General features: G+C 40.7%; 2 protein-coding genes across 3 annotated transcripts; one reads left to right on the plus strand and one right to left on the minus strand.

Moving 5' to 3' along the window:
* Positions 1 to 37,377: 37,377 nt before the first annotated feature.
* Rchy1 (ring finger and CHY zinc finger domain containing 1) lies at positions 37,378 to 52,691 on the minus strand. 2 transcript variants are annotated; one of them, XM_034508788.2, is made up of 9 exons: positions 52,193 to 52,691; positions 46,752 to 46,871; positions 46,414 to 46,529; positions 43,555 to 43,633; positions 41,328 to 41,372; positions 41,159 to 41,217; positions 41,048 to 41,074; positions 40,084 to 40,204; positions 37,378 to 38,007 (listed from the first exon to the last, which is right to left on the minus strand). In XM_034508788.2, exons 1-9 carry the CDS (start codon positions 52,280 to 52,282, stop codon positions 37,879 to 37,881), a joined length of 786 nt encoding a protein of 261 aa, XP_034364679.1. In that variant the 5' UTR covers positions 52,283 to 52,691; the 3' UTR covers positions 37,378 to 37,878. The 2 variants fall into 2 exon arrangements, with proteins under 2 accessions (XP_034364679.1, XP_076794888.1); XM_076938773.1 differs by lacking the exons at positions 46,414 to 46,529; positions 46,752 to 46,871 and having other exon boundaries at positions 37,744 to 38,007; positions 52,193 to 52,405.
* A 431-nt stretch (positions 52,692 to 53,122) lies between these two features.
* Positions 53,123 to 60,254, plus strand: Thap6 (THAP domain containing 6). The gene is given in 6 exon segments (XM_076938774.1): positions 53,123 to 53,348; positions 54,695 to 54,858; positions 54,861 to 54,898; positions 55,881 to 55,902; positions 56,086 to 56,186; positions 59,878 to 60,254. Coding segments are annotated over 6 exon segments (645 nt in total). The 5' UTR covers positions 53,123 to 53,268; the 3' UTR covers positions 60,118 to 60,254.
* Positions 60,255 to 69,040: the final 8,786 nt, after the last annotated feature.

The following is a 69,040-nucleotide window of genomic DNA, read 5'->3' on the forward strand; positions in this document are numbered from 1 at the left end:
CTGAGCAGCGTCAATACATTGTCTCTGCTCATGGCCGCAGGCCTAGGCTAGTCGAGAACATGGCAGCTGATTAAGAAAAGCCAGATTGAATGCCGCTGATTTAAATATCACCCACTACACCCATGAAATTGTCTCTATCTAGTGTACCGTGACTGAGACACTCTGTGGTCCACTAGGGACAGAGCCACACCTTCACCCAGTTCACCCATCATCACCAAGAGCTGCCATAGCCAGACTTCCTCTATCACAGAAGATATTATCTGTGGGTTAGCATGACCATCCACATTTATAGGAATACAGGCTGGTTCTGAAAGAATCTTTAGGCTCAAAATGAGACTGTGTCTAAAGTGGATCTGCTTGATCTCAGATTAAAATGAATGTGTGGTAGAGAAATTCCCAGCAGTGGTTTTGAAAATCATGCATCACAGAAAAAGAATTTGTTTCCATCTAACTTAGCAAACCTTTTAAAATTTCCCAAGATTCCTACTCACCCAGGAAAAAGTCTGGGATTGTGGCCCTTCTCCAGAGAGCTGGGCTGAGTACTGATACCATGAACATCTCCTATCATACCAGGCTACTTTTGCTAATGAGCCATAAACAGGTAGATAAAGTAACTAAGATTAGAAATGAGTGTTCTTTGAGGCTTTGGGCTCTGTGTTTCCACAGCAACACCATACCTGGAGAAAATCAGCATTGTGATAAAGCCCAGCATGTCTGTCTCCATAACAACAAGCTCATGGCAAGTTGGCTGAGATTCCTCCCCTGTCTTCCTTAGCATCAGTGACCATGGTAACAATGCTACTTACCACACACCTTCACTTTCCAAACAGACAAATGTCTACCTTTGGACTTTTTTGATAGATGTCTTAGGCCAGCCTCCTCAGTTGCAGAGTTGAGATTAAAGTTTATGTGCAGGTGATTTATTAAGAAAGAGCTTCCAAGAAAACAAGACGGGAGAGTACAATGGGACAAGAAATGAGAGAGCCAGCTGGTAATAGCATCGTGTACAGTCCTGCAGAAGGACAGCTTCAGCTCAGTCTAATGGACAACATTACATTTCAAAGTTGTCTCTACTCAGAGTTATCAATCACATAAGAATGAAGTTTCACAGACTCTCAGTTTCTTACCTTTGGGGGAGTTAAAATTCCAGGAGCCAGAGAAATTAGAGAAAGGCTGCAAGGATTAGCTTGGAAAGTGAAAGTTTAAACTAGGCAGAAAATATAGTGGAAAGGAATTCAAGGTGGAGATTGTAGTGAGAGAATAATACCACCATCTACTGTGCCAGAGGCTAGAGAACTATACACAAACAGATATAAAAGAAGACAAAGCTGACAATCCCTCCTTCCTAGTATATCTCAGTTGTTTGTCATTATGAGCTTTAAATATCAGGATCAACTGATGGCTATAGATCATGTGCATTTATTTAGAACAAGAATGGGAATCAGAGAAGCATGAGACAACCCAACACATTAACTACATACACTGGGCTTAGACTTGGGTAATTCAGCAAAGGCTACATATTGATGCAATAAACAAGAAAGGAGTGCACAACTTCCCAATATGAACTCATTGGGAATCCTGTGCTACCACATTGTCTTAGTTCCTTTTCTATTGCTGTACACCATAACCAAGGCAATTTACATGACTTCAGCAGGTGAGAGTTCATGTAAGCATGACAGAGAACATGGCAGCAGGCAGGCAGGCTGGCAGACAGGCAAGCAGGAATGGTGCTGGAGCAGTAGCTGAGAGCTTACATCTAATGCACAAACAAGAGACAGAACAAGATAACTGGTGATGGTGTGGGCTTCTGAAATCTCCAAGCTCATTGACATACTTCCTCCCACAAGGTGACATCTCTATGTCCTCCCCAAACAGTTCCAATTGGTAGAGACGAAAAATTCAAATATATGAGCCTATAGGGTCCATTCTCATTCAAACCACTATAGACCCTAGAAATAAGACTTCAATTCATAGAAAAAGAGAGGGATTATCCCTTAACCCTGGCATTTAAAACATACAGTTTATATAAGCCCAGCTTTAAACCTCATTTTCCATATGACCTTGAGTGAGTTAATTGGTCCAAGTTAGCTTTCACTGTCAACTTGGTCCAGCCCAGAGTCACCTGAAAAGAGAGTCACAGTTGACTTTCCAGATTACACTGGCCTGTGGGCATGTCTTAGGGGGTGTCTTGACTAGTAATTAATATAGGAGAGCCCGGCCTGCAATGGGGAACACTGTCCCTAGGTAAGGGGTCCTGAGTTATATTAAAAAGAAAAAAAAAAAGCTAAGCATAATTCTGCAAGTAAGCCAACAAGTGTGTTCCTCTGTGGTTTCTCCCTGAAGCTTCTGTTTCAGTTGCTGCCCTGATTTCCCTCAGTGATGACCTGTGACTTGGTATGAACCAAATAAATTTCTTCTTCCCCAAAGTTGCTTTTGCTCAGGGTGTTTTGTCATAGCAGTAGAATGTAACTGGTAGAATATCTCTCAGTAGAGATTTTTTTCCACTCAGTAAACTCCCCACTCTGGCCTTCTACTTCTAGAAAATTGGGAGGGAGACATTCAAACCTCCCCTGTTCTTATTCAAAACAGCTAAAGACCTTGGATGCTTTGACTAACATAAAACTAACATAAGATTCTGGAAAATAGAGAGAAAGCAGAGGTGGGATCTAAAGGCTCAAGGAATGATAGTGGTGAGTCCTGCTTCCTTTTGCCTCATATACCTCAGAAACAGGACTGTAGATGCTGGGAATCTGAAAAAAAAAAAAAAAAAAAAAAAAAACAATGGGCACAGATAAAACTATGACAAACGGTTGTTCTATCCCAAGATGACCAGGTTGTTCTATCACAAGATGACCAGGAGAGGACAACCTAATGCCCAGGAAATGTCTACGCAATTGCTGTGTGTTACACTCAAGTACCATCAGCCTTGTCAACTTAAAAAAAGATATCATCTTACAACTTCCAGAACAGAATTCTTTGGGTCTAAAAGATTTTACTGAAAATATTTTATCAAATGTTTACAGAAAAATTAAAACCAACTCTATGCAAAGAAATCCTAAACATATCCCAATTTGCTTTATGAGCCAAAACCATACAAAGACATCACACACACACACACACGTACACACAGGATTACAAAACATGGCCAAGTGGATTTTTTTTCCAAGTACACAAAATAAATTTAATATTTTAAAGTCAATGTAATCTATATATTAATGAGCTAAAACAATGAAAAACTACATTATTATACCAATTAGTGCACGTGTTAGTTACTTTTGTCATTGTTGTGACAACTACCTGGGAAAAGCAACCTAAGAGAGGAATGATTTTTCCTGGCTCATGATTTGAGGTTACCATCTATTACAGAAAAGGCAAGGCAGCAAAAGCATGGTCATATTGTGTCATAGTCAGGAAGCAGAGACATGAATGCTGGTGCTCAGGTAACATTCTCCTTTTTATGCAATCTAAAAACTCTAGCCCATGGAATAAGACCACACACATTCAGGGTAGGTCTTCCCACCTCAGTAAACCTAATCTAGAAACTGTCTCACAGACATAACAAAGTGTTCTCCTAGGTGAGTCTAGATTCTAGGTGATTTCTGCCAAGGTAGCAATCAATATTAACCATCACAACCATAAAATCATTTGACAACATTCAATATGTACTTATTATTAAAAAGAGGAGGAAAAGAAGGAAGAGGAGGAGGAGGAGGAGGAGGAGGAAGAAGAAGAAGAAGAAGAAGAAGAAGAAGAAGAAGAAGAAGAAGAAGAAGAAGAAGAAGAAGAAGAAGAAGAAGAAGAAGAAAGGAGGAGGAGGAGGAAGAGGAGGAGGAGGAGGAGGAGGAAGAGGAAGAAGAAGAAGAAGAAGAAGAAGAAGAAGAAGAAGAAGAAGAAGAAGAAGAAGAAGAAGAAGAAGAAGAAGAGAGGAGGAGGAGGAGGAGGAGGAGGAGGAGGAGGAGGAGGAGGAGGAGGAGGAGGAGGAGGAGGAGGAGGAGGAGGAGGAGAGAAACTTCTCTATTTGGTAAAGATTATTTGCAAATGTCCCCATAGCCAACCTTGTACTTGATGGTTACAGGTTGAATGCATTCATAAAAGTCAAGAATAAGATAAGCATGCCCACTCATCACTTCATTCAACATGTGGTTTAGTTATGCAGAAAGTTAAAGCATTCAAAAACAAACAAAAAGCAGAATTCAATAACCACTAGTACTTTGTCAAAGTCGTAGAATGTAAGATAAATATACAACATACATTGTATTTCTACAGATGATCAATGAACAATAACTCAAAAATTAAATACTTAAGTACAACTCAGACAAAAATGTTTATGCCCTTAAATTCATGTGTTAAATTCCTAACCCACAATGCCTTTGGGAGGTGGTTAGGTTTAGATGAAGTCATGAGCATGGAGCCTTCATAATGTGCTTAGTGTACTTATAAAGACTGAAAAAGATTCCACAATTCTGTTCCTCCCATGTAAGGATGAAAAAGAAGACAGCTGTCAACAAATCAGGAACCAAATTGGCTTATTCTTTGGTCTGGGACTTCAGAGCCTCCAAAATGATGGTGATAAACATTTGCCACTTGTGCCACACAGTAACTGTGTGTGCTATCTTGTTATCTGACAAAGACTGACTTACATTCGGGAATCAGAACAATAGAGGAGAAGAAAATAAGTGTAGAGTTATGGAGTTGGAAGAGCTCAAGATAAAAATGTGAATTCTTCCCAAGTTAATACAGAACTCCAATCAAAACCTTTATAAGGCTTTTGTAGTTGTAAATGAGATTGCTATAAAACTGATATGTAAACAGAGGAAATAGAACCACTAATACAGTTTTAAAGAATAAAACTCTACATGTAGGAAGAGTCAATCCACATGCTTTTCTGTGCTGTACTGTCAAGGGGCAGATACACAGTGGAACAGAACAAAGCACAGAGCCAGCAGACATGACTAGACATTCTTAGAAAGGGCCAAAGCAATTTAACAGAAGAAAGACAGCCTTGGCCACAAATGGCTCTCAAGCAATTAAACACTTAGAACCAACCAAACAAAGTGTAATATAAACTTCATGGGGTTTTTTGTTTGTTTGTTTGTTTTTGTTTTTTACAAAAAATAAGTCATGGTCTTAAATGGGAATCATAAAAACTACAAAACATTTTTAGGCAAAATACAAGAGAAAATTATTGGAAATCTAAGACTCAGTAAATGTTCTTATACTTTCAGCCAAAAACACAATTTGTAAAATGAAGCCTTCGTGAACTGTAGTTCACCAAAATTTCAACCTTCACCTTCAGATCTGTTACAGCTAAGAACATAAAACAGGAGCTACAGTGATGGTTCTCTGGTTAAGAGCACTGGTTGTTCTTCTAAAAGACCCAGGTTCGATTCCCAGTACCAGTATGGTGGCTTACAATTGCCAGGAGCTACTGTCCCAAGGGATCTTATGTCCTTTTCTGGCCCCCGTGGGCACTGAACATACATGGTGCACAGACATACAGCAGGCAAACACCTAGATACATAAAATATATTTTTAAAAATATTTTAAGAAAATGAAAAATTGGGAGAAAATATTTACAAACAGCATTTATCTATGTAGACTATGATTTTCCAAAACCTACTTTAAAAAGAATTTTTAAATGCTTCAACCTCCCTTCTAGCCCACCAACCAAAGGCAGGAGAGAAAGATGGTTAATAGGACAAGGGGGATTCGGACCTGTTTAGAAGTAGTTCTTTGGGACAATTCCAATCTTCGCTGTCAGGATATCAGTAGTCCAGTCTAAAATATCAAACACAAATCAGCAATGGCAAACATGAATCAGCAACAGTGGCTCCATCCAGAAGAAACCACAAGGCTCTGCCGGATTTGGCACAAGTCCACAGAAGTGGCAAGAAGGAACCGAATACCACGAGAAGTTCTTTAGCACATTTCTCTCTAGAGAGTCATGACAAGTGAAGATCAGTGATGGCCAAGAAGTATCGCAAGGCAAAACAATGCAAAAGCGTGGTCACTATTGGGATATACGTTATACTCTTTCCAAACACTGCATGCTCTCACATGTCTGCCTCAGCAAAACATCCTCTTATGTGTCTGCTTCAACAAAATATTCTCTCATAAGACAGTTTCCAGAAAATATCACATGACATAACTGAGTCTCCAAAGACACCAGAAATTTCCACTTCATATCTGAGAAAGGGTTAGGGCACATAACACACATAGTTTATGAATAAACAACTCAGCTATAACATGGACAAAAGATGTGAGTAGACATTTCAAGAAATAATGTATACAGACATAAATAGATAGAATACAGTCAGAAATTTAGCCATGAGGAAAATACAAAGGCCTATTAGAATGGCTAAAAATAAAAAATAGCAGACCCATACATGGTGGTGCATGCCTTTAACCCCAGCGCTCGGGAGGCAGAGGCAGGAAGGTCTCAGTAAGTTTGAGGCCACTGTGGTCTACATAGACAGCTCCAGAATAATCAGGACTACAAATAGAGACCTTGTCAAAAATAAAAATAAATAAATAAAAAGTGAAACATGAAATAAACTGTCAAAAATAAGTTCTAAATAATAGTAATTATGACCAGTTTATAGTAAACTCTTAGTTTAGATTACGTTACTAAACTATGTTTAAAAATAATACCTCTGACATAAAATTTGTGAGTTTTTTACCTCACTCAAATCAGTTCTCTCATCCTTTGCACGGCAACTGGGAGATCCCACAATTCAATTCAATTTGGAGAATTATTACTAGGAGTTAGCATTGAACCCACAGGTTCATCCAGTATTTCCTTCACTTCAGACACTAGGAACAAGTATTATTGGTTCTCAGGATGCTCACACTTAAGTCCAGCTTCAATTCAAATTTGGATTGAAGTAGTACATCCGGGAAGGTCATAAATTGGAGGCCAGGCTAGGAATCAGGAATATCCTGTCTCAAAAAGTGGGAGGGGGGACAGAGGGAGATGGGGGGGGGAAAGGGAGAGAAAAGGGAGGGAGGGAAGGGGGAGAAAGGGAAGAAGAAAGGGAGAAAGGAAGGAAAGTTGGGCAATATCAGTATCCTGTAGTACAGCTCACAGTGGGTGGGAACAGTTTACTTACATCTGCCTACTGTTACAAAGGCCACAGGAAAGAACAACAGAATGGAGAGACACTGGTTACACTGTGGGGAGATGAAGTAGCAGAGCATCTGTGCAGGCTCCAGTGCACCCCTAACTCCCAACACCTTGACACTTATAAAACAGCATGTGCTCCAAGCCTGTCACTTGGAGGTTTTTATGTAAACTTCATTACTTAACTACACCTGATTACATCATCAGCATTGGTTATTATCAATAATCAGCCCATCTTCACCTCACATTTATATAGAATTTTTGTAAATAGCAAAGATATGTACATAAAATAGATGATTGATAGATGATAGATAGATGATAGATAGATAGATAGATAGATAGATAGATAGATAGATAGATTAGATAGATAGAGGTGACAGACAGACAAATGATAGTGTGGTGGTTTGAGTAGGAGTGGCAATATTGGGAGGTGTGGCTTTGTTGGAGAAAGTGTGTTACTATAGGGGTGGGCTTTGCCATCTATCTTCTAGCTGCCTGAAAGATGGCAATATTCTCCCTGTTTGCCTTTGGAACAAGATGTAGAACTCTCAGCTTCTCCAGCGCCATACCTGTCTGGATGCTGCTACACTTCCTGCCTTGATGATAATGGGCTGAATTGCTGAACCTATGAGCTAGCCCTAATTAAATGTCCTTTGTAAGAGTTGCCTTGGTCATGGTATCTCTTTACAGCAATAGAAACCCTAATTAAGACAGACAGACAGACAGACAGACAGACAGACATGACAGATTAGATAATTAGATAGATGATAATAAAGTTGAACTTTTACACAGAATCTGCCTCAGTATTTCCACTCCTGCGTTTACACATTGACAATAGGCTGTTTCTACTCTGGGTTATCCAACTTTGTACAGAACAGGAGATTTCAAGCTGTGCCTAGCCTTAAGTTATTTCATTTTATAAGGCAGTGGTTTTGACTTGAGTTACACTACTTTGAGTATAAGTGACAAGAAAATATGACTCATTAACTACTACCTGTCAGCACACCAGGAGCAAATTCATGATTTATTTATAACTATAATTAATGACATCTGTGAATATATCAAACAATTTTAAAAGCCAGACATAGATCTTATCAATCACACTGATACAACCTCCTCACCTGGGAGATGTGACAAATATACTGACCTGTCACCCAGTCACTCATCACAAGCCTTGGAAGGGAATATTGCTAGCGAGGGACCGCTGCTTCTGTACCCAAGCTTCAGACCTAACAAAGACCCTGCTACCTTGACACTCAGCCAGCTCCAGGCTGACATTTGAAATGCCTACCACCTGTGCTACAGTTTGCAACTTGGTGCTTAGGCAGTGCTGTGTCCCTGTGTAGGACTTCCTACCTGTCCTCCAGGCTTTTCCTGGTGCCACAATTCCATAGCACACATACGTGAGAGTTACCATTAGTAATTACAATTTGAGCAAGACAACACCAATGTTCAGGTATTGAGCAGGAATGGGAGTATTTGGTAAGCACCAACCAACTAGACTGACTTGCCTTGTAAATTTATGATGTTATCAGATAGATTCCGACACTGTGGAAAGACACAAACATGTCCATGTGTCTGACATAGCATGCACACAACATGTATGACAGAAACACTTGCTATGACTACTGTCTTGGCATACACACATATTCATGGCGGCACTGTTTGGAATACCAAAAGGAATCTTAACTCTTGGGATGAATGATTGCAGAACAGTTTGTAGCAGTGAAGATAACTAATCTGCAGTTACTACAGCATGGCTGAATCGGTGAAATGTTAAATAATAAAAACAAGTCCTGGAAGCTTATATATACTCTGTTTAAAGTTTAAAAACAGGTAATACTGTATTCTTCTGACATATATGTACACAAATGTGTTTATGTGTATATAGCACCCATATTTACCATATATACTTACTGTATGTATATATGGACATATATACCGTATCTATTTGCTATATACATATATCAGATATACTTATCATAAAATACAAATGTATTTAGAAAAATTATTTTTATAGCAATTCAATAACACAGAGTTTAGGTAAAATTTGCCTAGGCAGGGTAGTAAGGGATAAGGTGAGCACACAGATAAATACAATTATTGCTATCTTAGGTTCTTTTTTTAAGATGTTTTCCTCTTTCTTGAAGCCAGGACACATGAGAGAGAGAGAGAGAGAGAGAGAGAGAGAGAGAGAGAGAGAGAGAGAGAGAGAGAGAGAGAGAGAATCATGTAAATATACTGTTGCTCAGACACACCAGAAGAGGGCATCAGATCCCATTACAGATGGTTGTGAGCCACCATGTGGTTGCTGAAAATTGAACTCAAAACCTCTGGAAGAGCAGTCAGTGCTCTTAACCACTGAGCCATCTCTCCAACCTGCTGTCTTAATTCTTAAGCTGAGTCATGAGTTAACATTTAAAAGAAAAGCTGTGATGGATGAGATAGAGAAGATGAACTTGCTAGAAATGAATAAAATTTAAATATATCTAATCTGATACTCAAGTTTCTAAAAGATTGGGTAAGTTGTTAAAATACCATGTGGCATGAACAAATGACCATGAGCCAGTATATGTTTAATAATATGGGCTTTGAAGCATAGGAAAAACTAACAGAACAATGGCAATTTTAAACTCATATTTTGGTCCTTGTTCATTCATGATGTATCATATACTATGTATGAGTCTTACAAGCAACAAAAAATTCTCCCTCACACTTCTAAAGCCCAGGAAGTCCATGATCAAGATGGTGGCCTGTTTGGTGCCTGGTGAGGTGCATCATCTCCTCACAAGCCACATTTTCTCATTATGACCTCATTTCTTAGAAGGGCTTCTTATATAAGAATGCTAATCCCATTGATGGGGTCCCACATCATGACCCTGCAAGAGCCCCACACCTTATTGAAAATTGGGTTTCAACATACAAATTGGGTAGAGGAAGACACAGACACTCATACCAACTGATGGTCTAAGTAAGAGGGGGAAGGAAACAGAACGTTCTCATCTCCAATTAACAAGTACATAAACTCAAACCAATAACACATACACAAGAATGCCCACTGAGAGGAGAGAGAGGGAGGGAGGTAGTGAGGCAGGGAGAGGACGAGGGAGATGGAAAAGGGGAAAAGGAAAAGGAGAGGGTGGGAGGGAGAGAAAGAAACAGGATGGGTGGATCACTGCTAAGATTACAGCTCACACATGGGCATGGGCATGGGTTCTGGATCCTGTTGGTCGATTATGATTCCCACATGCCCACTCTCTGAAGAGACTGGAGCGTGGGGATTTTGACTGAGTTTACTCCGCAAGGCCCCGAGAGAACACTGAGGTTCTCACATGAGAGAATGCCCAGGCATGAGAGAATCTCAGTCTGAAGCTGGGGGGAGCGGCAGGGCTCTTGGATGAGGACCCCCCTCCCCCACAAGAAGGCTTGCAGGGATCGACTAGTCTCAGACTCCTGGGCTCCCAGGCACCGTCAGAAGCCCCGGAGGGGTTGGGGGGGGGGGGGCATGCGGGCTGGACCAGCCCACACCCAAGAGGGGCAAGAGGGAGAACTCTGGCAGTGCCCTGTGGGGGTGAGACTCTCGGCTTGTCACTCGCTTGGCAGGGTCAGCTAGCTTGGTTGAATTGGTGGTCCCATGGCTAGAACACAGAAAGGTCCTCAGGCGGGAAGTTAGGCTCATTAAAGGCCTCCTTCTCCACAGTTTCCCACTGCGGGGGGGGGGGGGGGGGGGGGGGGGGGGGACGGGACAAAGACACGAGGAAGTCCATGGTTCCAAAAGGGTTTTTTTTTATGGCAGATGGTAGATGAATCTTGCTGTACCCCCTGCACCCCCAGGGCGGGCCTTTGGTTAAATACTGTTTGTAAGGAGGAGGGTCTGAGAAAGAATATTTAATTGGCTATGCACTCTAGCCTTTAGGTATCTCATTAATATGGAAATCTCTTGAGGCTGAGGCCTGTAGTCATGGCCTCTACGTGTGGAGGGGTTGGTAGGGCCCATTGCTCTATGTGATTGAACAGCAGGGATCAATGTCAGGAGCCTGGGGTCTAGGAGCGTGGCTGAACACCTGCCATTGTCCCATTAGGGTCTGGGGTTCGAGGCCTGTGCCAAACCAGGAACCAAGCTATCCTTGCACGGTCCCACAGATCAGTAACATTATATGGTACCACCAATTCTACAAGAATAGTAGCCAATGTACCGTAAAATCAGAAACAAAGATTCACACTATTAATAAAACAGAGACAGAAATTGCATAACTCATCCCAAACTGTGAGTTTGGGGATTTCTCAGAGATGGTTTTTTCTTCTCAAGCTTTTTTACCTTCTAGCTTTAGGAAGCAAGGCGCTGACAGCTCTGGAGAAGAGACTTGGTGGTTATAAGAAGCAAATCCTCACTCCCCTTGAAGCTGCCAGAAAAGCACAGCTTCTCTGTGGGATCAAACTGCATGACAGCATTAATCTAGCAAAGATTTGTAAGATACCTCAGACCTCAGAGAATCAACATTCTCCTGAGGAAAGTTCCTCATCTCTAAGAAGCTTATAATTCTGATTGGTCTCCAATTGTTCTACCCTGGTGATGGTTTAAATGCATTTTAAACATACAAATGTTGGTCGGCAGAAAAAAGCGTTGGCACTTAACATGACTGGCAAAATCAAGTAAAATCATTTTAGATAGAAAGTTTTGTCTAAATAAATGAATAAATAAATAGTACCTGGCTTAGTAGACAATCATGACAAAAACCAATACTCTTCTTGGAACTGAACAACAATGGAAGCACTACATGTTAAAACTAGTGAGATTCACCTAAATAGTACTTAGAGAAAAATCTCTATATTTGAATATATTGAATAAAAGAAAAAAAATATTCCTCCTTCTTAGCATTCCATTCTTTTCCCCTCTTTCCTTCCCAAAACAATTCAGCCCTAACTGTGTTGGATGAACTCAGACAACTGGGTATCCTCACCACAGAGAATGGGTTCTGATCATCCACAGCAGATGTGGAGTTCAGCTTAGCCAGGAAGAACAAAGGGAAGTCCACCACCACCATCATAGCCTAGGGAGTCAGGCAGATGCAAGGGAGGAAGACAACCTCACAGTGGGGCAGCCAAGCAGGATGGTCAGAATAAAAGTGTCAGGAGGGTATCCAACCCCTAGGAGCACTTGGTGATCAGGGCTTAGAAATCAGCTATACATACAAAATTAAACAAAGAATGTCGTCAAAATCTTAAAATTTCTATAAACTCATCAAAATAGCTAAAATGTTTAAGGGCCCATTTGTTTGTATGTTCACTCTTTGTTTTATTTTGTGGTGCCAGGAAGCCAGCTCAGGCCTTGCACACACAAACTACTAACTTATAGACATTGTCTTTTCTGCTCCTTGTTCTTATCACCTTCTATGGCACATATTTAAATCTTACAATTTTCTTCATATAATTCCTGGGCTTTTCTTTTGAAACATGTTTCTAAATAGTGTGTGGATTTTTCCATTTATAAAAATGCTATGTTTCTTAACTCACTGAAAACATATGCTTGTTACTCATCTTAAAAAGGTATTTTAAAGTAGGAACTCACATTGCAGCCCAGACTTGCTTTGAATTTATAGCAGTGCCCCCTGCCTGTGTCCTGAATCCTACCATTTATACATGAATCTATCAGTTACCTAACCAAACCTTCTCATTTATTTTTGTGCTTTTATATACTAATGTCTTATATTTCCTAAATATAAAATCATAACATCAGCTTTATGTTATTATGTTCTTGCTTTTCCATCACCAATGCCAATTATTGCTATTTTAAGATTTACTTTACTTTAATTCATATGCATGTGGTATGTATGCTTGAGCTCCAGTGCCCACAGGAGCCAGAGGTGAGTCTGTCTCAGCTGACATCACTCAGCCTGAGCAACAAAAAACCAACATATCACCAGAAGGTTTTTGGTGTGTTTCCTCTATGGAGTCCTGACAAATGTAGCTCAACTACGCAATGTAAGGCAGACCAGTACATGTGTGTCGTTAGCAAAGAATCCTTCATCACGTGTCCTTTTATGTGTTTTAGTAGAACATCCTCTCTCCTGTGTCTGCTTCAGCAAAATGTTCTTCCATGAGTCTGTCTTAGCCTTTCTCCTGTGTCTACTTCAGTAAAACATTTTTTTACATGTTTGTCTTACATCATCTTACACAACTGACTTTCCAAAGAACCCTTAAGTTTCTACTGCAATTGCTCCTTCAAGGGTAAGACTTTTTTAAAGATTTATTTTTAGGTATATGAGTTTTTGCTTATATGTATATATATGTATATATGTACATATATGTATATATATACATATATATGTGTGTGTATATATATGTACATATATATGTATATATATATATATATGCACAAAATGTTTACAGTGCTCACAAAAGTAAAGAGAAGCCACTGGATTCCCTAGAACTAGGGTTACAGAGGGTTGTGAACTGCCATGTGGGAACTGGGTCCTCTACAAGGACAGACAGTACTGTTAACCTCTGTGCCATCCCTCCAGCCCAGAAAGATAAATACGATTCGAAGCTGATTCATTATAACATTCAACTTTATTATTTTTCTAGTGTTGTAACTGTTTTTCTTAAAATGAGCTTTGAAATCTTTTGACAACCTATCTTCCTTAGTGCTAATAAAAATGCTCAAGGTTAGACATCTTTCTTTGAGCATGAATAGCTTTTGCAAAGTACATTGTCTTTTGGCATAAAATATTCTTTTATTGCTTCCTACAGATATCTAGGCATACATAGTGTGTATTATAAAGTAGTAAAAAAACTTCACCGTCCTGTCTTTCTCTAGTCTTAATGAATTTTAATTCTAGAATATAACCTGCAGCATCGCTACCATTTAAAGCTTATGCTTTTCTTTGAATTGAGAACATCAACTTCTATAAATTATCCAAATGTAAATTCAAAAGAATACTTTTGATTCAAATTGTGAACATTTCTATAAATGTCAATTACATTGACTGTATTTAAAGTAGCATTCAGCTCTTCTGGTGCTCAATTTGCCCAATAAATCTTTTTAGTTACACAAGACATTGAAGTCTCCCAGTGCTATATATCTTGACCGGTTAAATTTGGTTGGGGGAGGAATTACAGTTTTCAACAGTGGCTGGAGATGACTAATCAAAGACCTGAAGAGAGGTCAATTGTTTGGTCATCTGGGAAAAGAACTCATATGTTGAGGGACTACAGCCTATCTATAACGTTCTAGAAACCAGGAAGAGGCCAAGGTAGATAGGAGGATTAAGAGAGAGAAATGGGATGAACAATATAACCAAAGCACGTAAGACTTACTAGTGAGACAGTGAGGACTTTAACTTCAACTCTCAGCTGCAACCCATATGCCCAGTGAGAATCTCTGAGCCCTATCATCTTGGGGGCCAGGGGGTCTCTTAGGGCTCATCCCATTTGACTTGAGATAAAGATGCAAATATCCTGCCATTCCCCTTTGGGTGAAGCTGGGACTTAAAGTACAGCTGTCTCCTCAAACTTTCTCCACTCTGGAATGGTTTGCAAACCATTGACTCCGTAAATCCTGATCAACATCTCATAGAGTTTAGTAGCTACACTGCTTCATCCTAAACTTCCATTATAATGCCAGTAATGGTTAACTGTGGTTGCCAACTTAGTTAGACTTGGAGATGCCTACAAGACTGACCAGCCACACTTGTATGCCTGTGGGTCCATTTCAAATGATAACTAGCATGTAAGGACAGCACCTGAGGGGAAAGAGCCCTTAAACGTGAACAGAACATGAACATGTTCCATAGCCTAGGGACCCAGAAGTAACAAAAGCAGGAGAGGAAGCTGTGTGCCTGGTCTGAGTCTGCCCCTCTCTGCTTCCTGGATGCCATGAGGTAGACAGCACTCCTGTACCATGGCCTTCTGCCATGATGTTTCTGCTTGGCCAATGGGCCCCAAAGCAATGGAGCCAGCTGTCTAGGGGCAGAAATCTTTAAACAATGAACAAAAATAAACCTTTTCTCCTTTTAAACTGTTGCTTTCTGGTACATGTCACAGCAATGGAGATCCAACATAACAGCCTGCTTTAAAAACAAAAAAAAAAAAAAACAAGCCTAGGGCTTGAAACATGCCATCAAACACAAACTCCCTTGCAGTACACCAATCTATGGTTGTGTAGATTTAGTGATATCTTCGAATTTAGTGAGTGCTTGCTCTGAACTCTGTAAATAATTAGTATTAGTTACCATGTTTAATCATTAGTATGCATTTTGGGAAGACAGAGAAGCAGAAGAGGAGGTTATTAGGATTATCTTACTTTATTCTTTAGGAAAATGAATCTTTCCTATCAAGTCTCAGCCAGTGTCAAAGCTCTATCTTGAACCTAGTTCATAAGTCCTCCACATTAGTTTTCCCCTGTACTGCTCTTTAAATAAGAACTTATCACTACTAGCTGAGTCATTATACATGTTTATACATGGCCAGCTTTGTTGTAGATGTAACTACCTTCCCAAGTTCTCATAGGTTAAAGTATTGCTGGTCTGATAAAACTAAGAAGAGTGACCCTGAGTTTATCAATAGTTTATGTAAAGCAGGGTGTAACTGAAAGGAAGGAGAGGAGAGAGGGAGGTAGGGAGGGAGAGGAGGCAGAAGAGAGAGAGTTAGGAGAGAGGATAGCTAATACAAGGAAGAATACAAGGAAGATGAGTCATAGTTTTCTAGAAAGAAGTTTATAGTCAATCAGAGCTTCTTGGCAGTTTTCTCCTCTGTCCACATGGCTAATGATTCTCTCCAAGGGTCTGACAGACTCCCACAACTCTCAGGAAAGTTACAGAAGAACACTTAACAAAATCTAATTTTTTCAGTTCTGTATCTTCTGTTACATGGAGTATTTAAACCATGCTGTGAGGCACAGAGCCCTCCAAGCTTCACCAGCTCCACCTCAGGTGTAAACATGGCTCTCCTGGAGCATCCTGCATCCTGTGTGTCACTGCTGTGCACTGGTCAGGTGAATGGTGGGAACAAAGTGAGTTGTTTACTACTATTACGTACAGTGGTATGGCAGTGTGACCTCTGCTTCACCATGATACAGCCACTCTAGTTTCTCACCCTGGACCATAGCACCCTCTAACTTTGTACATAAATCTTGCTTCTCTGCAGCCTACCTTCCAGACAATCAGTAGAGAAAATGAACGAACCACCTTGGGGCTAGAGAGATGGCTCAGCAGTTAAGAGCACTGACTGCTCTTCCAGAGGTCCTGGGTTCAATTCCCAGCAACCACATGGTGGCTCACAACCATCTGATGCCCGCTTCTGGTGTGTCTGAAGGCAGCTCATATACATGAGTGAATATATATATATATTCACTCATATATATATATATATATATATATATATATATATATATATATAATTCTTTTTAAAAAATAGACTCATCTTGCTTAAAATTTTCCATGGTTTCCCACTTGAACAAGAAAAGTATCTTCACTTCTCAACACAACATTCAAAGACAGCACAAACCAACCACCCTTTAAATTCTGTAAACACATCTTACCTACTCGGGCCCAGGTTCCCACACTCTGCCTCTCCCTTGTCCCTTGAGATACCAAGCTGGTCTCAGACCCTACATTTGCTGCTAAGTGTGGCCGGAGTCCTCTGCCTCATCCAGTCTGCCCCACCCCAAGTCTGCCTGCTTCTCTCACTTCCCAATTCCCACTCCAGTGTGGGACTCAGAGGGGCACTGTGCCATCAACCTAGCTAGAGCTGTCAGCCCACCCCAGATACTTCCTCATAATACCTTAACATCCCCAATAGTACTTCCCCTTACCTCATTCCCAATTCAAATGGCTTTCTTCCCTTATAATTATTCCCTTAGAATATAAGCTCATTACAGGAAACACTCCCATCTATCTATGTGCCTGCATCCCACCATCTCCTGAGTGCCAGCACAGTGGCTGCCCACAGGAAGCATTCGATGAGTATATAATTGCCAATACCTTCTGGATGAGATCCAGCTTTCTCATGTACTCGAGTGCAGGGCTATCTGGTGTTGGCAGGGCCTTTGGGTTCAGCTCCTGCTTCTCTCTTCCAGGATGCAACTGGGAAGATTATAAGGTGATGCTGATGATACGCCTCCAATGAACCAAAACCTCAAAACAGTGTTCATACCAAACATAATCCAAGTACCAATGAGGAAGGTAAGAGAAAAGGGAACAGAGAAGGGAGAAGGGAGAAGGAAGAAAGGAGGGAGGGAGGGAGGGAGGGAGGGAGGGAGGGAGGGAGGGAGGGAGAAAGGGAAGGAGGGAGGCAGAAGGAGAGAGGAAGGGAAGAAAGGAAGAAGAAAGAAATGCCCTCAGAGGTGCCAGGCATGTGTCAGGAGGGTAAAGAACATCAGAAACCATGTGGGTCCTGTTGGGCTAAGTTGTGGGTTCCACGTGGCTAGAGCAGTGGCTCAGAGGGCAGAATGCAGGAATTCAACTATGCTCGCTCCATGCAGCACTGGGCAGACACTGGGCTGGGGAAGCTGCTGGCCTCCACTCTGGGCATGGGGAGATCACAGTCTGAGAGTGGGCCAGTGCTCTTGGGTTGGGAGTCCCTGGGCCAAGGCAGCTGGCCAGAGACCGGCTGGTCTCAGCCCTTGAGGCCGCAGAAGGACTGAGATGGTGTGTGTGGGGGGTGGGGGCGGTCATACGGGCTGGGGGAGAAGCTCCAGGGGTGCCCCAGGGTAGATGAGACTCCTGGTCATGGTGACTCACTTGGCTGGGTCATGTCAGCTAGCTTGAGTTGGTGGGCTCCATGGCTGGAATGCAGAGAGGTCCTTTGGCGGAAAATTAGTTGGCAGCTCAGTAGTTGAAGACCTTCTCCACAGTCCCCCATGGTGGGGCCACAAGTATGAGAGGAAGTCCATGGTCTTTAAAGGTTATTGTCATGGCAGAAAGTGGATGAAGCTATAGCCCGAGTTCTCAGGGAGGGCCTGAGGTTAAATACCTTTTGTAAGTAGGAGGGTCTGGGAAGGAATGTTTAATTGGCTACGCCCTCTGGCCTTTAGGTATCTCATTAATATGGAGATCTCTTGAGGCTCTGTGGCCTATAGTCACACCCTCTACCAGTGGAGGGGCTGGTAGGAGCATTGCCCTACATGACTGAAAGGTGTGGATCACTGGAGTCTGGGAGCGTGGCGAAATGCATGATGTCCCTTGCAGGGATACCTGTTGGGTCTCCGGCCATCTCTAGCCAATGCTCAACCAGAAACCATGCTATTCTTTTTCTTTTTCTTTTTAATTGGATATTTTATTTACGTTTCAGATGTTATACCCTTACCCCATACCCCGCCCCACCCAGAACCCCCTACCCCAACCCCCCCCCTCCTGCTTCTATGAGGATGTTCCACCACCTACCTCCCCACTCCCACCTCCCAGCCTTCAAATTCCCTCCAATTTGGCATCTAGCCTTCATGGGACCAAGGATCTCCTCTCCCACCTATGCCCGACAAGGTCATCCTCCCCTACATTTATAGCTAGAGCCATGGGTCCATCCCTATGTGCTCCTAGCCCCTGGGGAGCTCTTGTTGGTTGGTATTGTTGGTCTCCTCATGGGGCCATAAACCCTTTCAACTCCTTCAGTCTTCTCTCTAACTCCTCCATTGGGAACCCCTTGATCAGTTCAATGGTTATCTGTGAACATCTGCCTCTAAATATGTCAGACTCTGGCAGACCTCTAAGAAAACAGCTATATCAGGCTCCTGTCAGCATGCACTTCCTGACATTCACATCAGCATCTACCTTTGGTGACTACACATGGGATGGATACCCAGGTGGAATGGTCTCCAGACAGCCCCTCCTTCAGTTTCTGTCCCACACTTAGTCTCCATATTTGCTCCCTTGAGTATGTTGTTACTCCTTCTAAGAAGGAACAAATGGGACCTCATAAAATTGCAAAGCTTCTTCTATAAGGCAAAGGAGACTGTCAATAGGACAAAACGGCAACCAACAGATTGGGAAAAGATCATTACCAATCCTACATCCAATAGAGGATTGTATATATCCAATATATACAAAGAACTCAAGAAATTATACTCCAGACAACCAAATAACCCTATTAAAAATGGGGTACAGAGTTAAACAGAGAATTCTCAACTGAGGAAACTGGAATGGCCAAGAAGCACCTTAAGAAATATTCAACATCCTTAGTCATCAGGGAAATGCAAATCAAAACAACCTTGAGATTCTACCTCACACCAGTCAGAATAGCTAAGATCAAAAACTCAGGTGATAGTAGATGCTGGCAAGGATGTGGAGAAAGAGGAACACTCCTCCATTGTTGGTGGGATTGCAAGCTGGTACAACCACTCTGGAAATCAGTCTGGCAGTTCCTCAGAAAATTGGACATAGCATTACCTGAGGACCCAGCTATACCACTCCTGGGCATATACCCAGAAGATGCTCCAACACATAACAAGGACATATGCTCCACTAAGTTCATAGCAGCCTTATTTATAATAGCCAGAAGTTGGAAAGAATGATGAATGTTCTTCAACAGAGGAATGGATACAAAAAAAAAAATGTGGTACATTTACACAATGAAGTATTACTCAGCTATTAAAAACAATGAATTCAGGAAATTCTTAGGTGAATGGATGGAACTAGAAAATATTATCCTGAGTGAGGTAACCCAATCACAAAAGAACATACATGGTATTCACTCACTGATAATTGAATATTAGCCCAGAAGCTTGAAATATCCAAGATTCAACTCACAGACCACATGAAACTCATGAAGGAAACCATGCTATTCTTTCACAGTCCTCCACCCCACAAACCCAGATTGCATTTCTCATGGGGGGTGGGAATTTGTTGACTTTAAACCCCACCCCCTTTTTGATTCTCCCAAACCTTAAGTATAATATTCTTGAGGTAACAGGAAATCAATAAATGCTTACTGAACACATGAATGGAAGATCTCAGGGTTTACTAGAGAGAAAGGGCTTGAGAGATGATGGGTAATTCAAGGCAAGATAAACAGCTGGTGCCTACTCATATGAAGTCAAGAATATCTTATTGGAGGTAGTCAGAGGACCCATCTGTGACAGAGCTAGGATCACAGTCAACAATCAGACCTTCATAACAGAATAAAAGAAGTGGGAAGTTTTTCCTACCAGGAGGGCACACTGGCTCACAAATGCATCCATGCATAGACAGAGGGTGACAGTGCCCAGCTCACTGAAGCTGCTGCCTTCTTTCAGGGCAGAGGTCATTCTCAAGCACTGGATCGGAGAACACTTAATGTGACAGCCAGGTGAGAAGCACAATTATCTCTTCTGACCTCATCTCCTCCATAGGCAGAGCTGGCTGCTGGGACGGGCTGTGAGGATGAAGTAAAACTGAAGAGGAGCCAGAGGGAATGCCTGGTCAGATGATGCTAACTGCTTGGGTACCACAGGCCTGTCAAGGCTGCCCACCTGTCAGTTTCTGCTCTGCTGTGGTGTCTGAGCAACACTTTCCTCTGGGCACATCAACAGCACTTATCTCCCTGTGAATGAGCAGCAAGTACTGAGCAACAGTGGGTTCTCAACTTGTAGGAAAGGAGACAAGTTGTAAATCCTTTAAAAATGGCGAGTCTTTGTATCATCCCTATAACTAAACACTCTAAACTCTGTGTCTTATAAATGAGGAAACCAAAGCATAAAGAAACTAAATGGCATGCCAGGGTCACAACAGCAAAGCCAGGACTCAAAATACAAAGACCTACCAGTAAACCCTAGGCTGTTAACCAGTACTGTTCCAGTTCAAGGTGAGAGGTTACTGCCCCAGAGTCAGTCTCTAAATGAGTTTCTTAATACATTGTTAGCCCTATAGAAAATATCAGATACATAAAAAAAAAACTAGATAAAAAAGTATATAATAGGCCATCTTATGCCCAGATCTCAGCTTTTACAATTACCAAATGTCAGTCTTATCTTGTCCAGAACTCAGTTTTCAACAATAATTATGTTCAAGCAAACCCCAAATATCATGTCATTTTAGAATCATTTAAGATTTATTGTTATTATATAGCATTTGCCTGTATATATTTATATGCACCACATGTGTACCTAGTTCCCATAGAGGCCAGAAGAGGGTAATAAATTCCCTTGGAACTAGAGTTACGGATGGTTGTGAACTGTATGTGGGTGCTACAAACCAAACCCACGTCCTCTGTAAGAGCAGCCGGTGAGCTTAACTGCTGAGAAATCTCTCTAGGCCCTAGAACCATCTCCTAACTGTAGGATAGTAAATTAAAAAAAAATAATAATAACAGCTTTACTGAGATATATAACTTAACATGCCATAAAATTCACCCATTTTGCATATATAAATTCGATGGGATATTTATATTTATAGTCACATAACTATTATCACACTCAGTTTTAGAACATTAACTATTAACAGTCATCATTGCCCTCCGGCCCAGCCCCCAACCCTTGGCAAGCACTATTTTACTTTGTTTTTATGGTTTGCTTATTCTGAACACCTCATCTAAGTGTTCACACAGTGATGTGTGGCCTCTGCAACTGGCTTCTTTCATCTAGCATGTTTTCAAGACCCACTCATTTGTAGCACTCACCAATCAGTACCTCACTTGTTTCTGCTGTTGATTTTTTTTTTAATGTGTACAGGTATTTTGTCATATGTCCACACACCACATACATACTCAGCTCCCTCAGAGAGGATTGAAGTTGTTCTGAGCTGCCATGCGGGTGCTGGAAGAGCAGCCAGTGTACTAAGCACAGAGCCATCTTCAACCCCATCAATATCTCATTTTTTATAATAACTGAGGAGCACTCCACCCCATTTACTGTTTCCCACATGCACTCTGAAATGTAAGCTTCGTGGCAGGAGAAACCTTGCATGCTTGCTTCTCACTGCACCCTTGGTCCTACTAGAGAACTGGTTAGTTCTCATATTGTAGAGCTTTTCTCCACTGCTGGTGTCTTAGTTCCTTAAAATAAGGTCTGTTTGCTCAGGATAGCACCTGAAGTACAGGCCCAGTCTTATGGATGTTATTCCTCACTTCTGCATACTCAGAATGAAAAGCACGGGTAATTCTCTAAATGTCCAACTTTACAAACTGAAACTTTGTACAAGACTTAAACAGTGCTTGCAGGGAAACTACAGTATTACTGGGATATGTTTGTTTTATCTTACAAAAATGAAGGAAAAAAAAACATGTATTGCCTTACGATCACAAACCTGATGGGTTTGGTTTTTTTTTGTTTGTTTGTTTGTTTGTTTTTTGTTTTTTTAATACTTAGGAAAGGGGTTGTGACGAAAGAAATCAAAATGCTCTCAGGGTGTCATCGCTGAGTGGACCAAGTGAAGGCGTTTACTGTTTTTCTCTCTTCTACCCCATCCCCAACATATTCTAACTGTAATGAACATGTGTCACTCTTAGTTGGGGATAAGGGGGAGTAGGGGAAGTAAGGGAAAACACCTGTATTTTCAGAAAGGAGAATGCTTTGATCTTGGTCCTTTAGCTTTGATTCCCCACTGCACCGAATTCCTATCAGTTCAGTACTATTCTTCCTGCATCCTGCTTTGGCCACTCTAAAAATGTATACTGGCCAAACAAGAGCCATTTTGTCAGTTACATATTTTTTCTTTCTTTTTCTTTCTTTCTCTCTTTCTTTCTTTCTTTATTTATTTTGCTTGTTTTAGTTGGGCATTAGTTGTCTGCTTTCTGCTTCCTTGTTTTTTTGTTTCGTTTCTTGTTTTCTAAGAAAGAATCTCACAGTGAAGCTCAGACTTTTCTCAAACTTGCAATCATCCTTCCAAGGGCTAGGATTGTCAGCACTGTGGTGGTTGGAATGAGACTGGTCCCCATAGGCTCACAGGTTTGAATATTTGGTTCCCAGTTGGTGGCCTGTTTAAGAATTAAAGGGTGTGACCTTGTTACAGGAGGTATGATCCTTGTGGTGGTGAAGATTTTAAAAGGCCACCATCAGACTCAGTGTTTTTCTCTGCCTGCAACTTTCAGATCAGGTATGTCAGCTCTCAGCTACTGTCCCAGCGCCATGACTGCCTGCATGCCCCCTACTCCCTATCCTGTGCTCTCTACCATAATGTTCCTGGAATCACTCTCTGAAAGAGTGAGCAAGCCTCCAATCAAATGCTTCCTTTTATACATTGTCTTGGTCACAGTGTTTCATCACACCAACAGAACAGTAACTAAGAAGGCATGTGCTATGAGTTAATGACATATCGTTGAAAATATTGTATCTTTACAAACCTAATCCAAGAAATACAGAGAAATATGAAATACTGTGTAACAGACATAACTAATTAAAATTTAAAGCCGCTCAGTGACCATGCATTCTTAGTGTTGGTTCATGTCACTATTACAAAATGAAAAATAAAAGTCCTCACGATGGTCTCTCACCCTTAAGTTTTAAGTGCCAAACAGAAAAAAAGCAAAGTAATCCTGTGTAGATTTCTGTAGTGAGAAACACCATGGCACCCTCTGCTGTCAGGAAGCAAAAACTGAGGTCCCATTTAGAACTTTTTTTTTTCCTTACAGGTTCCTCCAGCAACCCTGACCCAGAGGCTGCCAATCATCTTAACCAGGTAGAAAAGCATACTTCAGAGGGAGAAGAAAAAGCTTAGAGCAGGCAAAATACAACATCAAATGTAAAAACTGAAAAGCCAGTGTAAAACGGAGTAAGAAAGGAAAAGGGCAGCTGGGCCAAGACTCTCTAGTCAGCATCCAAATGCAGCCATTGCTGTCTAAGCCCTCACAGGAGCACCACTTCACAAACAACCCATGAAACAGAGAGTGATAGGTATGATGCCCAAGGTCACACAGCAGAGCCAAGACTCAAATTCTATCCCTGTCCCAGAGCTCGTCTTCTTAGCCACTTTTGTTCCAATTCATAACTGTTGCCTAGGACTATTCCTGGCAGGGGGCAAACTTCCTTAAATACATTGCTATCTACTGATTGCTATTCTTAATCGCATCTAAAAGAAAACTGATTGCCAGGAACATTTCTTGCTTCATCCTAAGCAACGAAATTAGCAAATAATTTCAGTCCCTTGCCCAGTTTAGTCTGTTTGAAGTTGAAAGTATTCTTTTCTCTTCTAAATTTAAGGGCAAATTTATTCTTAGGGATAAATTTATTGTGAAATCAAAACTTATTACAGTAACCCCCAAAACAATGCCCTTCAGCACAGTCTCACTGAAGTTGGCATTTGTCTTACAGAGCTGAACAGACTCATAATGTATCACACTCAAGGACTAGCACACTTGATGAGCAATCCTTGTAACAGAAGGGTGCCCCTGGGTGTGTGAGGTGGAGGTGCTTTCTTCATAAGAGATGCAACAGCCAGTTCCCTCCTCCTCAGTGGAAAGGTCTATGCCAGGGCAAAAGGGAGCTGGGGAACTCTAGGCTGCAGGCTGCATACACTGTAGGATAAAATTCCTCACTATGGTAGAAGAAGGAACGTCTTGAGTCCCTTGACAGAGGGACAGAGCAAGGCCCAATCCATTCAATGCTATTTCCCCTGCCCAAGTTTCCTTGTTCGTTCTCCAAGTGATAACACAATTGCCTAAGCCCTGTTGCAGTTAGAGATAGAGAAATGTTTACAGTTCACTACAGGCACAGACAAGAGACACCCCAATGTTATGAACAGACAGTAGATGCCTAAATGCCTATGAAGACCTAGTATTGCCAGACAGTCCCCACTTTATCCTCACTTTATCCTCTTCAAAGTTCACCAGACAAATCCCAGGTAATCTGGTTGCCAGGACAGTTTTAGCTAATCCTAAGGAGTGGATTCCTTTCATCCTCCCTAACTGTAAGACTCCCACAGGGTCTGAGTCCTCAATGCCAGGTGGAAAGAAGGGCTGTGTCAGGGTCTTTGGTATACATAATTGTTCTCTGTTCTTGCTTCAGCTAACCAAATTAAAAATTCTGTCCCGGTTTACTAGAATACATTTTTTTGTCTTCCTTGGCTTCCCCATTCATCTCCATCTGTCTGAGGAAGAATTTACTTGATTGGTGAGATTTGGGGAAAGATCATTACATGTATACGGCCTGGGACATTCTGAGCACCAATGCTTTCCATAGGCAGCTGCACTGCTTAGGACTCCTGCTTCCCTTCCCAGGAGATGGGCCCCGTGGACAGAGGCCTGGTCCATAATGCTTGGGGAAATTCAATCTAGAGTAAAGAAGTACACACAACCAGATACCTGGCATGTATCTGGTGCAAAATACATTTTGTGAAATTGAATAAAGGTCTCTATTAGGCAGATTCCAGTGGAATTTAATTAACCCTTGTATTTCTACCTTGAGAAAATTGTGATAACATCAAATTTCAATCATTATGTTTTAGAAATAAATATTTCTGGGGGAAATTTTTCCAAGAGATTTTATCCATACATGTGCATACACATGTGTGCACATTTGTTGGGAGCCGACTTTTAGCAGAAAGCGGCTAGAAAGCAGCTATCCACATGCTATCCACGCCATACATGCCTGCAAGGCGCACGTGGTATCTACGCCTGCAAGGAGCACGGTGCATGTGCTATCCATGCCTGTAAGGCTTACGTCATATCCACGTGCCTACAAGGCACGTGGCAAAAGTGTATGAATACCCCAGATTTCCCTTCAATAAATGAGACTTGATCAGAACCTCTGTCTTGTCTCCATTCTGTGAGTCTCTTCCCCTTATCCCCACTCTCTCTCTCTCTAGACCCTGACCGGAAGACCGGAGCAGTGGTGGTGTACACCTTTAATCCCAGCACTTGGGAGGCCAAGCCAGGCAGAGCAGAGCAGATCCCAACGTTTTTGTTATAGTAACTATTCAGGCATTGTTAAGTCTTTTGTCTCTAGCCAGGCAGAGCAGAGCAGACTGTAACATACATATTCTTACAGATAATGAAAATTTGGGAACAAATTATCTTGGCATCTCACACAAATTCAAGATTCTTCTATTTATAAAGCAAGTAAGAAAGTTAAGGAAAAATATTCAAGTAAATAAAACCAGAATTGAACGACAGACAAACCCAGGAGTATTATAAAGATACGAGTACAGTAAGAGACTGGTATGAACAGTTACACAGCTACAATGGGGTAACCTAGAAATGGATGAATTTTTAAGAACCTACAATCTAGCAAGACTGAAACCAGAAAGAAATAGAAGGCTGAAGAGACCAAAAACAAGGACAGTAAACCAATAATGTAAAAACTCCCATCAGAGCCTGCAGAAATGGTACAGCAGACAAAGGCTCCCAGTGGGTTCCTACTGCCTGTAACTCCAGCTCCAGGATTAGAGCCAAAGCCTCTGGCTTAGCAGGTACCTGCATTCACATGCAGATACCCACACACAGTGTTATGGTTTGTATATGCTTGGCCCAGGGAGTGGCACTGTTGGAGGTGTGGCCTTATTGGAGTAAGTGTGGTCTTGTTGGAAGAGGTGTGTCACTGTGGATGTGGGCTTTAAGACCCTTATCCTAGCTACCTGGAAGTAGGTATTCTGCTAGTAGACTTCAGATGAAGATGTAGAACTCTCAGCTCCTCCTGCACCATGCCTGCCTGGATGCTGCCATGTTCCGGCCTTGATGATAATGGACTGAATCTCTGAACCTGTAAGCCTGCCCCAATTAAATGTCCTTATAAGAGTTGCCTTGGTCAGTGGTGTCTGTTCACAGCAGTAAAATCCTAACTAAGACACGCAGATAGACAGACACATAATACACATAATTTTTTAAAAAGAAAATCTTCCATCAAAGAAAAATGGCTTCCTAGCAGAATTATACCAAATATTTAAGAACAAACCCCAGTCCTTCTAAAGTCTTCTGAAGGGGGTGGGGAGAGGAGATGATGACGATGGTTCTTGTAGCAGTGATGTGATAACATTTCTGCCCTTCCCCACTCTAGCCTATGTAGCTCCCAAATGAAAGACATGATAACCTGGTATTTCTATTAACAAGCTGTAAACCTAGACGGGGCAGGTTCTGAGCTATTCTAAGCTAAATTCCAGTCACAGGCCCAGTGTTATTTGCCAACTGAGTCTTGCTCTGTTTGTTCTGCTCCATGTGTGTCCTCAGGGCAATTTTCTCTTGGCCACATGCTCATGGTCCATCCTCATGCTTCCATCCTGCCTCACAATGACCTCTTTTTCTCAGGACTTGGGAAGCAGAGGTAGGTCTACAGAGTGAGTTCTGGGAAAGCCAGAGTTTCACAGAGAATAACTGTCATGACAAAGAAAAAAAGTTTTTCTTTGTATGATGATCAAAACATTTTGTAATGACGGCTGCTGGTGATGTATTCTAATTCTGTGGATAAGCAAGCCAAGACCCCTTTTTCCTTCTCCTCATGGTCCCTAAGTCCTGCCTTTCTCTCTCTCCTGTCCAGTCACAAGCTCTTAGCTTTTTATTGTTCAATCAGAGAATATTGAGGAGCATTCTTTACAGCACACTGGTCAATACACTGCCCATGTCCAGACTGCAGCCTGATCTCGGGGCACAGAACTTAGTATCTGAATACATAGAGCACAAGACCAACCCCACCACTATCAACCCATTTTACAAGTCATCATTATGGTAATACCAATGCCAGGCAAGACCAAAAGAAAAATGACAGGCCAATGCTACTCATGAGCACAGATAATAAATACGTCACACTTAATATCATACTATAAAAAGTCAAAAGTGCTTTCTCCAAGGTCAGGAACAAGGGAAGGATGCCTGGGCTTACCACTTTTTTTTTTCCCCAACAGAATACCAGAAGATGTAGCAACAGCAAAGAAAGAATAAGATTTCTGTTCTAATTAGGGTTACTATTGCCGTGCTGAAACACCATGACCAAAACAACTTGGGGAAGAAAAGAGTAAATATTTGCCTTACACTTTCAAATCACTGAAGAAGTCAGATCAGGAACTAAAGCAGGGCAGAAACCTGGAGGCAGGAGCTGACACAGAAGACACGGAGGGACACTGCTTACTGGCTTGCTTCCCCTGGCTGGCTCAGCTTGCTTTCTTATAGAACCCAGGACTACCAGCCCAGGAACAGCACCACCCACAATGGGTTGGGCCCTCCCCATAAATCACGTAAGAAATTCTCTATAGGCTTGCCTGCAGCCCAGTCGTCTGGAGACATTTTCTCAATTGAGGTTCCCCACTTTCTAGTGATAATAGCTTGTGTCAAGTTGACATAAAACTAAAACTAGCCAACTGACCCCTTGTCAACTTGACACAAACACATCACTAGTAAGCAACAACCTTTCTTTTCTTGTTCATCAACAAGATCATACATTAATTTTTTTTTTTTAAATCACAATATAAAAAAATTTACAAAGAAAAAAAAAAAGCTGGGCAGTGGTGGTGCACGGCCTTTAATGCCAGCACTTGGGAGGCAGAGGCAGGTGGATTTCTGAGTTTGAGGCCAGCCTGGTCTACAGAGTGAGTTCCAACAGCCAGGGCTATACAGAGAAACCCTGTCTCGAAAAACAAACAAACAAAAAAATTTAAAAACTTAACATGTCCCACAGCCTTACAATTTCAAACACCTTAAAACTTGTCTCTAGAAATATGCCATCTCTTTTAAAATTCAAAGTCTCTGTAAAACTCCAAACTCTCTTTTCTTTTTTAAGTTCGAAGTCTCTAAACTGTGGGCTCCTATAAAATCAAAAAAATGAATCAAAGGCTTTCTTACTTCAAAATCGAAGAACCAGGGCTCAGTCACCATCAGAAGAAAATCAAACCATGCTCCTGGAGTGTAAAAAATTCAGTGTCTGATATATGGAATTCACTCTCTTCTGGGCTCTTCCAAAGTGATTGGGTCACTTCTTGGCTCCGCCCTCTGCAGCACACAGCTTGTCTTCCAGGCTCAGGCCACTCCACTCCACATCTGCTGCTGTCCTTAGTGGTCATCCCATGGTACTGAAAATGTTGGCTTTCTTGCCACTGCAACTGCGCTGCACTTTTACCAATAGCCTCTCCTGGGCTCTCTTCAGGGACTCCAACCCTGCCTGCTGCACAGTGCCAAGCCTCAGCGGCTCTCCACAGCCACTTCATACCTTCAACACCAGCACCACCTGGGTGACTCTCACACTACCAGGTTCCACTGCAGGCACGAGATACATCCTCGGCAGCCTCCGGAACACAGTCTGTGTACTGACCGGAAACACTTGCCAGATTTCACTGCTGATTTCTCAGCTCCAGCTGACCAGCATCAATTTCCCCAGGATAACAAAGGTTTCACTTTTGTGGTTCTGGAATCTCATTAACCACAGCTGATTCTTCAGGCCAGGGTAACCATAAATTCTCAAATCGAAACAGCATGTGGCCCTGATAGAGTCATTAAAGGACTCTCAAATTTCTGAAACTTCACAAGCCAGGTCCCCATTGTCTGGACTACTCTGAACATTCATCTCCCAAGCTCCCACAGAACAGCTCACCAAGAAGGCTTTGAACACTCAATGGCTTTTCTCAAAGTTCCAAAGTCCTTCCACAGTCCTCCCAAGAATACATGGTCAGATCAGTCACAGCGATGCGCTGCAATGCTATCCTGGTACTAATTTCTGTCCCTGTTAGGGTGACGCCTGTTGTGATAAAGCACCATGACCAAAGCAACTTGGGGAGGAGAGGGCTCACTGGCTTACCCTCCACATCACTGCTCACCACTGAAGGAAGACAAGGCTGGAACTCAAGCAGGGCAGGAATCTGGAGGCAGGAGCTGAATCTGAGGCCACAGAGGCTGTTGCTCACTGACTTGCTCCTCATGGTTTACTCAGTCTGCTTTCTTACAGAACCCAGGACCACCCCACTGGCCCAAGGATGGAATCACCCACAGTGGACTGGGCCCTCAATTGATCACTAATTAAAGAACATCTTCTACAGGATTGCAGCCCAGTCTTACAGAGGCATTCTCTGATAACTTGATATGAAAGTAGCTGGCACAGTATTCAAGCATCATATCAAAAGAGAAATTATCTGTCTTCAAATGACATCCCAAATATTAAAAAAAAAAAAAAAAAAAAAAAAGCCCTAAAAACTCCATCAGAAAATTCATACATATACTTGGGTCATATCTGCTCCCACTACTTCCCTCCCATTCCCACCAAAACCCCCTAACACATCACATCCTACCAATTTCTTTTTCTTTTTTTTTTGGGGGGGGGAGGGGGGGAAAGACAGTGTCTTTCTATGTAGTCCAGAGTGGCCTTGAACTTAGACATCCTAAGTGCTAGGATTAAAAATATGTACAACCATGCCTAGCCTCTGTCCTTTTTCTTTCTTTCTTCTTCTTCTTTTTTTAATGTATATACTTGGTTATCAGTTAGTATGTGTTGGAAACCCTGAAATTCTGATCTGGATCCTGGGGACCAAACTCAGGTCCTTTGGAAGAAAAGCAAGCACCCTTAACCACTGATCCATCTTTCCAGGTGATCTTTCTTTCTTTCTTTCTTTCTTTTTCTTTTAAATTAATAATCCACTAAGTCCAATTAGTACTTTCCATGTACACACAGGTGTGGCCATCCACTGGGGCATGGACAACCCACCAGCAACCCTCAGCCCCTGAGAAAGGTAATTCTCGCCCCTTCATCGGGTGTTGGGGTCCACACTAGCCCCACGTTGGGCGCCAAAAAATGTCACGGCCCAAGCAAAATGTTGAGGCCCGGGCCGACCCACGTTTGGGCGGCCACTGTATCCAGGCCCAAGCTGCCGCTCCGGTCTGAGGGTTGGGGTTCAGCAAGAGCGAGAGTGAGGACAGACTCGAAGAATGCAGACCAGACAGAGTATAATTCAATCCCGTTTACTCTTCAGTCTAAGTCCTAAGTCTTGAGTTCCTAGTGCCTAGTTCCTAGTTCCTAGTCCCTCCCAAGTTCCAAGTGCTAAGTGCCTAATGCCTACTACCTTCCGAGTTCTCTCCCAAGTGCCTGCTACCTGTCTTCTCTCTGCTGTGTCTCCCTAATGTCTGATTTGTCTACTGTCTGCCTCTGTCTTTTATATGTCTTACTTCTAAGCCACGCCTCTAAGTTACACCTTTAATCATGCCCTTAGGTCTTGTCTCTAAATCTGATCTCTACACTTCTAAGTCATACTCTTAAGTCACACCTTTAATCTCATACACCTTTAATCTCAAAAGGTATCTAAACCGAGATTATCGGAGTGTGCTCAGCTGTTGTAGGCTATTGTAATCCAAGTCACATGTCAGGGTATATGGCTCAAGATGGCTGCAAAGCTGATAGCCGCTTTCTGCTAAAAGTCGGCCCCCAACAGGTCCCCCTTTTTAAATTTTTTTTCAAAAAGGAAGGCTGGGAAAATTTACGGAAACCGTGCCTGTCCTAGGTTGGAGCAAAGGACCCCAGCCTCCCTTTCCCGTCATTGGATACTAAACAGCCATTGGTTGAGCTCCTGTCTTAGGATGGTGAGGCCTCCCTTCTTTTAGGGGCAAGGGTCTTGGTATGCTCTCTTACCCGTCACTGACTATCCAGCTTAGCACGTAAGTTAGGGGATATACCTCATTAGTCTTGATGACAGAGGTTTTACAATCCCTTACTTCCAGCCTGTAATAATGGACCTGTGTGGGTTTCATTTGAATAGCATCTCATACAAAAGCCATCAGTTTGTTGAACCTCATGGACCCAAAAGACAAGAGACTTAACAACGCCTGAATAGTTAGTATGACAGCAACACTCTTTTTTAAGAGCAACATATAACTCCCTCTATCAGAGGAGTAAAAAGTGTAAGCTTCTTCTATTCTGTTTATAAATGCCTTATATCAGAATCTAAATCTATAGAAATACAAAACTGATCATAGCTTTGATCTAAAGAAAACTAAGGAAATCCCTGTTCCTGCTCTAGTCAATCTCAAACCCAAAAAACAACTATAGTAACTGTGGTAGTGGGTTTTCTCCTGGGTCTAAACAATCTAAATTCCCACTAGATCCAAAACAATCTAGTTCCCCACTAAATCATAAGTCAGGGAATCAAGAGTCCAATAGAGCCACCCTGGAGATTCAGGTGGTGATGTCTCCTTCAGCACTGATAACGTCCCAAGTCAGGTTTAATCGTTGATCTGTTCCAGTTTGAAGGCAATTGTGAAGCATCTTCATGTTTCCTGTGAAGAAAAAAATACGCTTCTCAGGGGGTTTCTCCTCCCTGGATTTGTTATTGTTGTCTATTTGTTTAATCAGTCTCTCTGGCAGCCAACGTGCAGCATCTGCAGTTTGGGAATATATGCAAACAGAACCTCTTCCCCAGATAAGCACTGGATCTGGCCCATTCCAGGTTCCAGTTAATGGGTCTTTCCAGAAGACTGTTGCAAAATTCTTTTTGGTATCAGGATGCCAGAATCTATCTGCAGCAGATTTTCCTTCAGAATCCAAATTTAAAAAATTTAAAATGAAGAGTGCATGATGAAGGATATTTCTGGGGGATCCCTTGGTAGGGTACCATACCCCCTTTTTAATTTTTTCAAATTGACATTTAATGGTTTGGTGTGCCCTTTCTACCATACCTTGGCCCTGTGGATTATATGGAATACCCGTTTTATGTAGTATTCCCAATCTTTCACAAAATTGATGGAAACTGGAGCTTATATAACCTGGGCCATTGTCAGTTTTTATCTGTTTAGGCACACCCAATACAGCAATTGTAGCAAGCATATGAACAATCACATGCTTGCTTGCTTCTCCAGTTTGTAATGTTGCATAAATAAAACCACTGTATGTATCTACACATACATGTATATATTTTTGATTGCCAAATTCATTATAATGAGTAACATCCATTTGCCAGATACTGTTTGGTATCAGTCCCTTTGGATTTACACCCAAATGAGGAACTGGTAAAGTTTAACACATGATTGACATTGTTTGACGACTTGTCTAGCTTGTTCTCTGGTAATTTTAAACATCCTTTTTAAAGTTTTAGAATTAAGGTGATGTAACTCATGAGCCTTTATGGCCTGATCCAAATTAGATTGCTGATCTGATAAAGTAATTGCAGCTATATGAGTAGCTAGTTCTGCCTTAGTATTTCCTTCAGAGAGAGGACCTGGTAGCCCTGGCTAATCTGGAACTCACTCTGTAGACCTGGCTGGCCTTGAACTCAGAAATCTGCCTGCCTCTGCCTCCCAAGTGCTGGGATTAAAGGCGTGTGCCACCACCGCCCGGCATGATCCAAGTTAGATAATCCCTTTTTCACTTTTTCCTAATCCTTTCCCTGGGGGAAAATTCAGAGTTTATCATTTGGGCCATGATTACTTCATTAGGGCTGCACATAATCAATCCCAACTGGGATAACAGATCTCTGCCCCAGAGATTAATAGGAAGGCCTGAGATGACATAGGGTTGTATATTTCCTGTATTTCCTTCTTTATCTTTCCACGTCAGCACCTTAGAGCTTTGTAGTGGGTTTTGACTTTGGCCAATACCCCTTAAATTGGTTAAGGTTGGGGTCAGAGGCCAGGTGGCAGGCCAATCACTTTGTTTTAGGATAGTCACATCAGCTCCTGTGTCAACCAAGCCTTGGAATGCCTTTCCATCCAGCCAAATTGTCATCATAGGTTTTTGTTTAACTATAGGCTGTACCCAGTATGCATCAGAGGAACCAAAACCTTGATCCCCTCTTTTAGGATTCTTATATTTGTGATTAGTATGGTACAATGGAAGTAACAATAGTTGAGCTATCCTCTTTCCTGTAGGAATGGTGACTATATTCTGAATTGCCTGTGCCATTACCTTAATCTCACCCTGATAATCATTATCTATAACTCCAGGAAAAATTTGTAGTCCCTGCATAGTAGCACTGCTTCTTCCCACTATCAGGCCAAACACATTTGGATAGAGAGGTCCAAACACTCCAGTGGGTAAGGAAGGCCTGAGGTCCCATTTCTGGGGTTAATACTGTGTAGGTGGCAGAACTGAGGTCTAGTCCTGCGCTTCCTGGTGTTGCTTGACTAAGTTCAGAAAGGGATTGGTGTTTGCTGGTAGGACACTGACTGCTCCATAAGCCTGTTTTGGCTTGCGTCAGTTCGGGGCCTGGAGCTGGCCCCTGTTCCCGTTTCCCTGATTATGGGAAAGGGTGTTACCTTGTGTGTCTTGTTTAGACCTACATTCACTAGCCCAATGCCTTCCACGTTTGCAAATTGGGCAGAGCCCAGGCTGTTTTCTGGGCTGTCTCTGGCTTAACTCATTTTCTACCTTGCAATCTCTTGCAAAGTGTCCAGGCTTACCACATTTAAAACATGGCTTTCTGTCTTGCCAAAAAATCTCTTACTGATTGTCCTTACATGGCAGCCGCCATAGCTAAGCCTTGTTGGTAAGAGGAACCTATGTCAGAACAGAGTCTGATATACCCCGTAAGGTCTGTCTCTTTCTTATAAGGTCTAATGGCCGCTTGGCAGGCAGGATTAGCATTTTCATATGCAAGTTGTTTCACATAATCTACACCTGCCTCTGCATTACCAAAAATCCTCCCTGCTGCTGTCATTAATCGATGAACAGTCAGAAAATCGTTCATCAGGCCATTGCCTGACTGTTGTTAAAGATGCACCAGGGTCTCCCTTTACTGTAAGTTTACGCCAAGCCTTCATGGCTGCATTTTGAATTTGAGCAAATAAACCTGGGTCATATTGAATCTGGTTATCACTAGAAGCATATTGCCCTTCTCCTACTAAGGCATCAAAGGACCAACCATTGCCTGCCTGAATGTTTCTCCTAGCTGTCTCTTTACAATTCTCATGATACTCTGATTTCCAAATTAAATAGTCTCCACCACTAAGAACTGCTCTCACTAACATATTCCAATCACTAGAAGTTAGCCACTCCTCTGCGGCAGAGTCTAAAATTGCAAGAGTAAAGGGAGCAGTGGCACTGTATTGAGATACTACATTTTTTTTCATTCCTTAATAATTTGAAAATTAAAACCTGTGTGATGTCTCCAAGCAACTCCTTGATTATCTCTAGTCCTGGATACAGGGAAAGCCTCAGCCTTTCCCTCCTCTGGCTGATCTGTGGCTAATCTTAAGCTAGGTGATAGGGACTGCCTTTGGATTCCTGGTTGAGGAATGCAAGGAGCCAGGGGATTTTCACAGTTTACCTCTTGAGACATCTTTCCTGTCTTTAATTTTTGTAGCTGATTAATTAAGTCCTGATACTCTTTTTCTAACTCTATTTGTTGTTTAAGAACAGATATTTTTTCCTGTAACTCCCTTATGGGATCTATAACCACCATCTCCATTGGGGGAGCACTTGGAGGTGGAGACACATAGGGCATTTTAGTGTCATAAAATTTGACTTCCTCTTTCTCTTTGTCAGCACAATCTAGCTCTGACAAATTGTCATCAACCTTTGGTTGTATTTTGGATTCTAACTTATGCTTCCTTTTATTTTGAACAAAAAAGACAGCATTCAAGAACAAAAGCAGAAAATTAACACATGTGAGCAGCAAACAACAAAACCAAAACAGAGAGTTGAATTCAGGCTAATTTCTTGTCCCATTTTCCTTACCTTTCTTGACGCGGCGGACTCCTATGATGATAACCTTTGTTTCACTTCTGAATTTTCAGCAGATCCTTCTTCCAATAAAGTCCTTCACTGGGTCTCTCGTTCTTGCTGTCCCACGTTCGGGCGCCAAAAAAATGCTGGGGTCCACACTAGCCCCACGTTGGGCGCCAAAAAATGTCGTGGCCCAAGCAAAATGTTGAGGCCGGGCGACCCGTTTGGGCAGCCACTGTATCCAGGCCCAAGCTGCCGCTCCGGTCTGAGGGTTGGGGTTCAGCAAGAGCGAGAGTGAGGACGGACTCGAAGAATGCAGACCAGACAGAGTGTAATTCAATCCCGTTTATTCTTCAGTCTTGCTTCTTCTCTCCAAGTCCCTAATTCCTAGTCCCTAGTGCCTCCATGTTCCAAGTTACTTCTTCCAAGTTCCAAGTACCTAATGTCTAATTCCTACTCCAAGTTGTACTCTAAGTTGTACTCTCTGAAGTGTCTCCTAAAAGTGTCTCCCTAATGTCTGATGTGTCTCATTCTGTCTTCTGTGTCTCCCTAATGTCTGCTGTGTCTGGTTCTGTCTTCTGTGTCTCCCTAATGTCTGACTCTCTGCTGAGTCTGATTCTGTCTAGAGCCAAGTGTCTTCTACCTAATGTCTGATGTGTCTCATTCTGTCTAGAGCCAAGTGTCTTCTACCTAATGTCTGGTGTGTATGATTCTCTCTTCTCTGTCTCCCTAATGTCTGATTCTCTCTATCTGCCTCTGTCTCACTTCTAAGTTATACCTTTAATCATGCCCTTAGGTCTTGTCTCTAAATCTGATCTCTACACTTCTAAGTCATACTCTTAAGTCACACACCTTTAATCTCACACACCTTTAATCTCATACACCTTTAATCTCAAAAGGTATCTAAACCGAGATTATCGGAGTGTGCTCAGCTGTTGTAGGCTATTGTAATCCAAGTCACATGTCAGGGTATATGGCTCAAGATGGCTGCAAAGCTGATAGCCGCTTTCTGCTAAAAGTCGGCCCCCAACAATCGGGAGCCATCAACTGTCCTTCAGCTACAAGCAGGGTTCAGGGATCACGCCATCCTTGCAGGATTTTTGACTGGCTTGATCTCATAAAGGTGTCGGCAGGCAACCACAGCTGCTCTAAGTTCATGTCATGCCAGATCCAGAATTTCCCAGCTGTTCTCTTCACCTTCCAGCTCTTATGTCCTTCCCATCCACCCCCACCAAGTTGTTCCCTGAGCCTTGAGAATGAGCGTTGATATAGATGACCTATCTATAGCTTGGCACAGTCATTAACTTTGGTCCTAAACTGTGAAATGAGGCCCTTTCCAGGACTATCTCATTCATCTCCTACTTCTGAGAATTTAGAAAATAATCCATGTCTACACTGAAGATACATACTGCCACATTAATAAAACTGAATATGTTGATCAAATATGAGGAACGGCAGAATGTACCACTACAAGGGCAGGAACTTTTGTATTTCATGTTCATTGTCATGTATAAAGCATCTGAACCACAACTGGCTTACATCTGCTTGATAAAATACTGACTGAATAAACTACTCTGTGGAGAAGTAATTTTGGCAGGCCAAAAGAACTTGTAACATTTAATAGTTGCCTTCCAGGGCTTCATTATTTTATATACTACTTTCCCAAATCATTCATCTATAAAAGCATCTCAAAAGAAAAAAGGGAATGTCTTTTACATTATAAAATGGCTTATGTTGTCACAACAGAGCCAAAAATAAACCTTGACAAAAAAAATCTGTAAAACAATTATTTCAGTACAATTTCATAAGCAGTTTATTACATAAAATTGTAGATATAGGACTGTCTTAGAAAATTAAAAAGTACATGTAATTAGATTTTAACAATAAGAACTTAAAAAATATAGTACAGCCCTTAAAATCAAAGACTAGTTAAAAATGAATGTAGTTCTATCAAGAACTAGAAATTAACTCTGCGTGCATAGTGTCACTTAAAAGTTCCATGAAAATATAAAATATTTCAATAAATGTGACTCTATCTGGGACAAACATCACTGGCTTCAAAACTTGACACTAAAGGAATTTCCAATCTACACAGGCTCAAAGGCTTCACCCAGTAAGCGCTATTATAATTCCATCCAGAGATCTTGAATACTCAGGTGTATAGGGTGTGATCCACTGTTGTGACAGTGGTATGAAACATCTTTAATACATAGTTAGGACACATTCTGACACCAGGATCTTTTACACAGAGCTTCATCTACATCACAGAGCTGTTCTCCAGACAAGGACAAGCTTCTCACTGCTGATCCCCTGATACTCTACGGCCTCCAGCTTGAGCAGTATTGTAGGAGTCACAAAGCTTACATTTCATCCCTAAGATATGGAACTGGACTGTGGATCGTCCATTACAGTCATTGCAGAGAATCTGAAAAATTAAGAGTAAGAATTTTAAGCCTTGTAACTACAAGTGACACTGCCTGATTAGCAATCATTTGAAAGTCACATAAAAGATGTAAAAATACAATTATGTCTAAGCATTTCTGAAGTAAAAATGTCTTTTCTCCAATGAGTATTTTAAAGGTTATTAAGATGGCTTTAAATTTATAAAATGAAAATATGAATGAGCACAGAACACTCAATTTAAAATACTTCCTAAAAGTATATATAATACAAGCAAAAAAATTAACATGGATATATTCAGATCTTATCACTAAGCAAACACTTAAAATTTAAAAACAAAATAATACACATGATGACTTCATTATTTTCACTGGCACTCAGAATTTACCTTAACTAATAAAACTGAAATTTCTACAAATTAGAATATTTTTGCTTAATTTTTAGGCTTACTATGCCTCAGGAATGAATTCAAGAAGAAAACTTTCTAAATGAAAGTTCTAAAGCCAGAGATTATTGCATATCCCTAAGACAACAAGGACTCCATCTTTTCTGGTGCTAAGATCCCCAGAATACAAGTGTTCATCTGCAAATAGATCAATATATAACTACACAGCAGTCTTAGCATAATTTGGAAAAGGACTTATAAATATTCTAAACAGACAGACATTAGAGATTGTCTGAGAAGTGACCTCTATCAGGTACAGTGTTGTTGAGGTTTCTGTTGTTTGTTTTGTGTGTGTGTGTGTGTCTGTGTGTGTGTGTTTCATGTGTGCTTGTGTGTATGCCTGTGTGTCTAGGTGGTTTGTATGCATGTGTGGGTACACATGGAGACCTGAGGTCAATGTTGGATGCCTTTCCTTCGTTGCTCTCTACCTTCATTTTTTGAGACAGAGTCTCTCACTAAACACAAATGTTCAACCAGGATGGCTGACTGGCCAGTGACTTTCGGGAAACTGTCTACCTCCTCTTCCTAAAGGACAAGGTTAGAGGCATGCATGACCATGCCTAGCTTTTTCCATGCATTCTGGACATCCAAACTCAGGTCATTGTGCTTGGTGTCAGACACATTACCAAATGAGCCATAGTCTCATTCTTAGCATATGAGCATAGAGTTTCTTTATAAATGACAAAATATCCTAATACTGTGGTGCTGTTTGTACACTCCATGAATATACTAAGTCAATGAATTGTACACTTTTAATTAAGGAATGAACTCCACTGTATGTGAGGTGTAACTTCATAAAGCTATTACTTCAAAGAAGGCATCTACATGAACACAGTAAACATCAGCCTCCAGTAAGCATCCCAGTATCAGATAGTATCTAAGGAAATCTTCCATTGTCCTTAGTACCAATTCAACTTTAATTCTGGAAGTTTCCAGAGTAAATAAACCAGAAAGGTTTTTGGTTTTATTTTATGGTACTTGGATCAAATCTAGGACCTTGCACTCACTATCTCCTACTGAGGTACACATATTCAACATTAAAATATTATTTAGCTTTGTTTCATCCTTGTGTTCTGAAGTATCTATAGGTGTTTAGAACATGTATATGTCCAAATGTTATTAAGACATCCAAAAGCTATTATTTTCCAACTCTGATTTAAACTCAATACTATGCTGAAAATAAGACACATGGCAACCCTGTCATTTTTCTATAAGTCAAAGGATAAGCTAACTGAGACCAAATGACGTCTACAACAAAATACAAAGGTTAGAAAACATTAAAACCCAAAGGTAGTTTTCAAAAACAGCAAACAGAGTCTCCTGAAAAAAAATTTTGAAAATTTAAGTGAAGCATAAGTAAAATAAAACATCAATGATCCACTTCTGACTCTAGCGAGCAAGCTGCCAAAAATTCATAATCAAGTATTTGCCTGCCACCTAGTGTTGAAAGAAACTACACAAAGGTATTCTTAGGGATTTTCCTCCCCTAGTCTGATAGCAATATAAAAAAAATTATTTAAATCATTTCTCCCTGCTTTAATTAATTACAATGGTACTATGTCAAAGCAGTAATTTTTAGAATTTAAGCAAAGAGGCAAAAGAAAGAAAGGATATCACCAAAAAACCTAAAAAGTTCTAAACATAGATTCTACTTACGTCAACAGTCACATTCTGGTATTCCGATGGCATAGGAGTCTGTGCTACCTCATTATCTAATTGCCTCCAGTACCGAGTCATGTCTAAAGCAGAATGCATACACAATGGGCATCTGTAACCTCTGCAAGAGACAGTAAGTGGGATCTACATCAACTCGGGCATACAGAAGACATAGCTCCCTGGCACATAAACCTCCAGGGTATTAGTCTACAAGTCAAGTTAATTTCTCAGGAACCTGAAAAATCTATGCTAAAAAAGACAAATATTAAATTCAGCACCTCATGATACTTTTAAGTCCTAAGTCTTTATCCTTAACTCTCTAAAATAGAAAACCAGTCAATATCCTCTGAAGAATTATGCCTTTCCCTAAAAATACCAATTACAGAATTCATTAGCTAAGCAATTTTAATTTCTTAGGACACTGATGTAAAGAAATGGTTTTCCTAAAAAGCTATCCCAATCATAGTACTACTTCCTTCATAAAATTTTTTAAAAGCTGCTACAGGTCTAAGGTATTAAATTTTCTGTTCATTCATCAGTAGAACCAAAACACATTTCTTCTATTTCTTTTTTCTATTTCTCATCTTATTGTAGTTCCAGTTTAATATATATATATATATGTTTTCTTTACAGTTCATTGCTGGATCAATATACTGAATTAATAAAATTTGGACCCTATTCCTTGGTGCTTTTCTCCGTATATACAGCTGGAAAACAAGAGGTTTTGCCAGCCTTGAGCTGTGGGAAGAAGTAGGCAGGGTAAGGACATGAGAGCAAAGGTGCAGTCCTGTTCCCCAAGATCCCACACTCAGCTAAACAGCAGTCACCTACTCTCCTCACCACCATGTATGTATCTACCATACCCAAATAGTGTACCTGGCCATCATGTTTGCCCACCCTACCACCCTTTCACAAAACACAAACATCTTAAAACTGTAAGCTTTTAAATCCATCAAAAACTCACTCTTTCAACATTTCTTCATAACACGTTCTGAAAGAAAATAGAACATCATTTCAGTAAATGGAAAGCTCCATTATCTGCATATACCTCTGAGCAGGAAGAAAGACATCTTACCTATGTAGGAGATGCCCACATGGCAAGACATGAGCAACAACACGGGAGGTGTGAATGTCCTAAAAGGAAAGAAAGTTATCAGTGCTTGCATGCAGACACTAGTAACATCCAAGCACTTCAAATTCAAAGCAGACTTCCAAAGTGAGAACAAGAACTATTCCACACTCACCTCCAAGCATATCGGACAATTCTGCCGGGAAACATTTTCAATGCACTGTTTAAAAGAAAGTCTTACGTTAACAAAAGCATCCAAAAATAAAAACACCAATTATAACAGCATCAATAAAATACATAAATACTACAAAATAAACTAAGAGAGCCAGTGAGATGACTCAGTAGACTTGCCACCAGGCCTGAAGACCTGAGTTCAATCCCTGGAACCCACATGCTGGAAGGAGAGACCCCCATTCCAGCAAGCTGTCCTCTGACCTCCACAGGTGAACTACATTAGAATCCCAGCAGTGGGAAGTTTTTATCATGGCAAGACATGTCTAGTACAAGGAGATAAAGGAAAACACTAAGCCACAGGTCATTTCAGTAGAAGCCAGGATCCTTTACTAACATTTAAACAGTGAATAACAGCTGAACAATTTTTAAAATAATAAGAGGACATATATAGCTTTCTAAAAGTAAGAGTTTAGTGCAGAGAAATCCTTCAAAAAATGAACTGAAAAATCTGGATTATAATCTCAGCCCTGCCATTTATGAATCTTTAAGATTTTAGAAAAGCCAGCACTTCTTCAGTCTAATTTTCTCCATTTATAAAATAAAACTAAAACATATATTTCATTTTTGTTCTCAAGTATGCTCCATATGTACACAAACCCACCTACCTTAGCATCTAAATAATTACAATGTTTCTGACAGTCAGTAGCTAAGTGAATGAAATGCAATGAGCTGGCTGTGTGTATACACACATGTGCATGTGTATGTGTGAACACAATGTATTATTTGTGCTCTGGACAGCAGAACAGAGCCAGAGAAATATAACCCATGAGGCCACTGACTCCAGACTGTCATCATTAGCCTGTCTTTTTTCATTTTTATCTTGAGAAGAGGTACCTCTATGTCACTCAGGTGAGTTATGAACTTACAGCACATCTGCTAAGACTGCAAGCATGTGCTACAACCTCTGCCCATTTACTGTGCTAACACCCCCAAGTTTTTAAAGTCAGACTCAGTCTTAACAAACACATTCTGCTCATCAAGTTCCTTTAAGCTAAAGACGGGGAATCTTGGGATAATCTTTCACTCTGATTCTCAGTTATCGCTTCCTAGTATTCATCCTGACTTTCCTCACTACCATACAATTTTAGGTCAAGTCCTACCTAATATTGAATTTCTATAAGAATCTTTTACCTTTATCTTCTACAGAACACAGTGATTATTAAATTATTTCAAATATTCTTTGTGTGTATATTCTTTCTCTTCGTCTCATCTTCAGACAGAAGGCTATTAGTCTCTGTGCTGGAATGTCCTGTACTTTTATACTTTGCTCTGCTGATCCTCCATTCTTTGAATTCTTACAGTAGATAAAATCAGTACTGTAAATATACATTGTTTTGAAGTAGATTGAGGGTCTGGAATTACAATAAAATTCCTATATCCACATTTATAAGTCTTAATCATGAAAGGAAACACAAAGAATACTAATTATTCTTGGAACACTATGTAAATAGGTTATATCACTTAACATTTTTCCTTTTAAAGTTAAATCTTAGAAGCAATATCAATGATAAGAATCAATTAACTGAGAAGCTGTACTGGCTGGTTTATGTCAACTTTGTCATCAAAGAGGAAGGAAAATCAGTTGAGGATATACTTCCAAGAAATCCAGACGTAAGGCATTTCCTCAATTAGTGATTAATGAAAGAGGGCCCAGCCCATGGTGGGTGGTCCTGGATTCTATAAGAAAGCAGAATATGAGCAAACTGGAGAAAAAAGGCCAGTAAGCAGTACCCCTCCATGACTTCTGCATCAGCTCTAAGATTCTGTTCTATTTGAGTTCCTGTCCTGACTTCCTTGAATAACAAAAACAGCAATATGGAAATGTAATAATATGGAAATGTAAGCCAAATAAACCTCTCTTTCCCCAAGGTGCTTTTTGGTCATGGTATTTCCACACAGCCATAGAAACCCTAACTAAGAAGCTGTCAGCAACACGCTAATGACTGCTGTAGACACTCTTACATTACAGAGAACAAACTATGGATCCAAGATTCTTAGGCATATATTTTATATTACCTACTAAATTCTGCTTTTTGGGAAAGCAAAAAAAAATATAGCTGAAGTTGGTAATATATGAAAAATATCACATTTCCAAAACATATTAATATTTAAGCTGGTTTTCAAAAACATTAACATTTTTCTTAAATTATGCAAACTGAATAATGTACCTTATGTTTTCCTCGAAGATTCATGGCTAGGCATAAGTTACATTTCAAGCAATGGAAAAAATCTTCCTTTGGACCAATCCTAACAAAACATAACATGAAGGCCAAAAGATTGTTTTTTTTATTACACGATAATTTGTTCACTATATAATGCCCAAACTTAGGCCTACTGTAAAAATATTCAAACCACATATGGAGTCAAAGGTAAACACACAAGCAGAGTGACAGATATTCTTTAAGGCTTCTTTTCTTCTGTAAAGAGGGAAACAGATGCACACAATGGGCACAAAATTTGAGCTTTATTTCTTACACAATTCTAATATGCTGTTCTGCAACTTATTTACACTTACTAATATAGCCCAAGGATCATTATGTCTGTCCATAGGAAACCTCTTCCTTCTTCTTAATAGTACAGGGTAAGGATGTATCATGTTCAACAATATTCCTTATTGATATAATTTAGATTATTTTTCAAGATTCCTACAAGTGACCCTAATGAGTTAGAGGAGACTGGATCATCAACTATAATCCTGGCAACCTGAGCCTCCAAAAGACTGCTAGCTTACACTCCCACAGACAGTGCAGGATCCATGTTCCTCACAACCTGAACATACATCAGCACATGGATAATAGAAAAAAATACACCACTTTAACTTTCATTTCTCAAATTACAAAGGACTATTCTTTAATACTAAAGAATTGTTTATATTTTTTGTGAATCTTCTGTTGATATGCCCTGCTCATTTTTCTACCTGGTTATTTGCCTTTTATCAATTTAAAAGAAATCTTTATATAGTCTGGATATTCATCTTTTTCATTTATGTATGTTCGGATTAATTCTCTGATCTGTGGTCTACAAAGTGAGTTCTAGGACAACCAAGGTTATAAGCAGAGAAACCTTATCTCAAATAACTTAAAAAAACATGTTCAATATTTCTTGGCTTTTCACAATTTTGCTCTCATATGATAAAGGATGATCAAACTTAAAAACACAACACAACATTGTTAAAGATTTACAAGCAAAATTAGCAAGTTAAAAAAATGAGAAAGAATGAAGATTAAACTCAGCATTTACAAACTCTTTAGCCAATACATCTACTGTCCCCTAGTCCAATTCCTTTTTAATAAATTTTGTTCTAAATTAGGCAGTGGTGGCATATGCCTTTAATCCCATTACTCGGGAAACAGAGGCAGGCGAATCTCTATGCTCGAGGCCAGCCTGGTCTACAGAGCTAGTTCCAGGACAGCCAAGGCTATACAAAGAAAGCCTGTCTCAAAAAACAAACAAGTAAACAAATTCTGTTTTAAAGAATAAAATTTTATATTATTCTATGACATTATTCTTTATTAGAGATCTTCCAAAGAACAAAAGGTCCTTGTTGAAGGTCAGCTTCAACACCACAGTTATCTGAGGAGTAGTAAATGTGGAGGAGTCTGAGATAACTGGGGCCAGTGCTGATAGCAGCATGCAATTTACAGGGCCAGCACTGGTGGTGCTGGTGAGAGCAAGACTTAATTATCTGGGGCCAGCACTCTCTGTGACCAGTGAAAAACTCTGAACTCTTGTAACTTTTGGGGGGCCAGCAAGAAAGAAAAGGAAAGAGAGAAAATCATACACACACACACACTGGATGAAACAAAGCAGGCTTCAACAAGCAAGCTCCAACAACTTCATACATACATATACATACATACACACATATGTAAGTACAGACAGACAGACAGACATTAGGTGGATAGAGCAAAGCTCTAGAGAGCAAGTTCTAACAACTTCATTTTTTCTCTTAGCTTTTTTATACCCCCCCAAGACAAAGTTCTTTATATAAGAGGAAAAATTACCTCATTCAAAAACAGATAAAATGTTCTGTCAAGGCAAAATCATCCCCATTAAATAAGAGAAAGAGAGAGAGAGAGAGAGAGAAGGAACCCATAAAGTGTCACCAACGTGACCAACCAAACATGACCTCAACAACAAAGACACCAATGAACATGCCATGCTGAACTGCACAAGAGAAGAGCCACCCATCAGGCCTCAACCCTACACAAAGAATTACAGGCACCTAGTAAAGTGGGGAGCAGAACAGGTGGCCCCTCCCCAGGGAAGAGAACATTCAATGGTTGTCCAGTGCCAAATGGTCATCCCTGAACACATGCATACGAGTAACATAACATGGGTCAAGAAGTTATATTTAGTAATATATATGTACATATAAATACATACATGTATGCAGTAACAACTGGTGAAGGAGAGCAGGGGGTAGGTATATGATGCATGACTGTATCTTAGATGAATGACCTCCCTTAAAACAAAAGAAAACAAAACTGGGCAGTGGTGGCACACAACTTTAAAGCCAGCACTCAGGAAGCAGAGGGCAGTGGCTCTGAGTGCAGGGTCAGCATGGACTATACAGTGAGCAGTGAGATCCTATTTCAAAGCAAAACAAGTTAATTTTTAAAACTATTTGTACTGGTTTGAATGAAAAGGTCCCCCACAAGCTCCAGGATCTGAATTCTTGGTGTCCTGTTGGTGGTGATGTTTGTAAGGGTTAAGAGGTATGGCCTTGCTGGAGGAAGTATGTCACTGACAATGACCTCTGAGACTCAGGTGATTTCTAGTTCTCATTCTCAGCCTCCTGCTTACTGTTCAAGACATGAGCTCTCAAGTTTAATGATCCAGCCACCATGCCTGTCACCTGCTGCCAAACTGTCCCCACCAACACAGATCCTAACCCTTGGGAACCACAGCTCAAATAAACTCTATTCTAAGTTGCCTTGTTTTATCACAGCAACAGAAAACTAACTAAAACACTGTTGCCCAAGTATACTGGAAATAATTCAAAGAGGACATTTTATATACAGTACCTACAAATCCCACAGTTGTCACAATGATACTGCTTCTTATCTTTGTCAAACAGGTGGCAAATATTGCAGTAATATTCTCCAAACAATGTGCTACAGTCTTCACAAGTCTGCTGGGCCTGAAAAGGTCACAGTAATTAAAAGCTCAAGTAACTTTACCAAAACTATTTAAATATCCAGAATTTATGTTAATGTTTAGCCTATTTTTATGTTTTTAAACGTCTAACTCAACAATGTTGCTTTCTCAGAAAATTAAGTCTTATTTCCAACTTTTGATTAAATTCTTTTCAATCCATCTTAAACCTTTAAAAAGAAATGGAGCAGACACCATGAAGCCTTACGTGCTGGAGTTTTTCACAGTTGATGCACTGCACCTCCTTCACTTGGAAACGATCCAGCTGGTGATCTTCATTGGTATCATGACACAGCCGGCAAGTATACAGCTTGTCACAACAAGGTGCCTGACACCCAGGAAAACAAAGGGAATATAAAAAGAGAAGACAAGTTAATTACAAAGAAAGTAAGTCCTACCTCCTTCCTGAATCAAGTTCACAGATTACAACCAGTGGATATGTGGCTAGCATTCATTTCTTGACACATTTGATGCTAATAATCTTCCCCTTCAGTATCTACTTGAATGACTCTAAATACAACTTTCAAACTCAAAACTTGAAAGATAAAAATCTCTAGACAAAACAAAAAACGACAAAAAATAACACCCAAATCTCATTCTCAGCCTAAATAGAATATAGTAACACCTTCTTAGACACTGTCAGAAAAGGGAAAAAAAAAATCATTTATGTATCTTGACATTTAAACACAAAATTTTCACTAATCATGATGCATTACCTAATATTGCATAGGATGCAGTAAATATAAAAAACAAAAGACAGTCATTGTTTGTTTTTTAGATACAGTCTATCTATCTATATATAGCCCCGGCTGTCCTGGAACTATGTAGAACAGGCTGGCCTCAAAATCATCTTATCCCTGCCTCCCAAGTGCTAGGACTAAAACCATGCATCACCACACCCAGTCTCACTGATTTTGAGAAAGTTAATAACTGCCAGTTGTCCACTGAAATCTGTTCCTTACTTCCTGAACACATTACCAAATTATTCTACAGTTGGATCTCACACATGAACATATGCCTTAAAATATGTCAAAATAATACAACAGGAAAAAAAAAAAACTTGACTCTAAAATAACCAAATGGAACAAAGGCTCTTTACCCATCTGATCACTTTGGAACTGTTATATGGAAAGAAATGTATTCTTTATTATTTAAACATCACTATTGTTACATCATTTCATTGTTCAGTATTTAATTTTTACCCTGCAATATCAAGAAATGCCCAGGCTTGGGATGTAGCTTAATGGAGGCTATTTGCCTAGCACCTGCAAGTTTCATTACCTAATCTCAGCACTCAAAATAGGAAAGTCAGGGAAAAAAAATCATTTATATACCTTAACATCTCTACTGGATGGTTTTGCGTGTCAACTTGACACAAGCTGGAGTTATCACAGAGCCTCCCTTGAGGAAATGCCTCCATGAAATCCAGCTGTAACACCTTTTCAAAATCAGTGATCAAGGGGGGAGGGTCTAGCCCATTGAGGGTGGTGTCATCCCTGGGCTGGTGGTCTTGGGTTCAATAAGAAAGCAAGCTGAGCAAGCCAGGAGAAGCAAGCCAGTAAACACCATTCCTCTATGACATCTGCCTCCAGGTTCCTGCCCTGTGTGAGTACCTGTCCTGATTTCGTTTGGTGATGAGTAGCAATGTGGAAGTGTAAGCTGAATCAACACTTTCCTCCCCAACTTGCTTCTTGGTCATGATGTTTTGTACAGGAATACAAACCCTGACTAAGACACATCTAAACACAAAATGTTTTAACTTCACTAATATTTACAAATATGATGCATAATATTGCATAGGATGCAATAAATATAAATTTTGGGAGGGGAGAGGAGGTAATCAAACTTAAGACACTCTCAGAGAAACAAAAAATGTTGGCCTGGTTGATTTTGTGTATCAAACTGACACAAGCTAGAGGCATCAGAGAGGACTTAGTTGAGGAAATGCCTACATGAGATCCACTTTCGAAATTAGTGATCAATGGGGGAGGGCCATATGAGTATTGTGGGTGGGACCATCCCTGGGCTGGTGGTCCTGGATTCTATGAGACAACATAGGGAAGCAAGCCAATAGCAGCAGCCCCCCATGGCTTCTGCTTTAGCTCTGGCCTCCAGGTTCCAGTCCTGCTTGCATTTCTGTCCTGACTTCCCCCCATGATGGACTATGGTATGGAAGCATAAGCCAAATAAAGCTGCTTTTTAGTTATAGTGTTTAGTCTCAGCAACAGAAACTCTAAGACATTAAAAAAAAAAAAATCTTAGGCCAGTGGAGTAGCCTAGTACTATTACTTTGCATATCTGCACATTACTGTTGGTTTCCTATGCTATAACTGAACCATAACATAGTTCATCCTTCATGCTAAACATGTTATTGGCTTCTTTTTTCTCCAACATTACTCTTACCTAAATATGAATACATCCACAATAATCTTTTCAATACATAATTTTTTCTCACTTTAAATGGCCTTGTATCCCAGCCCTCCTCTGACACAGTCTTATACTTAGACAACAGCAGTTCACAAACTCAGAACCTTGTTATACTCTAAAGCTGTTGGGATCCGACTTTAAGCAGAAAATGGCTAGAAAGCAGCTATCAACTTTGCAGCCATCTGGAGCCATATACCCTGATGAGAGACTTGTTTTTCAATAGCCTACAACAGCTGAAGCACACTCTGATAAATATCTTGTTTATCCCACATAGCTTGTTTTGCTGTTTAGTGACCCCAGCTGCATGGTGCATGTGGTAAAATGTTTTCACCTGTGTTCTCCTGCTTGTGCTTATAAATACCCAGGATTTCCTTGTAGTGGGTGTGGGTATGTGTGGTGGTCAGTAGGAAGTGTGAATATAGTCTGTGGGAGACAGTAAAGGAGACTTGACTACAGATCCTCTGGCTTGTCTCTATTCTTCGAGTCTCTTCCCCTTGTTCCCCCCACTCTCTCTCTTGCTAAACCCCCGACCTGCGGAACAGAGCAGGCCGAAACATAAAGCTCTTAAGGATATCAAAGAACTTTTAATTATATGATTATATTATAGCTACAATATCTCATACTAAAGTCACTAACATTTTGAAAGCACTGTCAACTGTTTCTCTTTCATAAGTTTGACTCCTTCCCCCTTTTAAGAAAATGTCTGCCATATACTCAAGCCTGAATGACCATTTTTTTTTCAAGTCAAACGTTCCATGAACAAAGCAATTAACTTACTTCACAAGCCAACTAATTGACTAAGAACTTTCCTCAAGAAAACCAAAGTGCTTGCTAAGTTTTCTACTTGTCAAATAAGTTATTGAAATGTTTATGAGTATGAGCTAAGATTTCATAAATATTAATAATTTTAGTGCAGGGAAGGAGGGAGGGAGGGAGGGAGGGAGGGAGGGAGGGAAGAAGGGAGGAGATGAAGGACTTAACAAGCCATGGAATGCAAACCAGTAGTAAGCAGCATTCCTCCACAGCTTCAGCTTCAGTTCCTACCTCCAGGTATCTGCCCTGCAGGAGATCCTGCCTTGGTTTCCCCTAATAACAAACTGTCACAGGAAGGGCAAACAATAAACCCTTTGCTCCCCAAGTAATTTTTACTTATGGTGTTTATTACAGCACTAGAGAAGCAAACTCCTGTGCTCTGCTGTGCCAGCTAAGATCAGCCTTACTTGTATGCTGGATCTTACCACTCTGATTACTCAATAGTTCTCTTTCCCAGCTGCATTACAAAATACCTGTTAGATCATTTCTCAGCGTACAGAAACATACTGTAACACAGCTTTCAGCAAAACAGCCACATTTTGTTCTCCTTGGCAATAAAAATCCAAAAATCCTCTATGCTATTTCCAATATCCACCTCAAGGAAGCTTCATCCTGGATCCTTCCACTGACACTTGTCAAGATCAACAGTGACTGTCCCCTTGCCAAATCAAAAGCCAGTTGTTACTCCTCATCTTACTTGAACAGTTACACTTGATCTAGCAGATGACTTGCTCCTATTTAAGGAAGTGGGAGAGGGGAAAGAAAAACAATGCTTGACACTCAGGGAAAAATATTTTAAGTGCTGTGAAACATAAATCTGGTTGTGCAATTTCTTTGCAGGGGTGGGTGGAGAAGGGCAGGTGTTAAATTCAGTTTCATACTTTACTTTGAAACTGTAAAAATATTTCAGTAGAAATGTAATCAAAAGAATAATATTTAACTCCTTATACAACATTAGATAATTGACCAGTCTGAAAAAATTCATCCAATGCAATGAATGCTCACCAAGCCATGGCCTACAGAAAAGGGTTTAAGTTGTCTTACAGATTTAAGCCTATCACTTAATCCTAACTTATAAGGTCAGTGACCAACAGGGCGGATTGTGAAGGTGGAGGAGCAGGAGGAGGGGAAGAAGAAGAGGAGGAGGAGGGGGAAGAGTAGGAGGTAGAAGAAGGGGAAGAAATGGAGGAGGGGGAGGAGGAGGAGAAGTTGATGATCACTGTGAGTGGTAGTTAATATTTACTACTAGTCACTGCTGGGGACACACCTCCTAAACACCACATGTGCACTCTAGTATGCAATCATCACACTGTTTATAAAAGAGGGACTTTCCCAGTTGGCAGAGAAGATTGAACCTAGAGACTCTCTGGTGAGGCCAGTACTCTAGCAATGACCCATATATACCCCAAGCCCCACCTCATTTTTTTCTTATTGGCAATAACACCTGCAGGCTGATATTCCTTGGGCCTCAGCTTCACAAATAGCCAGAAGTATGCATCTTCTGGAACTACAGGCCTTTACCATTAAGACCAGCTTTTAAAATTGTATATTTTATATACAAGCCCTTTAAAAAGTAGCTCACCCAAAATTACAGAGCAAGTTAAGAACAGATCTAAAGTATGCGGGGAAAGCTATAGGATTCCAACAGTCCAAGTTTCTTCTCAGTGGAAGGAGACTTCTGAAGACTAAAGCCAAGGCCTTCAGCATTTTAAATTCAATTATAAGGCTGAGTTATAACCTCAGCTCAAATTTCAGGTTTTCTCAACAAAATATTAACATTACTTCCTTAAAAAGAAAAATCAGGAAAGTCTTAACTGTGTGAAGGTCATTTTTAAAAACTCTAGATGACTAGAACGTCTCAAGCAGGAAAAATGATGGCATATTATATGCACTAGGCACTTCTCCAATATCCAACTTAATGGCAATTACACAACTCTCATTTCACACATATATTTTCTCCTGGACAGGTCTGGGCATATTCCTAGACAGCAAAATGAAGCTGACAACCTATACTATAAACTTACTATACGTAGAGAGATTATATTCTGATTTTCCCCTTGCTTATGCTGTCACTGCTGCTTCATACACACCTGAAAGAACTGCTTAGGACAGGCCTTTCACTTCCTCATTCTACCGCAAAAGACGAATAACCCCACTAGGGAAGTGACCTTATGCAAGGGCCAGGTCTTTACAAACAAGAACTTTGCAAAGTACAAAAGCTGAGATCGAGTACAGAGCTCTTGCTCGCCTTGCCAAAAACGTTCCCTGCAAGGGGAACCCAATTCCAGATGGAAGGTATCCTGACAAGCAGCTCAGTCTAAAACTTATGCCCAAGACTAACGGCCTAGCCCAACCTGCCCCAGCCCGACCAAAAGGCAGCTCCTCAGGAAGTGCCCTTTAAATCGTCACCTTGAGGAGACAGGCTCTGTCATAGTGCTCGCAGCCCCGCGGCCCTTGCGCCAGGTTGCGGACGCCATCTTCCTGCGCCGTCGCCGCCATCTCCTCCTCCACCTCCCCTTCACAATCCACAGAACCGTCCCCTAGCTTGGAAGCCACGCCTTAAAGAAGCAGAGCCGGTCTGATAACCCCTCCTCCTCGGAGCACCTGCCACCAGTCAAGATGGTGGCTGATCACGTGATCTGGAGCAGCCAGATTTCCGGTTCCTGGTCGAAGGGGCGAAAGCCAAAAGAGACGCTTAGTCGGTGATTGACTTTAGTCGCTGTCGTCGCTCTAACGGTAATAACTCTTAAGTTGGCTCTTCTGTCCCCCGGCATCGCTGCCAGCCCGGATTGCGGGGCGAAGGGACCGCCACAACGCCGGGCGGGTGCTGCTGCAGGCTGCGCTGGGCCGCCGGCGCCTGTGAGGAGCGGCCCCTCCCTCGGCCTGGCCCCCCGGCCTCCTCCAAAAGGGGGCGGAGCTCGGCGGCTGCGCACGCAGCTCCTAGAGCCGATGGTTCCTTTCTTCTTTCCCTGCACCTCCTTTAAAAGAGGTGCCTGTCACCACCCAAGACACCAGAACGAAAAGTGAAAAAAAGCAGGCAAGCCACGCCACGTCCCAGTGGAACTCACAGATGGGTAGAACTCACTGCATTAAATCAGATCACAACTTGGAGCGACACTGGGAGAACAATCAAATATGGTTTCCCCGGGGAAGGGGATACTCGAGGTGAAAGTTGAATGGCAAACAGTACGCCAACAGGAGTTAGTGTGCAAAGATCTCTGGAAGAGAAAAATCTAGCCCGTAAGAATATGAGAGGAATAAAGAAGCCTACAAAGTTGGAATCTCAGACCTCAAGGTGCATAACTTAATGCCCACTCTTACAAAATACCAAGACTTAGATAAAACATTTTATCAGCAAAACTTTAGGTGTTGGGGATCGGGGGACGAGAGGAGGCGATTGTGCGGGAGGAGATGCCTTTGGCTCCGCCCTAAAGTTAATAACTCATTTTAATTCTCTTACAGTTTTGTTAAGAGTTGCTAAAATCATGGTGAAATGTTGCTCGGCCATTGGATGTGCTTCTCCCTGCTTGCCAAATTCCAAGTTAAAAGGACTAACATTTCATGTGTAAGAAAGACTCTGCTGTACTCAAGGTGAATACTTTTAACGTTTTACTAAAAATGATTCTACCTGAGTCTGCAGTTATAAGCATTGTTCCCAAGTCCTTTTAAAATAACCTTGTTAAATTTGACAATGTTTTTTTTATAATGTCCAAGTTTTAAGTGTCAGGGAATGAAAGACCAGATAACACCACCACCAAAAATAAAATACACCCTTGCACAAATTGTCAGACTCATCTTTGCTAACATTTACATTCTAACTGTATTAAGTTCACTGTTGTTTCTATGTAGTTTACAATCTGAGGGCTCATTGTTCAAATATCCATACCTTCTATTTAGAAATAGATGAGGCAAAGTTCTTCACTGTAAACTACAAGTTAAGACCAAGGATTATTTAGCTGCATTGCATATAAGGTTTGAGGATTCTAATTTTGTGTTTGGCCATTCCTGTGACACCCATAGGAAGGGTCTAGTAGGATTTAATAAACATTCCTAGGATTTTGCAGGTTTTGTGAAGCACTGTTATTACTAGGGAAAGATCTAGTTACTTTACTCGGCATGGAAATAAAAAGTATGTATGTGCTACTATATCCCAAAACAATATTGAACTAGCTTGGAAACTTTGAGAAACCTGATTATTGCCTCCCATATCTGTCAAAATAGTTGTAGCCCCTAGACTCTGCTGCTCTTCTCTGCACCCATTCATAAAGCATGTCTAGGCCTGTTGTATGTGAGTTGCTATACAAGTAATTTTCAGGTTTGACAGAAAGGTGAAAGCTCAAGAGGCCCTCCTAGTCACTGAGTATACATTCTGGATATCACCTCAGAAAGGGAAAGGCCAATGATATTCTTCAACTTCTTAAAGAAAAACCTTTCATTGCAAATCTTGCTACAATGTTCTAAATGTCCACTGAAACATTCATATGATACAGTAAAATTTAAATAAAGGCCATGTGTATGAAGAATTGTTTGCAGAAAAATCTGGATATTAAAACTGAGCTATGAGGCCAACAAAATGCCTTAGCAGGTAACAGCAGTTGTCACAAAGCCTAATGACCTAAATTCAATAACCAGGAACCACTTGATGGAAAGAGAGTAAATTTCTACAAACTGCCCTCTAATCTATACTACCTATGCTGTAGAATACTTTTGTGCATGTCTACACATGCATGCACGCATATACAACCATATGCAAATATATAAACATGTAATTTTTTTAGTTTGTTATATAAGGAACCATGATTTCTGAAATATTTCAGTTTGAATATATCAATAGTATTTGGTTTTAAAATATATTGTTGCTGGGTTTTTTGGGGGGGGGGTTGTTTTTTTGTTTTGTTTTGATTTTTTAAGATTCCCCACAGATGAAAACATCAAAAGAAAGTGGGTATTAGCCATGAAAAGACTAGATGTGAATACTGCAGGCATTTGGGAGCCTAAAAAAGGAGATGTGCTATGTTCAAGGCACTTCAAGAAGACAGACTTTGACAGAAGCACTCCAAACACTAAGCTGAAACCTCTGTCCCTTCTGTCTTTGAATCCCCCTGTCACTTGCAGGTTTGTTATGAGGTGTGGGAACTCATTCCCAGTGATAATTCTGAAGCCCCTTCAGCACCCTTGCGCTCGCATATGCTGCTTTCTCCATTTGAAGTGCGTTCTGTGAGTTTATTTTATAGGCTGTAGCTTCAGCTTTTATGATGCAGAGCAGGAGAATTGAGCCAGTACCCTCTCATACATATACATTACCAGGGTTCAGGTAAGTAGCCGGATGTAGAAAAATTGTTCTAACTCAGAATTGGTGTCTTAAAAAGAAGATTGAACTGAAGTTTCAGATTGGTAGTTGTTAAAAACTCAAGAGCTCAGTAGCAGTGCACAACTTTAATCCCAGCACTGCAGAGGCAGAAACAGGCAGATCTCTGAGTTCAAAGCCACCCTGGTCTACAGAGCAAGAACCAGCATGGCCAGGGGTATACAGAGAAACCCTGGCGCAAAACAAACAAACAAAGTCAAGAGCAAACTGCAAACAGGATCAAAATATGGTTTCAAGTAAAACCACAAAAAAGAAGAAGAAGAAGAAGAAGAAGAAGAAGAAGAAGAAGAAGAAGAAGAAGAAGAAGAAGAAGAAGAAGAAGAAGAAGGAAGAAGGAAGAGGAGGAGGAGGAAGAGGAAAAGAATGAAAGAGATAAGGTTAGAAAAGGAAAACAGAAATGTTGAGTAGCAGACCTAGCTGACTTTTGCTCTTTGTCAGTGATGATGCTGGGAGTTGGCCGCTTTGTCCTTGACGTCTCCCATGGCGTAATATATCTGAGAGTGCATTTTCTTCAGTAATTGTGGAACATGATTATTTCTTGTAAGTTACTTATTCAGGTCCTCTCCTGTCATCTTTTTAGAGGAGCCCTAGGGATGTAAACAAAATGAAAGCTACTGACTTCTGCAGCAGTTCTCATAAAAAGGAGTATGGTACTTCACGAGTTAGGGAGGAATCGAACTGTAAGAACAGATGCAGTATCTAAATGTTTTTATTAACTGTTCCTAACAGGAGAAAAGAGAAAAACTTCATTGTAGAAAAAACTTTGCCGGGTGGTGGTGGCGCACGCCTTTAATCCCAGCACTTGGGAGGCAGAGGCAGGTGGATTTCTGAGTTTGAGGCCAGCCTGGTCTACAGAGTGAGTTCCAGGACAGCCAGGGCTACACAGAGAAACCCTGTCTCGGAGAAAAAAACAAACAAAAAAAAAAAAAGAAAGAAAGAAAAAACTTCATTCTCAAAACCCTTCCCGTCATTAACCATGGTCACCAACTTGTTGGAGCCTCATGCATTGAAGAATTCCAACCCCAGTTCATTTTTGTAAGTAAATGTATCTACTGAGCAAGTGCTGAGTTCATTATTTTAAGGTAAATATGGCCTCTCCACTAGGATTAAATGTGTAAGAATCACAAGCCACTGGAGAGATGGCTCAGTGGTTAAGAGCACTAACTGTTTTTCCAGAGGTCCTGAGTTCAGTTCCCAGCAACCACATGGTAGCTCCCAACCATCTGGCATGGGATCCAGTGCCCTCTTTTGGCATGTCTGATAAATAAATCTTTAAAAAAAAAATCACAACAAAAAACAAAATGTGGGCTTGTTGGTAAGGGGTTCTTTAATATATGTTTCTAAGTAAGTGAGATTCCCATGACCACTGTCATTTGAATGTATGCAAGAGCAATACAGAAGTAGGTAATCATCTGGTTACATACTTAGTTTGAGGATTGCTTTTGCAAGGATTACTCTACCCATAAAATAATTCTTCCCTTTAAGTATTATATTTTCTACATGTGTCTTAGTAGGGGTTTGTATTCTTGCACAAAACATCATGACCAAGAAGCAAGTTGGGGAGGAAAGGGTTGATTCAGCTTACACTTCCACATTGCTGCTCATCACCAAAGGAAGTCAGGGCAGGCACTCACACAGGGCAGGAACCTGGAGGCAGGAGCTGATGCAGATGCCATAGAGGAATGGTGTTTACTGGCTTGCTTCTCCTGGCTTGCTCAGCTTGCTTTCTTATTGAACCCAAGACCACCAGCCCAGGGATGACACCACCCACAATGGGCTAGACCCTCCCCCCTTGATCACTGATTTTGAAAAGGTGTTACAGCTGGATCTTATGGAGGCATTTCCTCAAAGAAAGCTCCTTTCTCTGTGATAACTCCAGCTTGTGTCAACTTGATACACAAAACTAGCCAGTACAACATGGAAATGTGTAATTAAAAAATAGCTGTATCTTTAGGCTTTCTTGAAAAACAGTCACATACAATACAGAGTATTCAAGCTTCTATTTACTTATTCATAAACTGCTTGTTCATATAACGCCAGGCATTGAAAGGAAACTGTCTTACTGTAGCTTTATGATAACCGTTAACATTAGGTACTACTGACTTTGTTAGTTTTTCAAGGTGTTTTGGCTATTATAGATTCCTTACATTTCTATATGAATTTAAAATCACTTTGTAAAATTCTACCAAAAGCCATGCTGAATTTTCACCAGTTCGCTGTTGCCTCTGTAGACACCCTTGGGGACTACTGAGACTTCAAGGATGATAAGAGGCCTTTGAATTTGACCTTGAGTATTTGCTTGTCTTTCAGTTCTCAGCCTTCATAGCACTCAGCACTCAGATTGCTTTGTTGGGTTTGTGCCTCAGTATTTTACCTGTGTGCTGGCTGTTACAAATGCTGTTACTTTGTCTGCATCTAAAAGATGGAAATGCCATTCATTTTCTGTTGAGCTTATGTCTGACAAATGTCTGAACCCAAATATTAATTATAGTGGCTTTAATTTTCAAGGCCATCAGATTTTCTGCATAGCACATTATGTTCTCTGTGCTTAAGGATGATTCTAATTCTGCCTTTCTACTGTAAATGTCTTCCGTGTCTTTCCTTGCTTTACTGAACTGCCTTGAGCCTCCAGAGCAGGATGAATAGAAGTAGTATTGAGAGCCAATAGCCAGGCCTCATTCCATCTACTAGTGCCATTTTTCTCTTATAGGTTAATATGCTGATGACTTGTCAAGTGCTTAGCTAACCTTTTATTCCAGGAATGGCCCTTGCTTCATAATGCATGCTCCTGTTTATGTATTTTTGCGAATTTTTGTTTAATCTCTCCTTTGATGTTCAAGGGTTATAGTGAGCCTTTCGGGCTCTCCAGCCCATTTAATGTCTCATTGTCTGTCATCAATATCAGAATAATACTAACCTTTTTAAAAAGTGAGAAAATATTGCTGATTTTTCCAGTTTTCTGGAAAACAGTTTTTGTAGAATGATAAATTTCTGTTATAAATATTTGACAGGCTTTAGTGAATTTCTGTGGTTTGTTGTTTGTTGAAGGAAAAAATAGTAGCTTCTATCTTTCAAGGAATTTGTCCATTTCATCACAGTTACTACATTTATTAGGACAAAGCATTTAATACCATCTCCTTATTGATCCTTTTGTCAACTCTTTGCTTCTCTTCTGTTTCTGGTCTTTTACATTGCCAATTACTATGCCTGAAGGGTTAACAGGTTTCTTGGTCTTGATATAGCATATGGCTTTTACTCATTTTCTTTTATACTTCCCTAATTTCTGCTCACGTGTTATTATAATTTTTCTACTTATTTCACAAAAATGTTCTTGCCTTTTTCTAGTTATGATGAAAGCTGATGCCATTTAAGACTTGTATCTTTCTAGGCTAGGCATTCGATGGCATTAATTTTTCCCTAAGTATTACATTCCATAATAAGTTGTATTTTCTTTGTCTTGCATATTTTCAGTTTCTGTTTCAGTTTGGTGTTCAACCCATGGGTTACTTACAAGTTTATTATTCAGCGTAGGGGAGATGGCCCAGTGGTTATAAATGTGGTCATTCCATCTTTGCAAGGCAAACACAGGATCCCTGGAGCAATGTTAGTTGGCTCTGGATTTAGTGGACAGACCTTGCCTCAGTGAATAAAGGGGCCAGCAATAGAGGATGTTTCCTCTATTACATTAGCCTCAGGCCTCCACATGCACACACACACACACACACACACACACACACACACACAAAATTAGAAAAACAAAACAGCCTCCTTGGTTTCCCTAATGTTTTGCATAACCTCCTTGCTCTTAAATACCACACTCTGCATGGCTTTCCCATTCTTGCAGTAAGGCCTGCAAGCTCTTCCAAGGCCATAAACTAGAGTGGTCATAGCACGTACTGTATCTCCTATCTGTCTGTGAAGCTCTCTCTCTTACATAGTACCCATTATCCTCAAACATGTTTAGGTCTTTGGACCACACACTGGTTCATGTGGTATCAACCCAGTCTCTTTCTTCACCTTCCTAGAAGCAAAAGTTTTCTTCATTCATTTTAATATTGAATAACTTGATAAAAATAGCTTATAAGATCTTTCTATATCAGTGTTATTTTCTGTTTTCAAATGAACATTAACAAAGTACGTTATCAGCATACTACTTAAGCATAGCCAAAATAAATATTGACACGACCCAAATTATCTTTTTTAAATTCCAAGACTGGCGTTCTCTTCAGATCCCTTGCAATCAGCCTGAGCATGTGCTCTCATACGCCTTTCCAGGTACCTCTAACAAAGTAAGATTCCTCAAAACAAAGTAAAAGTAGCTGTCTTGGAGCTGGGGATGTAGCTCAGTTCGTAGAGTCCTTTCCAAACATTCTTGACATGAGAAACTGTGTCTGGGGGAAAAACTAAAATTCATTTGATAGATATAAACTTTTTTATCAGTGCCATACTTAAGGAATGAAAGCTGTATGGGTTTTGCAGGTGCAGTGCCCATAGCAAGCAGGAGCTTCAAATGAGCAGTGGTGTTCCATGCTCCTCACACATGCTGAGCCTCAGAAAGAAGAGAGCTTCAGGCACCATGATACTCCTTCCACTTGGTACCTATCTTGTCCTGTGTTTGTTAACCTGCTAATGATCTCCTCTAAGAACTGTAAATGAAGAAATAGCTGAAACTTAGTGTTAAGCTTCTGGCTGACCACTTGTCAGAGACCTGGTGTTTCTATTTCAGGAACATAGCTACAGTGTTATGGACAGTCCAAAGAAACTTAAGCATAAATTAGATCATGTGATAATCGAGTTGGAGAATGCCAAGGAAAGCCTACAGAATGTTTTGGACTGAGAAAAACATTTTCAAAAATCATTGAGGAAGACAATCAGGGAATTAAAGGATGAAAGTCTGATCAGCCAGGAAACAGCCAATAGACTGGATGCTTTCTGTTGAGAGTGTTGTCATGAAAGCACAGGATGAGACTGTATTTTGTGAAGTCGTTTCTTAAATGTTCCATCTGCAGTTGACATGATAATGCTTCTTAGAAGATTCTCCCACACCGCCACTCAGTCCTGTTGGCACTGACAGCATTATGCAAGCCAAAAACTTGTTAAACATGTGCAGAAAGGTGGTGTGGTCATGCTCTTGTGTGACTTGTGACAATTATGTTTTTACAGGCCTAAACTAGTACTGGGTCACTACTGTACAGTGGTTAAATCTCACAAAAGTCAGGAAATATATCAAGTTGGCCACATTAAATTCTGGCAATTAGAAAGAACAACATACATTTACTTGTATGTTTCATAGTAAATTGTGATTCTAATTTTAAATATTTTACTATAAAGCAGAATTTGTTTACAACACATGTTCATCTTGTACCCACCCCAAGGTGCTTTATTACTAATCATACTACAGAATATTCTTTTTAATGAGGTACTCGGTAGCACTGACCCTGAGAATAACACATGGAAAAGACTTAACTGCCTTTTAAGTTAAGAGGCAATTAAAGGAGACCACTGACAGGGTACCAGTTGTCTGGTATAGTGTGCCATTCCTCCTCACAGGGACTAATCTGATGTAAACCATAAAGAATAGCTTTAGGCACCAGAGTGGAAGCATGTGAAACATAAGGAAACTTATATAAAACATAAGAAAACAGGCAAACTATTTAAAATGTACAGACCTTGCTGTGGAAGTAGAAACAGAATTGGTGACTGTCCCGTGGCAGTAATTAATGACCTAGAGAAATGGACATTCAAAGAGCTGCTTTGAGACTTCTTACCAAATATACAAAAAAGAAAAGTCTTAGCTATTTACTAACTGAGCCAAATGTTAAAAATTAACTGAAAAGTCATAAATACTGTGCATTAGAATGAAAAGTATTGGCCAGAGTCCCACCCCATGCTGAGCACAGGTCTAGGAATGAACCTTATTCAGAGACCTGTACTAGTCATTAGAATATGTGTAGCAATTGTTTCATCGTTTTATTAAATCACTTTCATGTTTTATAACTTTGTTTCATATTAGTATCATCCCGATATGGTCCATTGAGGATTTTTGTGGTTAAGATATTTAATTTCATGTGGGAGTGTAAATCTTCCCTCTAAAAGAGACTTTCCCCACATTTCAAAGGTAAGTGTTGTGCTAAGGGAAGGGAATGACAGATCTGTTCATCCCTCGTGGGTTTTGTTTTGAATTGCTTACCTGTCATTTCTTTTCCCTGTGTAATGTCTAAGTCATAGTGGGTACTCTAACAGGAAGTGTGGGTAGACTCTAACCCGAAGCCGCTCTGTGAGCGTGGACATTTAAGTTGGTGACAGGCTGACTGAAGGGAAAGACTGCAGCAGAGTCTGGAGAAATATCAGTAAGAACGAAGCCATTTCCTCTTTACTCTTCTGGAGGAGTAGTTAGCAGTGGAAATCAGACTTAGTATAGGATCCCTACCACCTGCCAGCTAAATGCCTAAACACAGCCCCTACCTCAGTCCTGCACTCAGAGGTTGCAGCCTGGGTCTTCCAGGGAAGACCTGCTGTATATAAAGTAAAGCTAAGCTGGATGGTGATGGTGAATGCCTTTGATCCCAGCACTCCAGGGATTAGAGGCACAGGCAGGTGGATCTCTGTGAAATAAAGGACAGCCAAAGGCTACACAGAGAAATCCTGTCTTGAAAAAACAAATGATGATGATGGTGGTGGTGGTGGTGGTGATGATGATGATGATATAGATGATATAGATAATGTAGTAAAGCTAAATCATGATCTCTCTAGATGTTCTCAGGCAACCAAAGCTGACCCAAGAGCTCTAGTTTCTAAACATAGACTGGTCTCTAGACCCTGAAACACCCTTGATTTCCAAAGAAGGTACGAAGGACTCCGTGTGGCATTTTCTTTTCCATATCAAGTTTAAATTTCTGAATATAAACTTTGTTGCTAAAGGTAGCTATAATTATGCAAGTCTTTAAAAGATAGAAATATATTAAATACAGTTTTAGTTTTTAAAAGTAAAATTCTTAACAGAAATAATTGAGGAATAAAAACTTATTTATTTGAAAAATAAAAATTTTGTCTAATAATGTATGTGGGTTTTTTTATATACATTGATTCAACAACATGCTCTGGGAAAAATAGAAAGCACACACATCAGCCTGGCTTTTAGCACAGTGTTAACTGACTTGCTATCTGGTATCTCTTAAAACTGGCAGCTCTTCATGTCCCCAATATTTGCAGAGGAACAGTATTACCAGATGTAAAAGGCACCACCTTTGAACCCAGAAGAATAATAATAGGCATTGTGTTTCGTGCCTCATAGCAGAGCGTGCAAGTGTAGTGGTTTGTCTTTGACTTCAGGGAGATGTCCTGGCATGCCCCAGATCACGGTGCCTCCTGAGGGTAACACAGTTCTGCCCCACCCTTCATAGCACTTACACTCATGGATGCCTTGAAGAGAGTGTACTGGGTGCTTTGTTGTAGAAGATGTATTTTTAACTACGAATTTGTGACCGAGGGAATGCACATGAGTGCAGGTGTCCCTAGAATCCAGAAGAGGGTGATGAATCCCTGAGAACTGAAGTTACAGACATTGGTGAGTGCCCTGATTTGGTGTTCTTATTCATGGAGCCGTATCTCTGCCTTCTTTTAAGAACTTTTTTGAGGCGTGGATCACTATGTGGCCCATGCTGGCCTAGAACATGTAACCACCCTGCCTCAGCCTTCTAAGTACTAAGCATGCACTAGCATGTTAAGTTTATATTTCTTGTTTATCTCATTGGATTCACCTCATCCATATTTTCAGTTATATAATTTTGTTTAGAATGGACAGTGTACATCTTTTAATTATAGCAAGCAACAGTATCAATAGCCTCAAGGTAAGACTCTATATTACTCTTTGTTCCATATGAACATTTCTGATCCTTAATGGGGATGGAAAAATATGTGCCCACCAAATAGTTACATAGCACGCATAGAGCTGTGTTACTACCTCTTGCAAAGATAAGAGTTGTCAGTACTCTAGCTCCTCACAGGGCCCCTGCTTGGTTCCATCTGTCTTAATCTGTTATCCTGCAGAACCGATCACACCTTTTCAGGGGCCAAAGTGAGGGATTAAATAGAGACATGATAAGGGACAATGATTTATAATGAATACCTCCTTCCACCAACCTGAAGTGAGGGACTGTGTCAGGTAATGTGTACCTATGTGACTAGGCCCTTATAAAACCTTGGATACTTGACTCTGCTTCCCCACTATGCAGTATTTCCTGTACTGTTGTCACAGTTTGATTCCACAGGTGTTGTGTGTCATATATGGCTACACAGAGGAAAGACATGCAGGCTTCTGACTCCTCCCAAGTTCCTGCTGTGTATATTTTCTCTTTGCTAACTCTTTTTGTATCTTTTCCTATAATAGCCACAAGAACAACTTCATACTGAGTTCAGTAAATCTTTACAGTGAGTCACCAAACCTAGGGTTACCCTTGGAGACTTCAACCCACATGTCCCTCCAGAACTGTCTGTCATAGTTTGGATAAAGAGAACTGATTTGAGTTCCCTCCATGGGCTGTGATTCAGGATATGTAAGCCAAATGAACCCTTTCCTTCCCAAGTTGCTTTTGGTCATGATGTTTCATCATAACAATAGTAACCCAAACTAAGACACACCTGTAGTCTCAGCTATTCAGAAGGCTGAGACAGGTGTTTCATTTGTGCTGTATAGAGTTCAAAGGCCTGCCTGAGCAACATAGCAAGACAGAACAGTCTCAAAAATAAATAAATCCCTTAAGTGGTCTGAACTTCCTATTTAAATTAAAAGGCAGAGATTGTCAGATATGCCTAAAACCCAAATATCCATATGTTTACTGAATATAGTAAACACTTTATAAAAATACAAATAGGTTGAGGAACATGATATAAAAAGTTACACAATAGGGAAGGTCTGTGAGGAATTGGAGGAGGGAAAATGATCAAAATACACTGTGAAATAAATACACCATATTAATACCAATAAAACAAAATTGGAAAGGCAGATCTAAAAGCAAAGCATAAATAATACGGTTCATAATAAGTCAAGACATAACAATCCTAATATTCATGTACATAATAACAAGGCTTAAAACCTCATAAAGCAAAACTGAGAACTTCACAGAGAAGTGGATAGATATATACAAGAATTGTCAACATATATGTAAAAACAGGAGTGTATAAAGTCCTGGAGGGAGAAAAGACCATGATCTCAAAAGTCCAGGAGTTCATCAAAATCAATGGGGACCCTGGGAGACAAAATAATGCTTCCACAAAGCTACCATATCCTAATCTCCTGAGCTCATGAAGGCCTTGTTTTCTTCTCAAGGCAAAAGAGACCTTACAGGTCTTTAAAGACCTTGCTATCTGGGAGGTTATCCTGAACTCTGCATGTGAGTATTTACAGAAGAGTCAGAGGGTCAGAGAAGTATGGTGGTAGAAATAAGGTCTGGAGAGAGATACAGTCTTGGGCCAAGGAATACAGACAGCCTCTAGCAGATGGAAACGGAGGGGTAATGAATTCAACCCCGGAGCTCCACAGCCCTGTCACCTCAGTTTAGATTTCCATGTACATTTGTGTCCCCTTTGTAGCTATTGGCATTGTGGTACATTGTTAAGAGAGAAGCAAGAAGCTAAAACCTAGACAGAAGCAGTATGGAGCAGGGTGAGAACAACTACAAAGCAAACAAAACTTAGCAGGAAACAGTCCAAAGCAAGTGAGGTTGGAGTGATTTAACTCCATGGGTGGAGTGCTCCAGTTACAAAGGAAGGATGGAAAGAGATCCTAGGACACTTGCAGGGGGTTGGGGGGGAAGCGAGGGGAAGGGAAGGGGGGAGAGAGAGAGAGCCATAGTCCTGAGGAAGAAACTTTGGCCATTAGCTTTAAGTGCTTTAATGCCCTCAAATGGGATGACGGGCACAGATTCCTGGAAACACAAGTGCGCAAGTGCTATGGGAAGTTGGAAGCTCTTTTTAAGACTGTAATAGGAAACAAGAGAAGAACCAATGTGGCGGGAACAGGTCGAGAGCTATCTGGCCATGGCCTTACAGAAGGCCTGATTCCCTGCCTGAGGGGGCGGGGGTAGGGAGGAACATGTTCTTTCCCTAAGAAAGTAAAAGATATTAAAGGGAAAAATGAGATCTGAGCCTGATAGACGAGCGAGCCTGGGGGGAGGGGGCTGGAGGTGAGGCGTAGATGCCACCTTTCAGCTTCTTAGTGGTCTCTCGGTCAGACCCCACAGTGCTTCCGCAGACTTCGTTTCTGAGTTCTAACAGCTGTCGCCAACCTTTCTTGGAGAAGGTCCTTGGTATAGCCACCCATATCATCGACAATTATAAATCAGCCATGTTTCGCCTCAGAATTGTGCCCGATGGACAGCAACACTGTTAGAGATCACCAAGAAGCCTGAGAGCAGACAACACACAATCTGTAACCTGGGAAACACTTGGGTGTGGGTGATGGCACTTGTGACAATGAAAGAAGAAATTCTGAAGGGCGCATTCAGAGGCTACACACACTCAACTGTAGGAATTATATACAGAGTGTGCTAGGCACTAGACAAACAGCAAAGACAAGATCCATTTCTGGTCCTCAAGGAGACTACTGATCAATGAGAAATTCTAAAACTCATAATTCATGTATATTAAGGATGCTAGATCTCAAGAGGAGGGGTTTTTTAAATTCATAATTTCTCCTTAATTTGATGGGTAACATTCAAGTTTAATGGGGTCATACTAGAACAAATTGAGTGTTGGGGTCTTATTCATTTTATATAGTCTCAGAAACATAACATTTATCCACTAATATTTACTGTAATACCATATATACCGTTTTCAACAGTCCAGAGACCATTGTAAAGGGTACAAAGATGATTAGATGTAGTCCATAATCTATAGGGGCACAGAGGTATCTAACACAAATACAGATAAGCAAGGGCTGTGGCAAAGCTGATGGTACTAAAACTAATGGAGCCGCAGAATTCAAAGATGAAGGAAGAAGCAGAGGAGGAAGTGGTGGGAAAGGAAGAGGAGGAGGAGGAGTTTGCCAGTGTGGGCAATTTAAAAGTTCACATTCTCATCAAAGTAGGAAACAAAACCATTTACAGGTGCACCAAACAAGCATGGATTCAAAACTCCCAGACAAGCCTACCATTTTATTACATATACAGATAGATGTTAAACAGGTAGAGACCATAGTTCTGGTAATGATTTCTCTGAGCATCTACAAAAGAGACAATACAAGAGAAAGTTGTGTAAAGGCCAAAACATACAGTGCACTTTCCAAGTGATTTTTTTCTCTTTTAAATTCCATCTCAGAAACATTGGAAAGGGGTCAGAACAAGAGAAAAAAACAGCAAGAGGAGAAAACAGGCAGGGGCTGATAGCAGTCTTGAGAAACGTGATCAGGTAGATTGTACCTTAAAAACATCTTCTCCTTCTTGTGGCAACTAAAAGTGGGCAAGGAATATAGTGCTGATTAAAGAGAATTCTTATTTTATTTTTAAGGAGAATCCTGTCTCCATCCTCCCACCCCAACTAGAACATACCATTTAATTCATTTTGGATATAATTATTTCACTCATCCAATCTTATAAAACATAAACAATGCTGCTCAAAATGTAGCTCACAGACTGGTTTTCAAGTGAACTTGCACCAGAATGTAGATCAATTATGTCATGAAGCACAGTTTGATTCAGTCAACGATGGATTTTCTCGTGAATGGAGCAGTATATAAATTGAGATTCTGGAAGACGTGCCTTAACTCATTCTGGAATAGTCACAGCTCATAGTCTGGTTCCTTGGAGCACTCAGGAATATTGAGTCACTTGCTAAACAATCTTTGACCAACCAGACCTGTGGTTTGTGGTCAGTTGACAGCAGAGGAGTTCCCGACAGATCTGTGTCAGAGGAGACTCCCACAGATCCTTGTGGCCGACCATATGCATTTGAAAGGTGATATCACATCTGACTCAGCAGATTAAGGCCTTGTGCTTCATAAGACAGGGTACTTTTATCAAATAAAGAATGAGGTATATAGGCTATGCACAATGCCAACCACAGAAATCCATAATGAATACTTTGCAGAGACAAGCATAGAAATAAAATATATTCAACACACAATTCAATAAAAATGAAGCCTACTTGTGACTATTTCAAAAGTAAATTTATTTTTTAATGCTATAGAGTGCTTCTGGGCTACACAGCTGAAATGGTGCAGCATAAGGCTCTCCCCAAAATGCAGCTAGCAACCAGATATTGAACTCTCCAGTCCAGAACCATGAACTCAGTAAAACATCTTTTCTTTATGAAATTATCCAGTTCCATGCATTCTGTTATAGTAACAGAAAGCAAACTTTAAAAAAGCATCCTACAAACTAAAATATAAACCATTTTATCTGTGAAAAATGGAGGTTACTATCGTCATTTCCTACACCATGACCCCAGGGTATGGCATCCTGAACTATTTCCAGTGGTACCTGGAAATTTCAAGGAGTTTCCCCAAAGCTCTACTGGCTTAACTATTGAGACTTTTCAAAACCAAAGTCTGTGTAGGTAGGTGTTGCCATAAGGTTTTACTTAGCGTGTCTGTAACTAGTCACCTAACAGAACTATGTCTGGAGAATATTCAGACATAGCTTTCAGCCGGTTCAATGTCCCAGATGATCCAGAACAGGACCGTAAAGTCTCAGTCATTGACAAGTGTTGTGTGCTCTTGCTTTATAGAGCTGATCACCATTTTTGAAAAATCCTTATGTTTTGCCCTTCCTGTAATTTCCATCAGACATCCATATTTGAGAAGAAATGCCTGTTTGAGCAAGATTTAGTTTTCAGTCGTAATGACAGCTAACATTTACAAGATGCCAGTCACTAATTCACTATCTACTCACCTCACAATAATCCAGTAAGATAGGGCCTACCATCATTCATTCAGATTCTATGGCTGAGAGAATTGAACAAGAAAAAAAATAGTAACCTGCTCCAGGCCTCACAGCTGGCATAACAAAAAACAGTAAGAAAAAATCTCATTCTTGTCTGCTCTGGTCTACAGTGCCAGACCCAGAGGTTTGAGCGGTTGAGTTGTGGAATGAATGTTCACAATCCTACAGGCCAGACTTCAGCTATTTCATTCCTGTGAGAAGGAATGTGTTGTCATCCTGGTGTGAGGAGGAGGAAAGCCCACAATTACTCATTACCACAATCTGGATCTGTCTGAGCACTGAGTGATGTCACCTCTCTTCCTTACAGGCTGGACAAGCAAACATGCTTGTTTCTCCTACACAGGTGTCTGTCTCATGCCATAGCCTCTCTGAGCTCTCCAAAGGGATGCACGGAATGATAAAATAGTCACAGAAATACAAGCTTTCATCTTCTCTTTTCTGCCCTTCAACAGCCGATTCTCACTCTCAGTGACTTGCTACTACAGACCTCCTTGGTGATGTCTCTCTATCAGTTGCAGCAAAACACAAACAACATACCGAGTATAGCTTCAAGTATAGCTAGATCTAGGCGCTCAAGCATCAGGATCTAGTATCCCTCCATTTGTTCATCAAGCAGTCTCTTCTTTCCTGTCTCCTTTCCTATGTCTCCTGATAACTTCCAGTCCAAAAGCAAAATGTATGATTCCTTTCCAGTCACTCACACAAAAATACCAAGACTGTTTTGTGGTACTAAGGATTGAGCCCAGAGTCTTATGCATGTTAACCAAACAACCTGCCACTGAGCTATACCCCAAATTTTGTGTGTGTGTGTTTTTAATTTTGAGACAGAGTCTCACTAAATTGCCCAGGCTAGCCTCGAATTTACCCTGTAGCCTTCACCAGACCAGAACTTAGGATCCTCATGTCTCAGCCTCCCAAGTAGCTGGAGTTACATGCTTCTGCCAACAGGTC

Source organism: Arvicanthis niloticus, chromosome 7 (genome assembly GCF_011762505.2).
Source record: "Arvicanthis niloticus isolate mArvNil1 chromosome 7, mArvNil1.pat.X, whole genome shotgun sequence".
Taxonomy (NCBI): Eukaryota; Metazoa; Chordata; class Mammalia; order Rodentia; family Muridae; genus Arvicanthis; species Arvicanthis niloticus.

Excerpts from the sequence above, each read along its gene's own strand:
- Rchy1 (XM_034508788.2), bottom strand. The coding sequence starts at position 52,282 with ATGGCGGCGACGGCGCAGGAAGATGGCGTCCGCAACCTGGCGCAAGGG. Across the intron at positions 46,530-46,751 it reads ACTGTGAAAAACTCCAGCAC|GCCCAGCAGACTTGTGAAGA; the intron begins GTAAGGCTTCAT and ends TGACCTTTTCAG. Across the intron at positions 41,373-43,554 it reads ATCTTCGAGGAAAACATAAG|TGCATTGAAAATGTTTCCCG; the intron begins GTACATTATTCA and ends TCTTTTAAACAG.